The sequence below is a fragment of the Squalius cephalus genome, assembly GCF_949319135.1.
Source record: "Squalius cephalus genome assembly, chromosome: 21".
Classification (NCBI taxonomy): domain Eukaryota; kingdom Metazoa; phylum Chordata; class Actinopteri; order Cypriniformes; family Leuciscidae; genus Squalius; species Squalius cephalus.
In genome coordinates, this window is record NC_137142.1 from 3,861,478 (window position 1) to 3,933,566 (window position 72,089).

The 72,089-nt window shown below is 38.3% G+C and overlaps 2 protein-coding genes across 2 annotated transcripts; both read left to right on the forward strand.

The window, feature by feature from the left end:
• Positions 1 to 4,318: 4,318 nt before the first annotated feature.
• LOC307149073 (uncharacterized protein) lies at positions 4,319 to 21,542 on the forward strand. Its single transcript, XM_079855115.1, has 3 exons — positions 4,319 to 4,401; positions 4,840 to 5,068; positions 19,731 to 21,542. The coding sequence occupies exon 3, from the start codon at positions 19,754 to 19,756 to the stop codon at positions 20,393 to 20,395; it is 642 nt and encodes a 213-aa protein (XP_079711241.1). The 5' UTR covers positions 4,319 to 4,401; positions 4,840 to 5,068; positions 19,731 to 19,753; the 3' UTR covers positions 20,396 to 21,542.
• A 32,042-nt stretch (positions 21,543 to 53,584) lies between these two features.
• Positions 53,585 to 56,862, forward strand: olig3 (oligodendrocyte transcription factor 3; the record flags this gene model as incomplete). The annotated part of the gene is made up of 2 exons (XM_079856340.1): positions 53,585 to 53,642; positions 55,830 to 56,862. The coding sequence occupies exon 2, from the start codon at positions 56,089 to 56,091 to the stop codon at positions 56,860 to 56,862; it is 774 nt and encodes a 257-aa protein (XP_079712466.1). The 5' UTR covers positions 53,585 to 53,642; positions 55,830 to 56,088.
• Between the last annotated feature and the right edge of the window lie 15,227 nt (positions 56,863 to 72,089).

Here is a 72,089-nt window from a genome sequence, read left to right on the forward strand (position 1 = left end):
AATACATTCATTGTTTACGTAAATGATTAGAAAAATATTTGGTAACACTATTTCAATGGTCCACTTTAGACGTTCTGTTGACTTTGCAACTACATGTCAACTAACTCTCATTAGAGTATTATAGAGTATTAGTAGACGGTCTGCTTAATATCTGCTAACTCTTTATTTTGATGCTTCTCAACAGATATTCTACTGACTATAAGTAACTTTGCAAGTGCATGTCAACTTATTCTACTAACCATAAAGGTGATGATACACAGGGCAACTTTTTGAGCAATGTTGCTGGGCAATCTTGCAGAGTGATTGTTGCTTGGGCACTTTCTCATTGAACATGGGCAATACATTTCTATCTGGATCATTTAGATCGGTCGTGGGCCCTGTGTCTCATCTGGTTGCCCGTTAACGGCAACATTGCCCAGCAACATTGCTCAAAAAGTTGCCCTGTGTATCATCACCTTAACTCAAATTAAACAATGAGTTGCCATGGCAACAAATTAGAACATACTAGGAATCATGGAAACAAACTAAGGGGCTGTTCACTCGATACCATTTTCAACTAAAAACGTAATACTTTTTATGCGTTTTGGCCGTTCGTTTACACGACAACGTCGTTTTTGTGCCTGAAAACGCAAACGTTTTTGAAAACGGACTCCATGTAAACAACAAAAACCCGAATCTCTGAAGACAATGATGATCCGTGTGAATGGGGATAATTTTGACAATGGTGTCGTCTGTACGCGGAAAACTCAAAGGAAAAACTTCTCAGTTTTAAGCACATCGTTGTCAAACCGTTTTATATTGTTCACTCAAGTCAGAACAGGGAGGGAGGGAGGGGAGGAATAGGAGGATGGAGGAGGAGGTGAAGGTTGAGGAGGAAGAGGAGGAGATGAAGGAAGAAGAGGAGGAGGAGGTGAAGGATGAAGAGGAGGAGGTGAAGGTTGAGGAGGAAGAGGAGGGAAGAGGAGGAGATGAAGGAAGAAGAGGAGGAGGAGGTGAAGGATGAAGAGGAGGAGGTGAAGGTTGAGGAGGAGGAGGTGAAGGTTGAGGAGGAAGAGGAGGTAGAAGATAAGGAGGAGGAGGAAGAGGATGAGGGGGGAGGAGGAGGAGGAGGAGGAGGGAGGAGGAGATGAAGGTTGAAGAGGAGGAGGAGGAGGTGAAGGTTGAGGAGGAAGAGGAGGAAGAGGGAGGAGGAAATGAAGGAGGAGGATGAGGAGGTGGAGGTGAAGGAGGAGAAGGAGGAGGAAGAGGAGAAGGAGGAGGAGAAGGTGAAGGAGGAAGAGGAGAAGGAGGAGGAGGAGAAGGAGGAGGAGGAGAAGGAGGAAGAGGAGAAGGTGAAGGAGGAGGAAGAGGAGAAGGTGAAGGAGGAGGAAGATGAGGGGGTGAAGGAGGAGGAAGAGGAGGAGGAGGTGAAGAAGGAGGAGGAGGAGGAGGTGAAGGATGAGGAGGAAGAGGAGAAGGAGGAGGAAGAGGAGAAGGGGGAGAAGGGGAAGGTGAAGGCGGAGGAAGAGGATGAGGAGGAGGTGAAGGAGGAGGAGGAGAAGGAGGTGAAGGAGGAAGAGGAGAAGGTGAAGGAGTGGGAAGAGGAGAAGGAGGAGGAAGAGGAGAAGGGGGAGGAGGGGAAGGTGAAGGCGGAGGAAGAGGATGAGGTTAAGGAGGAGGAGGAGAAGGAGGTGAAGGAGGAAGAGGAGAAGGTGATGGAGGGGGAAGAGGAGAAGGTGAAGGAGGAGGAAGAGGAAGAGGAGGTGAAGGAGGAAGAGGAGGAGGAGGATGAGGAGGTGAAGGAGGAGGAAGAGGAGAAGGAGGAGGAAGAGGAGAAGGGGGAGGAGGGGAAGGTGAAGGAGGAGGAAGAGGATGAGGAGGAGGTGAAGGAGGAGGAGGAGAAGGAGGAGAAGGAGGAAGAGGAGAAGGTGAAGGAGGAGGAAGAGAAGGTGAAGGAGGAGGAAGAGGAGGAGGTGAAGGAGGAGGAGGACGAGGAGGAGGAAGTGAAGGAGGAGGAGGTGAAGGAGGAGGAAGAGGAGGAGGAGGTGAAGGATGAGGAGGATGAAGAGGTGAAGGAGGAGGAAGAGGAGAAGGAGGAGGAAGAGGAGAAGGGGGAGGAGGGGAAGGTGAAGGAGGAGAAAGAGGAGGAGGAGGAGGTGAAGGAGAAGGAAGAGGATGAGGAGGTGAAGGAGGAGGAGAAGGAAGAGGATGAGGAGGTGAAGGATGAGGAGGAGGAGGAGGAGGAGAAGGAAGAGGATGAGGACAAAGAGGAGGAGGTGAAGGAGGAGGAGGAAGAGGAGGAGGTGAAGGAGGAGGAGGAAGAGAAGGAGGAGGAGGAGAAGGAAGAGGATGAGGACAAAGAGGAGGAGGTGAAGGAGGAGGAGGAAGAGGAGGGAGGAGGGAAAGGAGACAAGCAGTCTCGGATGAAATTAGTGCTACTCTAGTTGACCATGTTGGTGTCGACGAGTTCAGCCAAACACGAGTCGCTTCCCCGTCGCCTCCATCAGAAACAGGTGTAGGTGTTCTTCAGAACTTTTGTGTAGTATTGTTTTGAATTTATCTCACCAGTGTGTAAGACTATGTTGTAGTGTGTGTGTTTTTGAGGGCTTGTGTGTGATGTCAGAGGGGTGAAGATGATGTCAGATGTGAAGATTGAATGGTTTTGAGTGGACAGCTTCATTTTGACCTGAAAATAGGAAGTTTGGGGAAATGGGTGAGAAGAAGTTAGGAATTTGTGTTTAGAGTTTCAAGAAAATGAGTCATAATTCCAAGAAATGTGTTTGAGCAATCATTAACAGTTTACAATCGAAATACATTTACAATTTACGAAATACATTCATTATTTACAGTAAATGATTCGAAAAAATATTTGGTAACTCTTTATTGTGGTCGACTTTAGACTTTCTGTTGACTATGAGTCATGCAACTTTGCAACATTCCAACTAACTCTCATTAGAGTATTATAGAGTATTAGTAGACTGTCAGCTTAATATCTACTAACTCTTTATTGTGTTGCTTCTCAACAGATATTCTACTGACTATAAGTAACTTTTCAAGTGCATGTCAACTTATTCTACTAACCCTAACTCTAATAACTAACACTGCTAGTCTACTACAGTCTAATAATCTAATGAAAGTAAGTTGACATGTAGGTGCAACGGTATAAAGTGGACTATCGAAATACAGTGTAACCAAATATGTACAGTGAGATGTAATGTTAATATTTACAGTTATACTCGTGCAGGCACTTAGAAAGAATATTATTATAAACTTTCCAGAAATGCAGCGAGATCTATGTTTGAATATTAAATGTATACAATTCAGAAATGTTTTAAATGCTTTTATATTTCTACGTGTTGCATATTTTCTGTAAACTCTATTGGCAGGTTGACTGTGATATTTACAGTGTGACACACACACAGGTCAACATGTGTTCAACGAATCTGCATATTTGGCAACAATGGTGGAAACGGTCCATTTCTTTCACTTTATATAACAAACCTACTAACCAGTGACTTGTTGCTTCTGTTGAATAATTAACACACATGTTTGCATTTGTAACACATTAAAAAAAGAAGAGGATTCATTTCGCCTCCTCTGGTCATTGAATGTATTACGCCTCAAAAAAGGTTAAAAAAAGAAAGAAAGAAAAAAAGGGAAAGTTTGAATGATTCATTGCATGATATGAGTAGTTGGCTTGTTTGTGAGTGTAGTTCTGTCAAAACGCAACATGCTCATGACCAAGATTTTAGTTCAAATTTACATAAAGGTATAAAACTTATATTTTAGGTCCTGTGACGGTTGAATATGCATGAATATGCAAATTAGCCCCGTCTCCACTCACTCACACCAGCTCAGAATAGCTGATACTCACTCAACTTTACTGTATAACTGTGTAGAAACTGATTTAGAAGAGGAAGAGTGAATTATAAAGGCTCGTCTACAAGTCCATGTATCAGAATGCTTTTTTGTATCGCTCTCTACAAAGTCGGACACATGACGGTAATTAATATGACTAGCATTTGGCTTGACTACATTATCAAACAGCTAATAATGTGTTGCTAATGTTACACAAACCATGTTCCCGCATCTCAGAGTCAGACAGCTGCCTTTAAAACTCAGCGTCATTAAAACATCATAGAAAGTCAGCGGAGAAAGTTCATAAATGGTCATGGTCGAGTCATGTGCTTGCCTCATATTTTTTATTGACCGCCTCACATTGTTCCAGTTAACATTTTCCTTCTTGGCTTAGCGGCTCATGCATAGCAAGATGCTGAGGACACCGTCTTGTGGCTTTGGCAACCTCTGTGTATTCGGCAAGCCCAACCCCACAGTCCACGAGTGATCCCTGAGATCCTCAGACGAGTGGACCGTGAGATGGACATGTGCTTCACTGACTCTCAGCATGACAAACACTAACAGGTAATCTCCTTTTCACTCTCTCTTTCTTTAAACGTGACTTACTGTAAACCGTTCAGGACTCTAAGTCGAGTGTAAGTGTTGGAAAAGCCATATGTGGACAGTGTTTATCTAAAGACAATCTAACAACACACACAGGGTATTATCGTTTGACAAGACAGATGTTTTCTTAGATTAACTCGAGGAAACAGTGAATCATCACATGCAAAGCTGCCAGGAATTCTTTCATTCTGCATGAAGGAGAAAGACTCTACTGGAAAGCTTTATTAATGGGTGCATTATGTAGATCCTTTATTCCGAGCTCTGAAAAGGATGTAATGTGAGATGCTGGTTGAGAATGAATAGTTTCATGTTTGCTCTGTGTGAGAAGGTGAGATGGAAAGTAAATCCTGAAGCAGCTCGGACTCGCTGATGAAGTGTGACACACCCTGTGTTATTCAGGAGAGAAAATGGAGGACAGCTGCATGTGTTCTGGACCAGGCAGGAGAAATAGTGTTTGCTAGCGGCACGTCACCTCCGGGCAGTTCTGTTGCATAATGAGAGACTCAAGCACAGTTTAAATCCCTGGATGAAGAAGCCCGCCAATCCAAGCAACACGACTGGTGCTGAGGAGTTTTCGTCAGAATCGAAACCTTCAGGTTTGAACTTGCCAAAGAAAGCCGATAAAAAGGTAAAGCTACACTGTGTTTTGATGATAGGCGTAAGTACTTGAATGTAAAACTGTAAGAGACAGGCCGTGTTTTAAACATGCTGATGATGCAACGGTCTGTGAATTATTTAAAATGTGCAAAACGTGCATTGTCTATTTTTTAAATATTTATTGTAAAAAATGTCATTGGAATTTCTGCTCTATTTCCAGAAACTGGCCTGGAAATGTCAATAGAAGAAAAGGTTCTAAATAGAACTTTAAAGGGTTCTGTCTTCATATGTAGAACCTTTTAGGCGTTCCCATCATGGATCTAGTTTTAATGAATTAATTTTGTTTCAATTCATCTTTTACAGTTTTTTACAATCACTTTGTTACTATTTTCAGAACCTTGATGTAATTTTTCACAACTCTAGACACAAAACTCACAACCAATGATCAAAATGCACATTTTTCAAAACTCTAACCCTTTTCTCAATTGCTTGGATACAATACACATAAAACTTAGATCATTTGTTCATTCAACAAAAATCACCTGTTCAATATGACACAACTTAACATCAAAGTATTACTATTTCAAAAGGCAATTCACACATTACATTTCAAATGAGTGTCTATTCATTTCCTTACAATGATCTAACTATCAATTGATACAACTGCTCAAAATGATAAGTAACTATTGCATTACTCTGAATGCATAGTTGTATGGAAACAGACAAACAATCTTCCATGTTTAAATCATGAAAGTTTCAAGATAACAAGATTCATTGTCACCAATTAGCGTGGAGCATGAACCAAGACTACACTATCCATGGATGTAGCCTAATATTTTATCATAATGCTTCATCAGACACTGTGTCTATGGTCCCAAATACTGTACCACCTCTTCAGACTATGTACAGTATTGACAGTACTGCACTGTATAGATAATCACTCCTGTTCTGTTTCTTACAGTACAAGCAAGCAAGTTGAGGAACACTGCATTTGATGTTTTGATGTCTTTTCTTTTCTATTTCATAGCTAATTATTTTTGCTTTGATTCAAATAAACCTATGTTGTGATTGTACTGCAGTACAACTTAATTTTTTTAAGTTGATCCAACTGTTCACTTTTTACAGTGAACAGTTGGATCAACTTAAAAAAATTACTTAAATTGGTAACACCTAAAGAAATTAAGTTTTCTCAACTTAAATTATCACGTTTTTCATGATAAAACATGATAATTTAAGTTGAGAAAACTTAATTTCTTTAGGTGTTACCAATTGAAGTAATTTTTTTAAGTTGATCCAACTATTCACTTTTTACAGTGTGTAGTGTTTTGCATCAATATATTACAAACTTTGTTCAATGATTCCACTGTGTCTGTAGTATTCTCTCTACTACTGCAGTGCTTTTACAGAGATGTATTTACTGTACATGTAGTGCCATAATGAAACCTGTATCAACTATTTTGTTCTACAATATTTAATGATTGTACGAACAATGACACAGTGAAACTATCAGTTGCTTGTGTGTGGGCGATCTATAGTTATGTTTCAATGGTATTTCACAGTAAATTTGTTTTTTGAACCAATTATTGTGCAAGTGCAAGATTTCTTTAAAGATGTGAATGCACAATGCAATGTTTTGAACATTAGACAGCCTGTGTTACAAGTGATAACCGTTTTGAGTTTTGTGTCTAGAGTTTTGAAAAATGACATCAAGGTTCTGAAAATAGTAGCAAAGTGATTGTAAAAAACTGTAATACAATTTTATGAATTAAACATACTTTATCACTGGAGAATACCATTAAATATGAAAGTATTATGCAATCATTTAAGACATTTCTCCTTATAGAACCTTCTTGGCATAGCCTGGCTCCGCCCCCCTGTGTACTTCCGCTCAATTTTATTTCCCTTCAATACTACGTCTGGGATTGTGGTGTATTCTTTGGTTTTCTCCGGCCAAATTTTTGGCGGCCCAATCAGCGAACAGAGGGAGTGGCTGAGAACGATGACGTTGATGTTGTGCGTTAGTTTGAGTTGTAGGGTTACGTCACGACCAAAGGTTAGCGATTGGTTATGGCAGATCCAGAGTGACTCTGGGCAGATCCAATAGTTTTAAACTTCAACAGAGTACCGCCTACAAGGAAGTTAACGCTTGTCAATGGAGAGAGGCCAGACTCTCTGTACAAATGAAATGTATGAGAGTCTGGTAGAACCAGGCTATTCTTGGCATAAAGAGTTCTTTCAAATTGAGTCAAGAACCCTAGAGTTCTATATAGAACCACATTGAACCTAGAGTGCAGAAATAGTGTAGAATGAAATGCTTTCTTCATTTTCAGAATTTTAACACGGTCATTTACATGGTTAAAGATAGGGTAGGCAATTATTTTTTTTTTGTTATTCTGGTTGAAACTCTCCTCATATCCTGATAGCACTCAATAACAGAAGTGGTGTAAATATTAAAACGTGGACATGTATATTCTGTGGAAGTCTCAGGACCAAAACACATTCATCCAATCATTGCATTCATCGCATCATCTGCAGCAGTCAGGTGGTACGAGTAAGAGATCTGTCAGTTGTGTGCGTTCATTATTATAGTAATGTTGTGTGTTTTAAGTCTGAGTGTGCAGTCATGTGTTTTGGAGGAGGCGTGGCTTTGAAGGGAGGGCGGGATCTAATGCTTTCAAAACTAGCTTGCTATTGCTAGCCACTCTGAAATTGCCTACCCTACCTTTAAATGGACAAACTGGTCATTGTGGACCACTTCATGTTGTCAGTTGCAGATGTGATAGAGGATGTTGTTGTTTTCAGCTGAGACGACGGCTCATGAACACCATGGCACTGCTGACAGACTGTCAGAGGACTGAGCCTATTTTATTGTCCTCTCTACATCTGGCATTGGCTGACTAACCAATCAGAGCGCCACTCTTGTTCATGCATCACTGAAACCCCCTGTGGGTTGCAGATCGTTCACTGGTAAGGGGATTGGCTCATTTCTGAGTTTGTAAGGCACGATCTGAGCGATTCCAAAAGGAAGAACTATTATGTTGCCTGCTAAGAATCCTTCTTGAAGGCAAATTCAAAGCATCCTTTAGGGAAATGAATAGCAACAAGCTCAGTGATAATCATCCAAGATGGCGTAAGGACAGAGAACTATCAATAGAATTGATTAATTACTAAAATCAATTGTTCTGATTCAAAATTGACCAATGCACCCCAGTATTTTGATTTCTTCTATATGTTTGTGTGCTTAAAGGCCTTGGAATGATGCGCTGACGTGATTTCCACTGAAACAGAAGCTAAGGCGGGACATATTGAATTGCTCCTCCACATTTCCAAATAGCCAATAGTGTTTAGTTTACCTCAGACTGCGAGTGGTAGTCAAGTCAAGTCATCTTCATTTATATAGCGCTTTTAACAATGTAGATTGTTCCAAAGCAGCTTTACATTGATAATAGGAAATTAAAGTCAAGTGTTTTGGCTTTACAGCAGCTCTAGAATAAAGTTATTGTCCAGCTAAAGTTAGTTTGATTGACTTCCGTCGCAACGATCATTAGTTATTAACTTAAGCCGAGTTCAGACTGCACGATTTTCAAAGTAGTTGGGTCACTGTTCTTTTCACACTGCGTGACTATCTGGGGTAACATTCAGTTGCTGGTGTGTTCACACTGCACGATGCATTGGCGCCAGGAGGTTTCACACTGCATGACTTTCAGGAGGAAGAATCGCCAACAACTTCTGTCTGGTCCGCAAACTACGTTTCGCAACCAAACACACGCGAGAAGGAAATAGCGCAAAATCCCGCATGCGTAAGACCGCAGTTCTCGCGCGAGACTGAAATTGTTATTAAAAATGATAGCCTGCAAGAAGCTTGCGATCCAAATTGTCTGTGCACTGATTTGCTGCGAAAAGGAGAAAAAGAAAAACATATTATGCATGAGGAAATGGCTGGGAAGACAAGGGGAGCAAGGACTGTGTTTCTGCAAAGAGAGTTGGGGGTAAATAAATAATTTTGCTGCTGTTCAAGCAAATGTTTGTGCTTTGTTTCTGTTTGATATAATTGTAAATATATCTATTAAAATACTGATATTGTGGCCTATAACTCCTCCTCGAACTCCCCGCTGCTCTTTATCTTGCTGACTTGCTCTCTCATTGGCTGTCGGTCATCGTCGACGTAGTTTTCAGTCAGAACACTTTTCACACAGCAGGATTTTGAATCGCCGACAGGTCCAGATATTTAGCATGCCAAATATCTCACGGGCGTCGGCGATTCTCTCAGATCGCGTCTTTGCCTATGATTTGCCTGTGATTTCGGGCATTTGTCGGCGATTTCTCAAAACCTGTCGGCGAGCCAAAATCGGGGCTAAAATTGTACAGTCTGAATTCGGCATTAGGGGCCGCTAGTGCGAGGGGCTCGCGTGTGTTTGGTTGTGAAACGTAGTTTGCGGACCAGACAGAAGTTGTCGGCGATTCTTCCTACTGAAAGTCATGCAGTGTGAAACCTCCTGTCGCCGATGCATCGTGCAGTGTGAACACACCAGCAACTGAATGTTACCCCAGATAGTCACGCAGTGTGAAAAGAACAGTGACCCAACTACTTTGAAAATCGTGCAGTTTGAACTCGGCAGTTTGACACCGTTTTAACAGAAAACTCTTACGTTTTTTCTGCGCAAACTTCAAAAACGCGAACCAGTGAGAACGCTGAATATATGTAGGGTGAATTCAGGTAGAGTGGGACATCAGGTTGAGTGGGACACTTAAGCTTTTGGGTACTGTACTGGGTTAATTTTGTAAGCCAATCACAACAATTGTTACTGTGTTGTAGCTGAATGTCTATTGGATATGAAATAAAGGTTGTGATTGGTGTGACATCACAGATGTGGTCCAGTTGTTATTTTTCAAATTGCTTGACTCCTGGGACCTCATGGTAAGCCACCCGGCAAGTGTAAATCTATTTAGAATAATAAGGTTGATATATCTGTCACTTATTATGTAACAATAAAACTTTTGCTTTTACATACATTTACACTGTCTGTGTATTAGAGATTAATAACAATGAGCATCTAACTGTTTAAAATATTTGTGAAAATTAGATTCACAGCACTGTCCCACTCAACCTGACAGTGTTAGGTTGAGTGGGACAGTGCATTTCAGGTTGAGTGGGACAGTGCTGTGAATCTAATTTTCACAAATATTTTAAACAGTTAGATGCTCATTGTTATTAATCTCTAATACACAGACAGTATAAATGTATGTAAAAGCAAAAGTTGTATTGTTACATCATAAGCAGTGTTGGGTGTAACGCGTTACAAAGTAACGCGTTACTGAAATAATATTACTTTTTTCAGTAACTAGTAGTGTAAGGCATTACTCGTCTGAAAATAGTAATATTATTACAGTTTTCCCGAGCTAGTTACTTGCGTTACATTTGCCAGTAGCACCTTCATCACACACAAGGCACGCAACACAGAGAACAGAAGGGAAGGGGAGGAGGGCGTGAATGGAACAGTGATTGGTCTGGGTTTGGCACGAGGTATCATTTACCATCACCGATTGGTCGACACGCGGCAGTTAAGGCCAATCAGGGATGACTTCCCTAATGAATATTCATGAGTCTTCCCCTACCATCCTGGGAAAAAAAATATAGCGCCCCGGACGCGCGCGCCAGCCCGTTCACTCTCACCGCCTTCAAACAACACGAGCGCTGTATTGCTCTCTCTCCCTCGCGCATATAGTAAAAGGTCGGAAGACCGGTTGTGTTTTATAGACAATTTTGCATATAAATGACTATTTATAGGGCTTGAATTAGTGATGGCCAGATCGAGGCCTCGTGAAGCAATGAAACAGTTGAACCAAATGTGCCATATTGTTTCGAGGCTTCGAATCAATCCGACACCCGTCTCAACGGTGACACCTAGTGGTCACTTGCAGGTGTTGATCTGAAACAACCTTGACGAGCCATTAAAAAAATGTGTTGTTTTTTTATTATTATAATTTTCTAATATGTGAAGCTTGTAACCTATAGGCTCCTCACTGTGCATAATGTTATTTTGGTCATGAAAAATGAATATTAATAAAATAAATCAAGCCACAATGTCTCACTTTTTTAGAGATTTTTATTCAAAAATATTAATTTCTCTGCTGTGGAAGGACTTAGCCTACTTCTTTTTTTACAGATAATTTCTCCAGCCTTTGAAAAAATCCTCTCACAAGGGACACTTGTTGCTGGCATACAAAGATATTTTTTAGCAAGGACATACAAATGAGGAAAGATTACTGCTCTCTCTTTCCAGTAAGTTAGTGGATCATGAGTTCTGGGCAAATACGCATCGTTTTTGTATTTTTTTCACTTCCACTGTGGCATCAGCTGCAGTATATTGGGTACTCATATGTAGACCTATAAAATGTATATTCACACAAGATTATATTATATTATATTATATTATATTATATTATATTCACATTGAAGCTATTTTTAACATGATTGGCAGCTGTGATTGGGACATTAGGTTGTAGGGCATTGGGCTATGGACTTTCTAAACAGTGTCCCAAAAGGTTGTAATTATATTTCAATTATAATTATATTTCAAACAATACATTCCATATAGATGGCCCAACAGTGTCAGTAGCAGGCCTAGGTACAGGGGGAATGCCATCCTCTGCACCCTGCAAAATGGCAGAATGAGTGCTCCTCAAATGGCGCATCATGGATGATGTATTGTTGCAGTAGGCTAGCTGCCGATCACAATACACACATCTCACTTTATTTGGGGTTTCTAAATGGAAATGCTCCCACACCACAGATGTACGGCATCTCTTCTGGGGAGCCTCCATTTTATCTATCTATCCAAATCTATCTATCTATCTATCTATCTATCTATCTATCTATCTATCTATCTATCTATCTATCTATCTATCTATCTATCTATATGAATCTATCTATGTATAGATATGTATCTATAATCTATGTATCTATATATGTATCTATCTATAACATATGTATTTATATATGTATCTATAATCTATCTATATATGTATCTATCTATAATATATGTATTTATATCTGTAATCTATCTATATATGTATCTATCTATTAATCTAGCTGTCTATATATATTTATATCTATGTATCTATTAATGTGTCACTATATGTATAGCCTAAGCCTACTCTGTCTGTCTCTAGCCTATCAGTCAATGTGTTGTGTAAATTTAAATGTAAGCCTAAATTGCCTATAACTAATCAAATCGCACTATGTCACTATATCACCAAAAATACGCTATCTCAAAATCAAACTCCTCTCACATAAACCCACGAGGTCAAAATGCGTTTATTTCACTTTTATACAGATGTGCGATTGTGTGGTCTGTTCCCGACCGTGTCAATCAAAACGCTGATTCGGCGGACCACACCTGATGAAACACTTAGTGAAACACTTCGAGGCTTCGTTTGGTCATAGTCACGTGACATGGGTGTTTCGAATCACGCTTCGGATCAGTGTTTCGACACATCTGCGCTTCGGGATCTCGCAAAGCTTCGGAACGACTGTTTCGCGTCAGCCATCCTTAGCTTGAATTACAACCTGAAACTGCGCATGCGCGGGTAAAACTGCTGGGGTGAAACTGTGGCTCTGCGGCTCTGCAGACAGATATTATTGGGACAGATGGGGAAAAATGGAAGCGTCAACAACGGCAAGTACAAGTACAGTTGTTTGTAGTTATTTGTGCTAGACAGTGCCAGTCTGTTGTTGGCGTAATAAAGACCCTAAAGAACACTCCTCCTTTGTATGTTCTCCCTCCATCTGATGCATCTCAGCAGGGACGTGCACAGACATTTTGAGGGGCAGGGGCTCAAGTGAAATAAAGGGCACTTCTCATAATTACGTAATTTTTTTCTTTTTTTAAACAAAAAAGTATATATAGGCTACTAACGCAACTCTGACTTCCTTTTTTTTTTTAAATAATTTAAAAAGTTAATTAATTTTATCTTCCTCAAACTCACGCAATTGTTTCATTTTCAAAAGATGTTTACAAAATAATCAGTTCACAAAGAAACCATGGTCTCCTTAGTATTCACTAGGTTTATAGAGCAGCAAAGGAAACCATTACACAATGTGCATGTTTTGAAAACATTTTCTATGCTACTAGTTTCAAGTCAAGTATATATTTATTAATTGTTTAAATATTTTTTGTTTCACAAGCAAAATAACTTTTTAGCTTCACACAACCAAGCATCAGAATACTGAATTGCCTTAATGTTTTAATCAAATACATTAATGTTATTATTGCTATGCATGTACACACACACACACACATAAACACACAATAACTGATGGTGACTGACATGGACTTAGTTTCACATTTGAGGGAGGACTGTATCATCATCATCATCATCATCAAATAAAACCTTCAAAATCCACATTTAGATGGAGTTTGTTTTAAACCTACTACACTCTTAAAAATTTTCTGTGGCTTAGTAAATATTACAGAAATATTTAACTTTATTAACTTAATAAAATCTCTGAAAATCTTACTTGATTGTTTGAATTAAACTTACCAAAATAATTGAGTAAAAATTCAATAAAAGCCAATGTCATGTATGTATTTGTGGTTGTATGGAATACTATTTTATAAAGGTTTAGAGGAAATAAAAAAAAGTTAAATTACTCATAAATAAAAAGGTAATTTATAAATATTGTTATTTTTAATGTTTAATGTTAACTTATTTCTACTCAGTTTTATTTATTAATGTACCAGATGCAGTTACTCAGATTTACTACATTTTTTAGAGTGTATCCTCCATCTGTTTGCATCTGTAGATTTCTTCTAAATTCACCATTTTAGATTTCTAAATTTCAGGGGGAAAGACTCTTGATGTAAGTCTTTAACTGGGGACGTTCTGTATGCAAATTAGGCGTCAACTAGTTAAAATGCGCACATTTGCATCTAATTGACAGAGCAATGCAGGTAAAGGATAAACAAAATAACTAAAGCATATCACCTGGTGGTGATATATGCTTATTTTATTACATGGCTTGGTTGAATTCCAAAGTAGAATGCGGTCTGTTATTTCTTGATAACAGACTGCTGTGCGGAGTATAACAGACCGTTGTCATGAAAAACAGAGCGTAAAGACGGAGCGTACTATTTTCTTTAGCGGAAGCAATATAATCGGGTTTAAATCAATAAACTCCCTTTTAAATCAATATTTTGTGTCAAATTAATTATCTATTTGGTAGGTAGCCATGTAATAAGCGGGATAATGTATAGCGATTATCCCTTACACATAGCTAGTCTAGTAGCTCATGAGGCATGCATGCTAGCAAAACACAGGTTAACTATATTTGTCTTTGGCTAATCAGCAGTAAATTCGAGCCTCGAAAAAAAAAAAAAAACCCAGAAAAAAGCACCCCAGAAAAAAGGGCACTTTCTCTCCAGGAATAAAAAGGGCAGGTGCTCAAGCCCCCTTTGATGTCTATGTGTGCACGTGCCTGCATCTCAGGCAATTATAGAGTAATTAAGAAAAAAAAAATGTAACTAGTAATATAACTAGTAATATAACTAGTTACTTTCTCCAGGGAGTAATAAAGTAAAGTAAGGCATTACTATTTTTGAGAGTAATATGTAATATGTAATATATTACTTTTTTGAGTAACTAGCCCCAACACTGATCATAAGTGACAGAATTATCAACCTTATTATCCTGAATTCAGCCCCCCATACCTCCACAATCACAACTGCGCCACCCTCACCTCCAGATGACTTCATCTTTCTCGGATGTGTTCACTGAAGTTGTTAAAAGGTGGTAAAAAGATGTAGGCTTAATGACAGTTCCATTCATTGAATGTAGAGTGAAGTTTACAATGTTACAATTTTTGCATTAGTTCCACAAATGCATTTTTAAAAAAATCCTTCCAAGTATTAATTCATTTGAAGGTCTCCGTTGTTGTATTTTGCGCTTCATAATGCACCACACATTTATGTATTCTGGTTTTATTTACGTTTTACACAACGTCCCAACTTCATTGGAATTGGGGTTGTATTTCTCATGTTCATTTTAACCATAAAATAGTGTCCCACTTTCCCTAACAAAGTGTCCCACTCAACCTGATTGCTTCCAGTTTGCTGAAGAGGGTGTCAGATGGTGTTTAAAGATGAACAGTTTGTTAATAAATACATAAATTGGAAAAAATTTCACCATAGTGGCCTTCATTACAATCTATTTAAACAAAACACATACCATTTGAATACATTCTAACTGATTTAGGTTGTTTAAAATGCAATTTACCAAAAAGTGTCCCACTTTACCTGACTTCACCCTATGTGCGCAGGCGTGTAGTCCTTCCCTACAAATCAACCCTCAACATACTACTTGTCTGGCCTTAAAATTAATAATACAGAATTTTTATCGCTTCCATGTAGCCACGCGAACCAGAATTATCCCGAAAACGCTTTATCTGTAGAGAGGTAAACGAGGGAAACTTGCCCTGCTAAAAAAAACCCCAATAGAAACCATTACAGAATTGCTAATGGTTTCCACTACAAAACCATTACAAACCATCAGCCGTTAACCATTAAAACCATTAGGCCTACCAAGTGGAGTCCATTACGTAGTGTGTTTTGGGCCATATTCCATTAGGATTTATTGGTTTTAAGGGTGTCCATTACAAATTTGTATTGAGAGTGAGGAGTCACGTGCCGACTTGGGTTGATTTGGGCGGGGTCTGAGCCTGTCGGCCATGATGGAAGGAGACGCTATCGGTTGCCAGGGGCAACGCCTTCAGAACTACACAGAAGCGCGACTAAACATTCCAGAGCTCTTTCATTTTTGCGCATTTATTAGGCTATTATTATTATTAGGCTATTTATTATTTCAGCGGGACACAGACTGATCTACGAATACGAAAAAGAAAAGGAAGAAAGTAAAGCAATGCAAAAAGATAAAGCGAAAGAAAAGGGACCTTACAGGAACAAGCTCACACCAAGCGCAAAACAGCGGTATTTAGAGAAGATAACATGAGATATAATTTGTCTTGTGTTGACCTAACGGGCGATCTTTGGTCTTGTGAATCTTGTTCCCTGGCCAAACTGAGGGCTAAGTGACATTTCATAACTTTATATTTAGGCTATTTAACTTTACCGTTGTTGTAATGTTAGACTAGAGCGCTGACTTTGTATGTTTGACTGAATCGTTTGCTTTATTTCTTATTGTATTGCTTCTTGTACTTTTTACTTATAGGCTACTTTTATAATGGCTATTATTGATAAAACTGAAATTCAACAAAAAGAGACAGGGTTTAGTTTTGTATTTTTATTTTATTTTATTACAGTGATGATCAGAGTACAAATGCACATAATATATTGCCTGAAATTTAAACGAAAAGAACAATTTAAATATAACAATTTAAAAAAAAAGTTTTGTTATAAATATGCTAACGTTACATGTAGTGAATATAATAAATATGCGTTGCCTGAACCACATTTGTGTAATGTTTAAGATTTCTTTAAATGAAAACGAAAAGAGGCAGTGTAGTGTTTTATAACATATTTCGTTTTATTGTTGCCTAAAATGTACATACAGAGATAACCGGAGTAGCAGAGCGAGCTGAGTGACGCGCGTCCTCGGGAGTCATTCTCCTGAGCTGGACTTGGCATTTAAGTCCAAACTTTGGGTACTTGCTATTGAGAAATGCCTAATGTCGGCGCTTGGCTTCTTGTGACAAACACTGGAGCAGTTTTTACTTCCAGGCATGGTAAAACAGTGCGGAATTGCGAAAACCTCCTCTACTACCGAGTTAAAGGAGAACTCCGGTCAATTTTAACATTGAGCTCATTTTTTTGTACATTTGGAGTGCTGTCAATACAGAGAACAACGACACAAATCGGTGTTGCCTACACCGAGTTATTCTATTTTTAAAATTTGCACCCTGTTGACTTCAATGGGGCAAGTTTTAAACCTGCTTTTAGCCTCTTAACATCCTTGATGTGTCATTACAAGTGCACAGAAAATGTGAGTGATTCCTTCTGAATGAACACGAGTGAGTCTGACTGCAGTAGATGTGAAAGAAATGTATAAAAATGATGTTATTTAAGCCAGCGCAAATACCTGTGTTTACATCCTGTTTTTCGGTTGAAGTCCAAAGTAGTCGATTGCCGAGTTCACGCGCGTGATCATAGGTATTAAACCTATGCGTGTGAACTCTGCAATCGACTACTTTGGACTTCAACCGAAAAACAGGATGTAAACAAAGGTATTTGCGCTGGCTTAAATAACATCATTTTTATACATTTCTTTCACATCTACTGCAGTCAGACTCACTCGTGTTCATTCAGAAGGAATCACTCACATTTTCTGTGCACTTGTAATTGTTAAGAGGCTAAAAGCAGGTTTAGTACTTGCCCCATTGAAGTCAACAGGGTGCAAATTTTAAAAATAGAATAACTCGGTGTAGGCAACACCGATTTTTGTCGTTGTTCTTTGTATTGACAGCACTCCAAATGTACAAAAAAATGAGCTCAATGTTAAAATTGACCGGAGTTCTCCTTTAACAACACACGTAAACAATGATGTTTTGCCGCTGGAATCCTGCCAACATGGCGGATCGAGGGGAGGGGCTCTATACCGTGACGACAACTCCTCACTCTCAATTGGTCATGTATTTTAATGGTTTCCATTACAGTTTTGTATCCACCCCTGTCAGTGATTGGTTGGAACACTATTTGTTTTGGTTTTGAGTGTTGGTGAAACCATTTGTTTTTGTGTGCAGATCTCAGAGCCTAGGCTGCCTACAGAGACGCGTTTTTTTGATGGCCTGCTTATGGGGCGGGCAGCTAGCGGATCGTTAGGAAAGATTAGATGAATGTGATCATTTATGTTTGGGCCTGAAATCACTGATACCACCTTTAAGAAAAGCATTTTGAATAGCTTGTAGCATTGTGCTACATATTGTGTGCTATTGTTAAACAGTAGCCTAGTGTTCAAAGAAACATTGAAATATTATAAAATACATTATTTGTGATGCAGTGGAACAGTGTCAGAGTCTAAGATAGACCATAGGACAGGCAGCATGAAGCACAACACTCCTGATCCCCTGTCAGTGATTGACCTACAGCCTGACATGGACATTGCTTTGACTGCCACAGGAACTACCACAAAAGCTGAGGCAATGCTCATGATTATGAGCCATGCAGCAAAGCATAAAATAACTGGTTGCCAGTTACATGATTTACTGCAGTTGATAAATATTTTTTTTTGTACCTCGATCCAAGTATCTTTTTAACAGAGTGTTTATAAACAGTTGTGAGAAAGTAAAATTTCAGTTCTACTGGGAAAGTTGTCACTTAAACATAGGATCAGTCCAGGAAATCAGTGACAAACAAATTATATATTAATATCATCAAACCAAAGAAAACACTAAATTTGTTGGAGACTTAATGGTTCATAATGGTGTCCAGTAGATACCAACATGTAACCTATAAGTTGCCAAAGTGTTCTATTGGTCCTTAATGGTATCCAATGAAAAAAACATGCCACCAATAGAAGAAAGCAAATCACCAATAGAGGCCTACTAGGACCATTACAGTTTCCATTAAAACCAATACAGACAAATAGACAAAACATGCCACCAATAGAAGTAAGTAAATTACCAATAGAGACCCACTAGGACCATTACAGTTCCATTAAAACCAATACAGTTCTCTTTATAACCATTAAAACCATTAGCAATTATGTAATGGTTTCTATTGTTTTTTTTCAGAAGGGTGACGTACTTGACAACACCATGGAAGCGAATCCGAGCGCTAATGATACGTTGAATTCAATAGTAGAGGTGTGGATAAATTCTAGTAATTTCGTACTTAATTAACGTACAGTTGGAAAACAGAATAAAACTCACACATCTCCAACCCATATTGCTCCGTGACGTGTCAACGCTCGCTTCGGCCAGGTGGTGTTTATAGCAGAGGGGGCGGAGCTTTAGATTCTAAAGAGCATTTGATTGGACAAGAGATGATGTGATATCATATCACAGTGATGTCATAAAAATCCCTGATCCATTTTAGCGTAAGTGAGAGACGTAAGTTTTGAATGCTTATATCTCCTAAATGTGAGTTTTGTCATTGTTTTGGAACACACCAGCTTATTCATAACCTTAAGGCTAACATATTCACACTAAAAGCTAAAAAACGTACATTTTGATTTCAGGGGGCCTTTAAGTATCACATGGATAGCTAACACTGGATTGAAATCCACAGTAAGTCAAATCTCCCGTGCGTGCTGGTAAGAAGAGCTGCAAATCATAACTTGTCAGTACGACACAAGGCAGTGCACCAGGCTTTGGAACAGAGCCATGATTGTTGCTCTCAGGCTAAACAATATCTCATTCAGAGGCCGATGACGCTCTACTGAAGATCCTTTCTTCCAACAGAAGACAGACTTTTTAATATCAGTATCTCAGTATTGACTCTCTTGGGACCAGTTTTATTTTTTAGGAGAGTATATTTACCCATATACTTATATTTAGGATATTTATTTATGTATTAATCTTTTTTCTTTTATATTTAATGAAATATCTGTTATCTTTTTTGGTCTGTCTACATAATTTATCTGTTTTTTTGATGTTTTATAATGTTTTTGTCTAGTTTATGCTGTTTCTACACGTCTACATGAATAAAGTTTGATCTATTCTTTCCGTCTCGCACACGCAGGTCTCAAAAAATCCCTCTCCGAGATGATCCTGTGCAGTCAGATGAGCTTTGCAGTGTTGTTCTGCACACTGTGGCTCGCCTCTCCCGCCGTCCTGCGCTCCGAATTCAAGGTGGCCTACGTGACCGAGCGCAACGTGTACATGTGCACGTGTGCGCAGGATCCGGGCTTCTGTGAGAAGATGAACTCCAGCGAGTGCAACAACTGTAAGGATCAGTCATCAGTGTTGCAAAGGGCCGAGAATCCCAGTCAGGTTCAGAAGAAGCATCTGACAGTGTTGTACACCTCGCCCCTGAACGTGGCCCTCCTCCTCAACAACTCTGAGGTCCGGCACCTGACGCTGGTCCAGTGCAAACCCGCCGACGACCAGCCCGTCCCGGTTGAGTACTTCACAGTGCAGCGTTTGGAGACTCTAACGGTCCAGTACCCGTTCTGGAGGCCTGGACAGAGTCACGACGTCGTCATAGGGAAGGACAGGGATGCTCCGTATCAAGAGGAGGCGAGAATCGCTGTCATTCATACCTCTGTGTTGACCGGGAAATCAGAGCTGAAGTCGTACACAGTCCAGACCAAAGTGGATCGCAGAGGCACGATGTCCTTCCCGGACATTTTTATGTCTCGCGTCGCGCTTTCGGAGATGAGGATATTCGTCACTTTTCTGTACTGAGAGAGGCATTTTTCTGAGAGTGGAATTTAAAGTCCCCCTGTGGTGAAAATCAAGCTTTTAATGTCGTTTATATGTCTATGTGGTGCTTTAAAGCTACACTGTGTGATTTTTACCCCCATCTAGCGGTGAAATTGTATATGACTACCCAGTGAATATCAGTTTCTGTTCCTCTCAATTCCGAGGGCGTTTGAACTCCTACGGTGGCCGTATTATTCCAAGATTAACATGGCTTCCAGTTATCACTTCGTCCATGACAATAATAAACAATACGTCTAAAATGAATAAAACTACAGGACAGATGTCAGGAGGTAAACGTCACCCTTGGAATCGGCTATCCCAGCATAATCAGATTAGGCTAACGTTACAATGTGTACAAAGTAAAAGTACGTTTAAAATTTACAGTGTCCTTTTTTTACATAGCTTAAAAAATTGTGCCTTTAAAACTATTCATCACCTGTGATCCGTCGCAGCACAGATTTATGTTACAAGGTAAATACAAGTTTTTCACCATTGACGCGAGGATGAAGTTATACTAGAGGACGTTCTGGCGTTATGCACAACCATGCTATGGTTAGACAAGCAACTATAAAACTTCGAATTTACACAAATGAATTACAACAGGCTGAATTACCTGTCGAGAAGAAAGCAGGCAACCTCGGCGTCCGTTTTAAAATCTTTTCTCCTCATGAGCTCTTTCCATCTGGGAAAAGTTACTCCAATATTGACTATGGTCTTGCTGATTTGTCTGTCGCGTTGACGTTTTAATTCTCTCTTTCAAGTGTGAGCACGCACGCACACACACACACACACACACACACACTATCTTTCAAATCTGCCGGCACTCGCGGCTCGCGAGCTCGCGAGTAATCTCCCCCTCGCATTCGTCTCTGCGTCACTGAGTGAAAAACGCAAAAGGCGAAGCTTGAATTTACAGGTATGTCCCTCTTTGGCTAATGTAGTTTCAAGATGGAGGGGCAACATGGCGACCGGCATTCGAACCCCTCACCCGTATGTACTTTCAATGGCAGATTATAAACTTAAGAGAATACTTTATTACTTGAAAGAAGTAAATATACATTAATGAGCACATATATTTTTGAAAGAAAGTGTTTTTTGCTAAGAATCAACTAAAAAAGTTACACAGTGTAGCTTTAATGTGCTTTAAGACAAACTATGTGAAAAGTCATGAGTCGACACCATTGCTGAGTATTTTCCTCCTTAAAAAACACGCTTTGAAATCGCTGGTGTTTCTGACGTCACAAACTACCTTGCAACCAATCAGATCAACGTGTGATCGTCAACGAGTGGATCTCTGAGCTGTGTGAGTGAGTGGAGGCGGGGCTCATTTGCATATTCATAGAACTGTGGATACTAAATGAGGCAAGGGTGTAGAGTTACATTCAAGGAAAAAAACATTTAAATGTGTAATTTTGATTCTCAAAGATGAGTTTTAAGGGATAAAATGATTGACTACAGGGGGACTTTCAATGCTTCATTGTACTGTAGATGTCACTATAACACAAATAGCTGTTGTGCATAATTAGTAATGTATATACAGTTGTGGCCAAAAATGATGTCCGGAGGGGATATTTGTTTTTAATGACCCTACAAGTTCGATTAAACCATCAAAATATGAGGAAGATATTTTCAATATGAGGGAAGAAAAAAACACTTAATTTGGTTAAGGTATTTATAACACAATTATTTGGCAAAAAAAGAGAAACTACAGCTATACAGGTTTTACTTTACTATGGAAATATGCATAGAAAAACAAAAAAGCATACACTGACTACAACATAATCAGTTATTGTGTTGGTTCTCTCTTGTTTCTGACAGCCTGGCCAGAAATTATATCCGTACAATTTGGCATCACAAATAAAACAATCAACTCCAAGGCAAGCACAACTATGCAATATGCTTATAAAATCTTTAACACATTTTTAATAATATTTTAATAAAGGCACTTTAGAAAGGTTTTCCTAGGCCAGAAATCACTTTTGGCCAATACTGTACATAATACAATTACATTGTATGAATAATTATTACATACGTTTCAAACACCAATTTTTTTCTTTCAGAATCAATCATTATACAAACTTTATTAAGATAAAAAACACAAACAAAGTCAGAACAAAATCATTTTATGAGGATTGTAATTTGGGCTTTGCACATTTTGTGTGCTTTGCACCATGCACTGCTGTTTAATTGAGGATTTAATTATCTTTAGATGATTTGTATTTACAATAATTATGAAATAGAATAATATTGAAATTTTTTAAAAATGTATTTATATAATAAAAAATACCAAAGAATTGTGTGCTGCTGTGCAAGACTCACGACCAGAGTCCCAGTCGGTTTGTAATGTCTGTCAGTGTCAACCCAACTCAGGCTCATTGCAGAAATATGTCTCTGGCAACATTTCTGCAAAAAGATTATACTGCTTCTTCCAGGTTTAAAGCACTTTTATAGTGAAATAATCAGTAAGTGGGCTAAAAGTGTGTTTAGTTTTATCAGAAACAGATGCAGCTGGCGACGTTTGTATTACGTTGGTTTGTGGCAGTTCGGAAATGAAACCATATAACCATGTAACCATGAAAGGGTAACCTCTCCTAAACCATATATCCAAAATATACAAACACATGTTGCTTCAGCATTTTAGCTTGATTAGCCTAAGTTTTGAAGCTGTCATATCGGGACTCAAGTGCAAAGCTGTAGGCCTATTAGGTGAGCTACTGAACAAATGTACTGTGTTAGAAAGGCCATACATATGGAGATGATGATGTCAAAAAGTTTTAATTAATCATGTACTATAATGACTCAAGACGTTGTTCTGGTGTTTTATTTCAAGACATTTTCCAGGTTTTTTCCTTAAAATGCTAGTGCGTGTGTCTCATCCCAAGCCTCCAGCGCTAATTCCAAGCTGTCATTTTAGAATTAGTGAATGGAGGAACTGAGGCTTGAGCTATAGATAGTTATATGCTGATGACTAATGCTGTTATATGACAGAGAGAGAGAGAGATTAGATATCCCTTTCGAAGTCGATCTGCGACAAAATCAGATAGAACTCATTATAATCAGTGATGCTGTCAACACTGGATGTGGTGCGACACAACAGCTTACTGGGAGTTGCTTGATGTAATGGCCCACGCCACGGACAGGTTGAGTTTTACTCGGGTGAATGAGAAACGTTCCATTGGACGAGTGATTTTTGGTGGTCGTCTGAGGTGGAGAGGTCTTGGAAGAACCCATACTCTACGCACATTTTCCCTTTCCAGGGAATTGTGGAAACTGTGGTTCCTAATTATTGTGATCCAACATTTTCCTCACATTTCAGGATGAAAAGACAAACATTTCAGGTGAAGGATAATCCACTTCTTACCTCAGAGACTGTGTTAATATTTAGTATATTACCTTATTATTTTTATTGTGAATTAGGCTTATCATTATTGCTGATCATTGATATGCTATATTTCTACTATAAAACTCTTTCAACAAATATGTCTTCTAATATCTTTAGTTGTAGTGTATACCGAGCTGCAGGACACATTTGGAAACGACTTTACTTGGACCCATTGTGCGAGCTGGTTTATAGACATGTTGCTGCTGATTGGACTGACATTTTTGACACACCCACCAAACAAGAGTAAAACGCATCTCAAACCCCGTTGCACATCTTTTCCGGGAAACATGTCGTTCAACCAGCCGTAGCAAAACGTTGTGCACCGGTTTGAGCTTGAACCATAGACAGTAAAAGAAAGTAAAAGTAAAAGGCTTGAACGTGCTCCTGCTTAAACTGTGCTTTTCTTGGAAACGAATTGCACAACTTTAACGTTCATCAGAATCAAGCATTCAACAGCCCTGTCGGATTCACCTTACCTGATTGGTTCGAGGCTTCTGGTCTCATTCGTTATTTAACCCATAAGAACCCGGACCAATTTCTCCTTATAGGAAAATTATGGGGCATATAAAACAGACCAAATGGACCACTTATAACATGTTTCTGCAGTTGTTTTTGAAATACAACCCCTCCTTGTGAAAGATCTGTAATGTTACATATATGTGACATTGGGCGTTTATGATACATTTTTAATGTTACGTATATGTCACATTGGGCATTTATTTCTCAGTTTAAAAAAATATTTTTTTCAGTTTTTTTGCTTAATAACAGTTATTTTTCTGTTTATTTTATTTTCCACAACATATATCAAAATTATTATTTTTCTGGGAAGATAGCCGGGGTGATAGCCAGGCATTGTTTGCGAAAAATATCAAGCCATGGAAGGATCTTCCAACACTTAACCCCTGCTTGCCGATTTGACGAATCATTGTTGTCAGTGAAGTGTAGACTTGCTAGCAGGGTCTGAAAACGGTTGCTTGACATGTTGTCAGCCACCATGGGACACCTTGTGTCATTTTCCCAGTATGCACAATTTCCTGGCATTTGGTGCAGACCCATGCACAGATGGATACCAATCAGTATTTCCATTTCTTTAACAGTGGTGTTAACATTCTTCTGAGTTCCAGATTTTTGCACACTGTACAAATTAGTTAGTTCCTCTAGTCTAGGAGCTCAAGCATTTCTGCTATTATGAACTTTCTGAAATACTCCAGGGGTGTCGGAAGATTGTCTGGAGGTGTGATACTCGGCCCTTTGAATGTGCACTTTTTTATTCGATTTTTAAAACTATTTTTTTTTTTTACCCTGGCTGGTTGTATTTTGCTTCCCAGAGTTTATGTTTGGTTGTGCAGCTTCTAAATCTAAATCACTTGATGCTAATGTCTGAATCAGACCTACTTGATTCACCATCCTCCATGTCTTTCTTGTTAAGGGTGTAATCAGGGCCATCAGTGTCTTCTTCCTATAGTCACTGTCACATCCCTCATACTCACTGTCATCTCCCTGGATAATTTTCAGCACATTCTGAACATCAAGTTGTTTCCTGAATCTATTCATGTTATTCTTAAAAACAAAAAAGTTAAAATAACCAAAAAATAGGACCAACATATGATATCAACATCTTATTTTAGTTACAGGTATGCAAAATAGTTTCAAAATACATTTCATTAACAATGTAATTAATTTTGACATTATTTTTATGTTTACATTTGTAAAAATATGCTTTGAAATGAGCAGCCGAAAATATATAACAATAAAATAATTGAATCAGATAAATTAATTGAGCAGATCATTACCATTTTTCTTAATGTGACATATACGTCACATCAAAATTCCACCTACTGTTTTAAGGTTCACAGCCCGATGTGACATATGTCACCACAATATTTTCACAACTGGTTTTATAACAATTTCTATATGTTATTAAAACATTATAATTGTTGCATGAGTTGAAACATACCTTTAGTAACAAAAACAAGTGTTTTTAAAAATTGCTGACACTGCAACATGTGCTAACCAGACAGGCCATCATTTTGGAAATGTTGCCATGGCAACAAAAATGCACACATTGTCACATGACTGAACCTGGGTGTTCCTTATATGTCACTATAAGGGACTTCCTGAGTTGAAAGTAAGGGATAATGCTTTAAAAAGACCTTTCCAGATAATCACCAGTGTTTGTGACACCCGTGTCACTGCGGGTTCTTATGGGTTAAAATAAATATTTAAAATAAAACTGTTATTTTTTAATCATATTATTTTCATTTATTTTTGTAATCATAAACACATTGCAGCGCAAATTATTTGACCATTTACTGCATTTTGTTATTTATCCAGTTATAAAAGTGCCCACACAGTAACGGAAAAATAACGTTGCAACATATTAGGAATAGCCTAATTGACGATGCATCGTTGAATATGTAAAGCCTATCAATAATGCACTTCAAGATGTCCAAACCAGTTTTCATTTCAATTCATTTTATTGACAACTATCACATAAATAGGCTTAAATGGTAGCAAGTTGATAAGTTAAAAAGGGTTCATACACAAGTAAATAAGTGCAGACGATCAATAGACTTGATTTCAGTAATTCAAAACAGTGACAAAGACTAGCTCCTGGAACAGAGCCAGAAAAACACCATTATTATTTGTGCAATAACATTCACAAACAAAGCATTTAAAAAAACAACATTCCTCACAAAAAAACGCACATTACTTAAAACAACCATACACTTCAACCATACATCACGTACCTGGGTACAGCTTACAACAACTGTTTTCCAAACCAGGAACAAACCATCATCATTACAACCTGCACAATATTTAAATACACATGATTGCCATGCATTTAAAAACAATTACATCAAGCATGATGAGAGTTTAATTTACCTCCAAGAATGAAAATCAATGCCGCCTATCTGGCGTTGTCTCTTGCAACAGTTACAGCTTACAACAACTGTTTTGCAATTTAGGCACATACTCACAGTCTGCACAACATATTTGAATACTCATTATTGTACAAAATATCGCATTAAAAACACAAATATATCAAACATGATCAATGAAAGTTTGATTTACCTCAATGAAATCTCAGCAGCCTATCTGGCGTTGTCTATTCAGCGTGCGCGCCGCCATGACCACTGAACTAACGCTGCTTCATTCATAAAGGGGACATCAGACCGGAAACTACCGTATTCACCCTACCACACAGGACTACCGTAAATACTACAGTGGTTACAGCTATCACCTTATCACATTCACCCCCCCTACCACGGATCATTGTCCCAATGATCTTTCGATTAATTTTATTAACCACCTGTAGGCCTACGAGAAAAAAATAAAAAAATAAAAATAAATCACACAATGTCCTTTTATGAGAAATTATCTACTCTATGAGCCCAGCGTCTTCATTCAACACAACCGATCTAGGTAAATTAAATGGGTTAGAATGGCTCCCCGCTGTTTTCCGACTAGAGCGCCGCAAATTAGCTGGAGGTGATTGAACCATTTCTAATATTTGAGAATCTTCCAAATCCTTTCGTTCCACAAATTCTTCATCGGATTCACTGGATAACACAGATTCAGATCTACTTCCCATCCCTGGCAATGATTCAATTGAGGTTTCCCCCCTAACAACCCATGCTTCCTCTGATTCACTATCAGAGACTAAATCATTATGGCTCTGGGCACCCTGATTGAATGACGCTACCATCCCTGGACCACATGGCCTCAACTCTGTTCGATGCACATTTTTAGGTGGGCACGATCCATCCAAAGGAACAATTGTATACACTGCTTTAGAGTCATCTGGCTGAGCAAGCACCTTAAAAGGTGTGGGCATCCACAAATCCTGAATCTTATGTCTTCCTGCAAAATTATGATTTTTACGATAAACCAGTTGGCCCACCTGTAAAGAACTTTGTAATGAAGGGGGACCAATCTGTCTCTTCCTAACTTCGGCAGCATGCTCCATCTGCCCCCTTGCTTTTTGATAAGCCTCTTTTAAACGCTCCTGATGCCCCACCACCCACTCATCAACTGTCTCTATAGCATCTGTCGGACCTACCCCAAACAAAATGTCAACCGGTAACTTCGGCGACTGCCCAAAAACCAAATAATATGGGCAATAGCCAGTGCTTGCATGTTCGGTTGTATTATAAGCAAAAACAACTTCTGGTAAATATTCTACCCATCTCCTTTTCTTGGATGGTGAGAGAGTCCTTAACAAATTATGCAGGGTTCGATTGAACCTCTCGCACTGGCCATTGCCCTGTGGGTGATAAGGGGTAGTTCGACTCCGCCCAATCCCATACATCTTACATAAATTTCGAACCACCTCTGCCTCAAAACATCTCCCCTGATCCGAATGAATTCGTTGGGGAACTCCATACTTATGAATCCACTCTCTAACAAGTGATTTTGTCACAGTCACTGCTTTTTGGTCCCTGGTAGGTACTGCAACCACAAATTTTGAGAACACGTCAGTGAGAATCAAGACATTCTCCTTACCATCACTGGAAGGCTCTAGAACTGTAAAATCCATGGCTACTATCTCAAATGGTCTTCTAGCCAACAAATTGCCCATTTCTGTTACTAACTTTGGGACTGGAGCTTTTGCTACAATACATCTCTCACATTGCCTACAGTAAGTTTCAATGTCTTGAAACATCCCTGGCCAATAACATCTAGCCCTGACCAGTTTAAACGTGCGCTCAATGCCCTGATGACCGTGTTGGTCATGTAATCCACGAAGGACTTCCTCCTTCATACTCTGAGGTAGTAGCACCTGTTTAATTTGGCCTTGCCTAGTATCAACAAATTGTCGATACAAAACCCCTTCCTCCTCTACCAACTTCTCCCATTGCCGCAGCAGTTCCAAGGTCTGACCATCTTCTTTAGCCTTTGCCAATCTGCCAGGTTTAACTTGCTGCCTCCAATACACCAGAAAACTTGCAATAAAGGGATCGGCCTGCTGTTGAGCTGCCCACACCTCAGGTGAAAACACAGGGAAACTATATGTAGTTGCTTGCTCATTAACAATCAATGTATGATCATTATCTTGAAGCTGATTGAATATGCCGCCTCCCAACACAGGTTCAGCGACCAACTGGGTCTGCCGTGACAATGCATCTGCACCAGCATTTTGGCGCCCTGGTCTATAATGAATTTCAAAGTCGAATCTAGCCAGCTCAGAAACCCATCTCTGCTCTATAGCTCCAAATTTGGCAGTCTGCAGATGACTTAACGGATTATTATCTGTAAATACCACAAATTTGTGACCTACCAAATAGTCACGAAACTTATCGGTGACTGCCCATTTTAGTGCTAACAGCTCTAACTTCATAGCACTATAATTCTCCATGTTCCGCTCAGATGGCCTCAACCCACGACTTGCATACGCAATCGGTCTTCTTCCACCCTCACCCTCTTGGGACAAAATTGCTCCCAAACCTTGATGACTAGCATCAATCTCTAAATAAAAGGGCTTTGTAAAGTTTGCATACCCAAGTACTGGAGCAGAAACTAACTTCTCTTTTAAAACCTGGAAAGCAGACTCACACTCAGAACCCCACAGTTCAAGAAGGGGCACTCTAGTGGTTTTTGCTCTACCTGCCTTTGGTGTAGCCAATGCTGCTAGGGCATGCAGGGGTGCTGCCAGTTGAGAAAAGTTTCTCACAAACCGCCTATAGTATCCTGCAAAACCCAAAAAGGATCTAAGTTCCATTACTGTACTTGGTCGAGGCCAACAGGCCACTGCCCGGGTCTTCTCAGGGTCTGTTGCAACCCCCTCAGCAGATATTACATGTCCAAGATAAGACACTTGCCGTTGAAACAGTGAACATTTACTCCATTTTACCTTTAAGCCACACTCCCGGAAACGTGAGAGCACTAACCTAAGACGACTTAGATGTTGTTCAAAAGATGACGAAAACACAACCACATCATCTAGATACAAAAGCAAGGACTGAAAATGTTGATCACCTAAAATCCTTTCCATTAGTCGCTGAAAAGTTCCGGGGGCGTTGCAAAGCCCGAACGGCATACGATTAAACTGGTACAGACCAAATGGAGTACAAAAAGCAGTCTTCTGTCTGTCTTTCTCAGCAACCTCTACTTGATTATAACCACTAGCGAGGTCCAAGGTTGAAAACCACTGGGCCCCGCTAAGGGCATCAAGCGATTCCTCTATCCTAGGGAGAGGATAAGCATCTTTTCTTGTCTTCAGATTTAACTGCCTATAGTCAACACACATACGCATATTGCCATCTTTTTTCTTGACAATAACCAAAGGTGATGAATAGGGACTACAACTCTCACTTATAATACCCTGCTCCAAAAGCTGTCTAATATGGTCCTTGACTTCTTCATATTGGCTTGGAGGGAGACGGCGATAACGCTGACGAACTGGAACATCATCAGTAACTGGTATCTCATGTTGTATAATTGCAGTACACCCTAAATCACTATCACTGGAAGCAAACACATCAGCATAATCATTCAGCAATGCTTTAACCTGAACTATCTGTTCACTTCCCAAAAAGGGACATTCAAAATTAAAATCAGATGAAAAAGTAGATGCAACCTCATGGCTAAAAACTACAGCCTCTTCTGAACATAATGAAATCTGAACCTCCCCTGGGCATACGCTTTGAAAAGAAATGGACTTTGAACCTCCTGCGACTACCTCAGCTACATGCAGGCGTGCTAGCCGTGTATGGGGGGCCAAACTGATATCTAAAGCACCTGCATTTACAATAGGAACAGCTAGCTGGCCACCCTGAACCCTTACTAAACCTGGAGACACAATAAGGGCCCCAGGTAAAACCCCTTCGTCCACCTCTAACCCCTCTACCAAAGCAATATAATCAGGATCATAAGTGTTCTGAAACCCTGTAGCAGGGACAAAACACATTGAACCTGCTGGTACTAATACAGGTAAGGGGGCCATCACTTTTGCAAAACCCTGATACACTTGAACACACCGTCCTGGTGGCATTACATTGAAAGAACCAGGAAAAATTTCATTGCAATCTTTTATTATGTTCATGCCCACCAACCCTGGAACAGTTTTTCTCTTCAATTTTGTTACAGGATCTGTTGGATCCTTCACCACTAGAACACCACGCTGTAGAAAGACCTTATCCATAATTTTAACATCGAGTTCTAAATAACCCAAGTATGGTATAGAAAGGCCATTCGCAGCCTTTAAAGTCAGCCATCCACATTCTTTTAGAGCACCCTCCCCTTTACACTCAAAATGTTCCCTAAAAAAACTCTCTGTTATAATAGTGACCATAGAACCTGTATCTATCATAGATGGGACACATACTCCTCCCATATACACGTCCATCACAGGAGTTGGCCCTGTAAGTGCATTATACACTTTTTCCCATGAAATGATAGAATCGTCTGAGCCCAACTGTTCCACTCCCGTAGTCTGGCTCTGAACTACAGGGGGAATTCGTTTCCCTGTTGCATATTAACAGAAACAGCTGTCCCCCTAGCCGACTCAGATGATGTTATTTGACGGACATTGTCACTAGCCGTATTCATATCTGAACAAAATCTTGCAATATGTCCTACTCCCTGACATCTAAAACAGATAGGTCTTCCTGTTGAATCATACCTGGGCTCCTGTCTTGGCCTACGTCCCCGTCTGCCCTCGGAAACTTGCATTCTTGCTACCTGCTTTGCAAGGCCCTCTAACTTGTCCTCCTGCTTCCTCATTGCCTCTTTAAGTTCAAGAAGAAGAGAATCAGTATTAACAGGGGTATTTGTTGTAGTAATACCAGAACATTCAACTGCTGCACCTTCTGTAACTAAACTGTAGGGGGCTCTATCAGGCACATGATCCTCTTCCCAAAACAGCATTGCTTCTCTGCGTAACGTTGAGAATTTTATATTTGAATCTTGTCTAATTAATCGTTTTAATTCTCTACGAAGTGAAGGATCTCTTACATTCTCTGCAAACTGACTTCTTATTGTCTCTTCCCCACACAACTCCACTCCTCCATTACAACGATTGATGTCTTCTGCCAGAGATAGCAGTGAATGAGAAAATTCCCGCAACCCCTCACCTGCCTTCTGTTTTCGGTCGAAAAAACGCTTTTGAGCAGCTGTCAGGGAATAAGGATGGCCATACGCCTCTTTCAAAACTTCTAGAATCAATGCAGGGCTCCTGCGTACCTCAGATGTATTATATCTTATCTCTTGTTTAGCTCCCCCCTCCAAATGATCATAAAGAAAAGCTGCTTGTTCTCTTTCTCTGTATTGCCGATAATTCATAGAGTTCCGCACTTCATCAGCCCAATCGTAATATGAAATAGTACCTGGGTCACCAGAAAACATTAACATCTTTTTATCTTTAGGCACATAAATCACTTCAACAGATGTTCTAACTCTACTTGTGGAGGTCGGGGAGGCAGCCGAATCAGCCAGGCCCACATCTGGAGGGGAATGTGGCGTTTCCAAAGTATCTGGTGTAACAGTTCGTTGCAACTGAGCAGTCAGTACTTCATTCTGTTGTTTAAGTTCATCCATTGCAGCTTTCTCCCTGACCAACCTTTCCCGCAATGCAGCAAGTTCTTGCTCCATCGTTTGGATGTCAGTCATACAGCAGCAACACTTTTTCTTAGGTCCCGGGCAGTTCTGCTGATGTTCCTTGTCTTTTGCTCCAATGACCTCAACTCCTTAGCCAATGTCACTGTTTTGAATCCTAAATGCACCTTATATCAACTCACTACCAAAAAAAAATAAAAATCCTGTCCGTGGACGCCAAACTGTAAAGCCTATCAATAATGCACTTCAAGATGTCCAAACCAGTTTTCATTTCAATTCATTTTATTGACAACTATCACATAAATAGGCTTAAATGGTAGCAAGTTGATAAGTTAAAAAGGGTTCATACACAAGTAAATAAGTGCAGACGATCAATAGACTTGATTTCAGTAATTCAAAACAGTGACAAAGACTAGCTCCTGGAACAGAGCCAGAAAAACACCATTATTATTTGTGCAATAACATTCACAAACAAAGCATTTAAAAAAACAACATTCCTCACAAAAAAACGCACATTACTTAAAACAACCATACACTTCAACCATACATCACGTACCTGGGTACAGCTTACAACAACTGTTTTCCAAACCAGGAACAAACCATCATCATTACAACCTGCACAATATTTAAATACACATGATTGCCATGCATTTAAAAACAATTACATCAAGCATGATGAGAGTTTAATTTACCTCCAAGAATGAAAATCAATGCCGCCTATCTGGCGTTGTCTCTTGCAACAGTTACAGCTTACAACAACTGTTTTGCAATTTAGGCACATACTCACAGTCTGCACAACATATTTGAATACTCATTATTGTACAAAATATCGCATTAAAAACACAAATATATCAAACATGATCAATGAAAGTTTGATTTACCTCAATGAAATCTCAGCAGCCTATCTGGCGTTGTCTATTCAGCGTGCGCGCCGCCATGACCACTGAACTAACGCTGCTTCATTCATAAAGGGGACATCAGACCGGAAACTACCGTATTCACCCTACCACACAGGACTACCGTAAATACTACAGTGGTTACAGCTATCACCTTATCACAAATACAAAAAAAATGCACACCCGAGGTGGTAACGTGGCCCCAACGTGAGTCCATGTTAGCATAATTTGTGTGAAAATGAGTAAAAGCTGTTTTTCTACCTAGTGTTCATTTCAGCTGAAAACTGCAGTGAATTGTACATGTTTGCAAAAATGTGGGTGGCACGGTTTTCACATGATAGATTAATGCAATAAATTACATTTGACGGTTTTGTACAATTTCAGGCACCAAATAGGCTACCATTAAATGTTATTTCAGCCTTTAGTAACTCTGAAGGGTCCGAGGAGACAGAATCTCAGGATAATAGGAAATGATACTTGCAGAACCCGAGTAGGTCTCAGTGCTGCTCTTCTGAAGACCTGGATGGAGTGATAGTAGGTTAAAAACACACATCTCAAAGGACATGTCAGGGAATAAGGTATTAATCTTTTGGAGAGTTTTGAAGTATTAATCTTTTCTTTACTGGAAAAGCTTTTCTAGTGGAAAAAGCCAGCGCACCTTCAGCTAATGGAAGTCTCAGTCCTTTCAGCCACAAGGTGTCAGCAATGCTCCATTTGGTGTGCTGGGATTCCTCTTCCGGTCTGAAAGCAGATGGTAGTTTCTTTAGACGAGAGGTCAGTGAAAGTGTTGCACGTTTAGGTTAGAAACAAGCTTAGGATATTAGGATACACTCTCAGAGAAGCTGTCTGGGACTGTGCCCTTTCAAAAAGAGTGCATATTAGTATCTTAAAGGAGCATATGGTACCAAAAGTGTTCATATTAATACATTTTTAAAGGGTAGGCCTACAGACACAGTGACAGCTTTTGTGACCATCATTTCTGAGAGGATATCTGATCATAATAACCTGGAGTGATATAATGTTTATCTAGAGCAAACAAGTGTATTTATCTCAGTATGTTCAGGGTTGCCACACCTGTTCATGACTTTTGCAGTCCTTCAGAATTAAGGACTTCAATTATAAGAGTAGGGAAATATTTTACTTCTCAGCACTATTTAAAAAAATAAAATAAAAATAAATTTCATGGCGATTATGAATGAAGATTGTATTTATTTCCATAATTTTTCCAGAATCACAGTTTTAAAATTCCCTGATATATCCAGGTTTTCCATTATCACCTTGAGGAGCCTGATTTTAGAGGATTTTTTTTTTTTTTTTTTTTTTAAATCATTAGGCCTACATTTTTCAAAAGGTCCCACTAGACTCCCCATGAAAGGTAATGATGTTTAAAACCTTCACTGTAGAAGTCACAGTATTTGAAACAAACTCACAATCAGCGTTTTTTTTTTTTTTTTTTGATTGATTGATTGGTAAATTTGGCGATTTGATTGGTAAAATACAAAGACCATGGGACATTTCCTAAATACGGTCTGATCCCGTCACTGTAAAGTAAACAGCGACTTGTTTAATATGGAAGCTTATGGGTAGCAATTTTTTTAATTTGAAATGTAATAGCCTATGCAAAATGGCAATGTATTTCTATATTTAAATGTAGGCTACATTTTCCATACCAAATGTGCAACTTTTGGAGCAAAATGCAAATTCAAATTCAATAAAATAATTTACGTTTGCTATTTAACATAGGCCTATATTTTAACATTTTATAAGTTGCAAAATGAAAATGAAAACGTATTAAAGAAATTATTAGATATTTCACATGTTCAAGAATTTTTTTTTGCAAAATAATAATTTAAATGTTATTTTTCTTAATAATTGTTTATTTTTCTTTCTCAAACGTTAAAATATGTGTTTAAATGATTGTAAATTATTACATGTTTAAAATTCCACAGTATCACAGATCAGGGTCAAAAGGTCGGAGTGGGCAGGATCGCATCGCTTTCATGACGGCAGATGTTGGCATTTACAATTAATAATCTACCCAGGGAATTGCATTTCCCAACACAAAAACGCACATCTTGCAATTAATAGAGACTAATTAGCGAATTGAGAAGTTGCAGTGAAGAATCAGACAGTTGAAAGCTGAACACGCGTCTCGTTTTGCATCTCAAAAACATCAGCGTATGGATATGAAACACTGCACCTGCTGAAAGACGATGAAAAATGACAAACGAAGGCTGTGTTTAGAGCTGATTGCTGGGTGAACTCTCGCTGATATAGTTGACCTCACTAATGGGTGCCAACCAGTTGAACAGGGGAGAGAGACCACAGATTGCTCCAGTGCTTCCACCCGAGCCCGCGCGCATGGCGTTTGGTTATTCATTCTTTTATTTTGGTTGCACGAAAGCCTGGGAAGTCTATAAAAACGAGCCTTTAGTCTCCTCACCGGCAGTTTACCACTAAAACATTTTTATAATCAGCCTTTATTGTTCATTCGCTCCTTGTGGGAGATGCGCCCATGTTCATTTTTTAAAAGGGCAAATCAACCATAATTCAGTTTATAAACTGCGGCGGGGCTGGCGCATGCACGGATGAATATTCATGAGGTTTCCTGAAGCTGCCATTGCACGGTGATTCATTAGGCATATGTAAATATCACTCACTTTAATTGCCGCTAAACTGACTCAACATAATGTTGTCATTAGCAAATTATTACTTATTTGTCTTGCTAATCGTACAGTATGGCACAAATGCAGCGTCTCTACATATATGATTACAATTATAAAGCTCTTTCTCAGTGGCTGCCGGCATGATGTGTGCTGTCCTCACTCCTGAGATGGATTGTGGGTAAAGTCTGGGTAATGAGTTAGTGAGGTGTTTAGAGATGTGAAACAATTAAACAAACGGGCACTTTTGTGGGTTTGTGCTCACGGTGGGCACCAGACGTCCTGTCACCGCATGCAAGTGAAAAATCACCAGTTATTATTATTATGATGGTCCTGCACTGAATATAACGCTGGCACTTTTTCAAAGCAATCGCTGTCATAATAGGAAGTTGTTTGAGGTTGAGAAAGGAGAAAATACTCTGATGACTAACATAAAGGTCCCATCAGCGATGAAAGATAGACGTATTTTAGCTGTTGTCTGAAAAGTTTAAAAACTGACATGGTGTTTTAGCAAATGCAACTCTTAGATGTTATCAAATGTTTTAGACATACTCTAATTATAACTGGTTATTGATTTCTGTCTTGTGTTAATACAAAAAGTAAGACGCATTACATTATTGCACTTGCATGTAAGAGAAATTGCATTTTTAATAATAATCATCAGACTCATTTAGAACATATTAACAATAACAATTTATACAATTCACAAGTTACTGAAATTGCAATTTCTTAACGATGATCAATATTATTTTGTCCTCTTCTTTTATAGACGGCACTATTTAAAAAGTTCCATTGGAAAATGTGAATAATGTGAAACAGCATCAGGTATATCTATTTGCATTGGGAAAGACTCATTTCTTTATGGTTGTGATTTGTGAAACACACCTCAGTCAGTCGCCGTTCTCGTTGTGTTCGAGAAGAAGGAGAAACACGAGTAAATGACAACAATATATTCAGTTTTGGGTGAAAAGTCATTTTAATGGGGGGGGGGGGAGGTTACTGTACTACAGTAATCTGTTATAAATTATACATAAACTTGGCATTGTCTACTGCAAAAAAAGCAGATAAATTAGATTTTATTGCTATAATGCATTTTATTGGTTATAATTAAATGTTGTTGTATTTGGATCATACTTTTAAACACTTCCATTGACAAATGATCAGAAAGGCTCCTGCTTTACCTTTATTCTCTGTAACTATAACCATATTATCCACTCAGTAAAGCACTTTGAAGGACAGTATATATAATTTCACACATATATACAGGTAAAACGATTAACCAGTAGAGATTTTGGACTATCGTCTGTATCGCGGTTACACTCGCGTGACGTAGATGTGCTGCGGCGTCAGGAAAGCTTATCGTTTAAACCATTGCGGTTTTAAAACAAGTGATTTTAAACTCACATGAATGATGAACTGAGTTGGTTAAATACACATACTAATACGTCAAATGCTCGTATTTGCAAGTATCCTCGTAAACACAGTAATTTCTGTCTTAAGTGAAGGTAAACAGTAGAGAAAGAAACACATGTGTAACAGTATATTGGATCTGTGCATTCAGTCTTAAAGGGACAGCAGCCTAATAAACCTGTGTTATTAATGTCAATCAGACAACAAAAACTCTCAGTGCTCTTCACTGAATCACTTTTGTCTCACTTTAATAAGAATAGATATAGCCTTAATTTACTTAGTGTAGATTATGCAGTGTTTTTTATACATTTGATTACTTTATACAATTTATGTAGTATTTCTAATGTCTGGTGCTTGAAGTTTTTCCAGCCCGATCTCATAAAAGTGTGTATCTACAGCAAGAATTTGAATTTATCGAGCAATTTATATGCAAAAAAGAGTTTTTACATGCATATGATACGCAGTTTTCGTGTGCATATGATACACACTTTATGACGTGTAATACACACGTACTCCACACCACTAATCCTAAGGGGTTTACAGTACGTATATCATACTGTATGCACGTAAAAATTATTTTTTTGCGTATAAATTGCACGATATATACATGCACATTTTCATGAGATCATGTTGAGGTTTTCAGTTAGGTCTATTTCATTGTTGTATTCTAGTTTGTTTTCCTATATGCTTGTAATTAGCTTAGTTGTTCTTATTTTATCACTGTTACTACTTTTTGAGAGTTTTTATTTTATTGTTTATTTTTACTTGGGCTAGTAATAGATTTTTGTAACAAAATTATTACATTTCAATAGTATCAACATTTTGATATCACAAAAATCTTATTTAGAGCAAAAATAACTATATCGTAATGTATATTGTTATCGTGAAATAAAATGACTCATGATATAAGATTTTGTTCATGTCGCCCACCCCTACACACATACTTATTTAAATACTGAGCCAAAAGTGTTCGTCTCTATTGTCACCAAATTGCGATTGTCAGAATAATCCTGACATGTGTAGTGTTTGCGTTTGAATGTTTCGTAGTTCTTTCAGAATAACTGATCCGACAAAACTTGAAGGTAATTAGACGCTCTCATCTGTCACACTACAGGACTGTTTAGTAGTCAAAGCATGATCACAGGTTCATGTAACAAGCCGTCCATTGACCCCACACACACACACACTCACACACACACTCAGAATTGCTGCTGATTTGATTGATTCATGGGGGAATTCATTTGGACTGCTCTTGTTGAGAAGGATTTGGCTTATTCCTACTACACTCCTCCCTCTAACTCACCATGTTCTGTGTGTGCAATTTATTTCCTTTTTACAACCTTACAATCAATCAGTTTTAAACTCTTCACGAGGCCGACAGAGCCTGACAAAGTAGGTTACACTTTACAATAAGGTCCCATTAATTAAAGTTAAAAATCAGCAAACAATGAACAAGACATTTGTTACAGGATTTATTAACATTTGTTGACTTTAGTTGAAAGAAATTGCTTGTGTTTCTGTGAGAGATTTTCCGTTTGGCCATTCATTTACACGACAACGGGCGGAAAACGCAAACTTTTGAAAACAGGTTTCAAAGTGCAAGTTTTTGAAAATTTAGTTCTTGTGTAAACTACAAAAATGTGAATTTGTGAAAACGGTGACCTAACCCAAACTGTAAAACAATGTTCTTCTGCAAAATCCATGTCGTTTTTTTTTTAAACCACTAGAGGGTCAAAAGTTACACAATGTAGCTTTAATAAAAATAATATTGATCAAACATCAGCTGAGAAATCAAGACATACTTTTTGCTTTGACATATTTTATAATGCAACAGCAATGTAATGAAGGTTTCATTTACAATAAGGTTTCATTATGAACTAAGAATGAACAATAATTACTCTTAATGTTAATTTCAACATTTACTAATGTAATTAAAAAGTTGTATTTGTTAACATTAATGCACCTTGAACAAACAATGCACAACTGTATTTTATTTGAACTTAAATTAACACAGGTTTATATACTGTAACAAATGTTAGTAAATTCATGTTAGTAAATACATAAACTAAATGAGACCGTATTGTAAAGTGTTGCCGAAACATTTGTGTTCACACTGAAGAAAATTTGGTGTAGAATTTTTTTTCAGTCAAAAATGGCTAATTTTCACACACGTTTTACAAAGACACGGCAAGCAACACATTGAATTAAATGTAAAAATACTGAAGTAGAAAGACTGAAAAAGTATTTTTTTACAGTGTATATTTTGTCGTACTCAAACATTTTATTTTTTTACAACCTCACAATTAAGCTGTTTAACGTTCTTTATGGGGCCAGTTGTGCTCCGTTACAACAAGCATGACAAAACAGGTCCTAAAAAAGAAAGACAAGAAAAGAAAAGTGAAAGGCTGGCCTGAGTAAGACAGGGTGGAAAGCTAATAAAGTAATGTGATGGATGGCTCTTTCTCCCCGAAGGTTTCCACACCATGTAAATTGGCCCAGACAATGCATTATGGATAAGGCGTTTGAGATTATAGCTTGTTAATGTGTTCCCCCTCTCGGGTCTCTCGCCCTCTGCTTGTGTGCAGGCAGGGACATGGCCACCTCATTGTCGGGGCATGTGGGTCTTTAGGTGCAGATGGGGAGGTTTGGGGGGGGGGTCCTGTGCTGCAATCTGCCAGCAGCAGTGTGTGTGTGTGTGTGTGTGTGTGTGTCAGCAGGGGACGGGACTGCAGCCATGTATCCGCGTGTCCTCAGAGACTGCTGGCCATCTGTTCGGGACTGAGGTTTCCTTACGGCCCGTGACGGGTGTGAAGCAGGACTGAGGATGTTCAGGCCTCCATAAAGAACGGATGGATGGTGTCCTAAAAATTACAGTGGGTCATGTGCATCGTTGTCTTCCTAATGAGCTATATACAGTAAAAGCAGCACTTTACCAATGTCGCCATCAGTGCTGCGATCTTACCAGTGTTGGGGAAAGTTACTTTTAAAAGTGCTTTTCCCCATGTTCATCTCTCTTTAATGTTGCTGTTAGATCATGAAAAAGCTCCAGTTCTTCTCTATATCAGTGTCAGTGTTTCTGAACTCCTGAAACGCCTCCATTGTAGACTTGAGTTTCTTCCGGGAATGAACACGTCCCAATATTCCTCATTATAATAATTAATACGCAGAATAAAGGGGCGGGGCCTGGTTGAGTTAGTTAGTAGTGTGTTAAACTGGAGGTTATGGTAAGGGGCGGGACATTTCCCAAACACACTCGAAGCGCTCGACCAATCACAACACACTGATCCAGCCGACCAATCAGAGCACAGTGTGCTTTTCAGAAGGAGGGGCTTCATAGAGACAGGAAGTAAACAGAGCGTTACTGACAGACTGGGAAGAGAGGAGCCGCAACAATGGAGAATATGAGGAAATAATGTGTTTTTTTTTGTTCTAGAGGCCAAAAACAACATCAAAACTTTGTAAAAGGGCATAATAGGTCCTCTTTAGCATCACAAATTATATTACCTACTGCACAACTCTTTTTATTAAATGCTGTTTTGCTACTTTTTAATTTTTTTTTCTGTTCACATAAATGTCTAATCGACTATGTTTTGGAGAAAAGATAAAAAATGTAATTCAGTAGTTTCAAACATGCATTCCCTTTTTTTTAAAGTAACTCAAATATTATTGTTTAAATGTATAAAGTAATGTGTTCCTTCACTCATCACATCAAGTACTCAAAGCTGATGCTAATACCAGTGTATCCATCAACACTAGCAATAAAAAGTTGTTTTTAAGCTTCTTGAAGTTTCTGATTCATCCATTGTCATAAACCGTTGTTAAAACGGCGACCGTTACACCGTTCCAGGATCGCCTGACTCTTCCAGCTAATATTCAGACGGTGTTGATTTGATGAAATTGGTGCGCCATATGCTAGCAAAGCCAGACACCTTCATTTGCCCAAACAACCTTCCTGCAGGTCTTAACGGCGACATCATTTGGGCTTGTTTATCTAATGCGTCTGTTAATGTAATTTATAGCATTTCCACGCCAGCGCATGCTAAGGAGAGAGGCATAAGATATGCTAATGCCTTTGTCAGCCCAACTTTACTGCAGTAAAACAAAACATTTGCATTTGATAGAGCACGTAATAAAGTGGGCATTAGCATTTTAAATGCGTACAAATAGAAATATGGGGGGGGGGGGGGGGAGCTATTCGGACTGTTGGCAAATTAAATACACAGCTACATGGCATAATCATATTGCTTACAATAAAGAGCTCAGAAAGTTTGGACTTCTTTATATTTATCACTCTGTCCCAAGTGTGTCTGTCTCAGTCGATAGCCAATACTGTAATATAATAGGAGGACAATGGGAACATGTCCTAACCTCTTATTGCCAAGGCCAGTTTTCCCCTCAGAAGATTTATTATTATGAACAAATAAAAAAAAAAATATATATGTTTTGCTGAATGGCTGCTGTACACTAAAACAGTGAAATATTTGAGTGAATATTGAATATTGATATTGAATCTCAACTGCAAGGACATGAAACTGAAGCCAATCAACAGGACATGAATTTGCAAATGGTGAAAATATTTTATAATGACTTATTGAGTCATGAGTCATGAGTGACAATATGCATTGATTTTAACGTGCTTTTATTTGGCCTCAATGTGTCCTAAAGACTTGCAATAGTTTTACAGTCCTTTATGAGAATCACTGTTACAGTTCCTGTCTCGTTTCCCCTGTCTCCTGTTTGAGGACTCTTATTCTGTAGTGTAGTTTGGTTCCTGCTGTTTCCTTTGTTTCCATTGCTGCCTTGTTTGTTATAGTTACCCTTGTTTGTTTCCATAGTTACACTCACCCAATTACCCACACCTGTTCCTGGTTGTCTCGTGTATTTATTCTAAACCCCAGTGTTTCCTGTGTTCTTCGTCTGCTTTTGTTCCTGATGGATGTCTTGTGTGTTTGTTTCGGGTCTGTTTTTGCCCGTGTCTGGAGTATTCTGATTCTGACTGGATTCACTTTCGTTGTGTTTGTTTCTCTCTCGTTTCAGAAACAGCCTTCACTACAATCAGACAGCGTTTCTGACTCACACTGCAGTAGCAAAAGCTCAATTCAGTGAATTCCCATCAATCAATTTAAACTGGCAGTCAATCAATCGATTTTAAAATTAGTTTACACCGTCATTCAAATATGATTTTAGTAAAATATACACTATTGTTTAAAAGTCTGGGGTCTTTTTTTTTTTTTTTTTTAAATACTTTTTTTTTTTTTTTATTGTAGAAGGATGTTTTAAATCGATCAAATGTGACAGTAAAGACATTTATAATGTTTCAAAAGATTCCTGAAAAAACACATCATGGTTTCCACAAAAATATTAAGCAGCATAAAATCGATAATAATCAGAAATATTTTTTCAGTAAATCATCGTATTAGAGTGATTTCTGAAGGATCATGTGACACTGAAGACTGGAGTTATGATGCTGAAAATTCAGCTTTTGATCACTTTTTGTTAAATGTGTCATTTAGATACCTAGCCTAAATGTTTTTTTTTCTTTTCTTGTCTTTATTACTTTTGTTAACTTTAAGGCCCAGCTATAATATTTCAGTGTGAATACAGTTGATATAATGTGTTATTTGCAAGGTATATACCAATAAACATTTTGAGGTCATGCTCTCACGACAAAACTCTCCCTGATTTATTAAAAATATGCTGTTTATTAATTAAAAACACATGATTTATCAAACAAACATATTCAACAACATATTTAACAAACCTAAAAGCAATTCATCAGTTCACTCAATGCATGTGTCAAATTCAAAACAACTGATAGTAAATAAAGACATTAAATTGGATGAAATCTGAAAATCAGAATATGAAGAAAATGAACTCTACAACATATTAAAAATGGGACTATAATGCATGCAACAAATAGGCTAACAAAATTTCAATAAGTGGAACATTTAAAATGGTAACCATATTGTGAAAAAATAATCTGTCTATGTTTTCTTTAAATGAACTTAAATTTCGTCCATATTTTAAAGCTTTATATTCTGCATTTCTCCTCCTTTCTTCACTCCACAGATTGAGTGTAATGCCTCGTCTTATTTTCTGCTCTTTATTTCCTAATGGCACACTCACTTCTGTTTTCTAAAAAGTAGATTATAAAATAATAAATGGATGTCAATTAATTTAACAAATTTGAGTATAATTACTAAACGTTAAAATTCGCCCACTTTACCTGAATCTATTATCTTACATTCAGCCAAAGTGGGCCAGCAACATTTAAACACTGTACAAGTGTGTATTACCAACTTTAAGCTCTAAATTTTGAACTTAAGTATTGCATTTTATTATTTGAAAATAATAAAAAATAAAATAATATTAAAATATCAAGTCATTTTTTAGTGTCAACAAGTGTGGAGAACATACATGATTTTTCTCTCTTTTTTACATTTATTTGAATAATTGACTAATTATTATTCCTCTTCTTGAAAAAAAATCACACTTTTAGGCCACTTTAGAGCAAATATATTATAATTGAGAAAGCACTAGTCTTGTGAAGAGCAGCGGCGTGTCGGTGTGTTAACAGCAGCATGAGCTGAAGACGCCTGAGACGAGCGGACACTCTTTCACACAGATGGCGTATCACACTGCCCTCCTCTTCTCCTGCTGTTGTTGGCCAAACTCGAGCTGAAGTCACTAACATAGTCAGAGTTTGGAGAAAACAAGATCCGACGGAGACGAAATCCTCCATTTTCTGCTTACTTGGCAACATGTGTTCTGTTTATCCTTGTTGATTCTGACGGTTGTATTGTGTGGTTTAATTACAGCTATTTTGGATCTGGCTGACGAGCTCAGCATTTGTAGATGTTGTTTTCATTGCAGTGTGTGTGTGTGTGTGTGTGAGGCATGCTGTCCGTGCTCGTCCTATTACTATGGAAATAAGGCTGGCGTGACAGGTGGCTTTACAACCAACACAATTAGCTTCCTCCATTAGCTGATGGGCTGGGAAACACGGGGACCGCCTCATGCGCTCAGACCCCGGGGCCCGCCAGGCTCCGACACCCTGTGTGCAGCTGCGGATGAGAGGGTGGAGAGGATCACGTCCCCCTCAATACCTCCAAATTACACACACTTGCCTCTTCTCCTGAGAAAGACCTCTGTCTCCAACTCTAAATGGCTTTACTGTCATTTGCAGCACAAGGGTTTTGATGGCCCTTTCAGAACCGCTCTGCTTCTTTAAGAATTCAAATGGTTGCTGCTAATTATACACTTTAATTGCATGTATTTTTGTCCAGTCTTTAACAAATATTTTGAGTGAGGAAAAACTGACTCCAGGCCTTCTTCGTGGGGAGAAACATTTTTATCCTAATGGTTCCTGCATTTATTTACTTTGATAATTGCACATCTTTGAATCTTTGCAGATTGTCTTCTCTCAAATCTCAAACATGCACACACTACAAGGTTTAAATATCGTGGCACGTCACGATTATCATGCACCTCACGTGATCTCATGAAACAAAAAATGTTCTCAGATTAATTGTCGGGAGGGGAAAATAGGGGATGAACCGGCCGAAAACTAGATATGCTTATTGATTTAACATTATGGACTGCAGTTCCTCTATGAAATGCTTTTGATTAATTACATTTTTACTACTTTTTAATATTTGAAATTTCAAATCTGTTCGTTTTTGTGGAATCATTCACCCAAAAATGATATTATTGATATTTTGTCCTTTTCTTGCTACAAAATGGTGTATTTCTTCAATGAAACAGTAAATAACGTTTTGTCATTTTGATGATTTATACGGCAAAAAAAAAAAAAAAAAAAAAAAAAGCAAAAAATCACCATAAAAGAATTATGAAGTCTTTTGAAACCATTCATTTGGTTTCAACACAAACTGTACCTTATTCAATGAATATCTTCTTCTCATTTGCATTTGATAGCTTAATTTGCTCTTGTTCATTAAAACTGTATGACGTCACGTTTGGTTTGATGTTGCTGATGTCAAAAAACGTTTGTTAACAGGTTTTAAATCAGTGTGTGACCAAAATTTCTTTCATGAAGTCATGACTATTTTATGGTGCATTTTAGGAGCTAGGCTCTATAAACGACCACACACTAGCACACTGTCTCAAAAAAAAAAAAAAAAAATACAGTTTTTAATGGCATTATGATGAGGTAAATGGTAACAACAATTTAATCTTTAATCTTTAGTATTAGTATTTCATCTAACTGGATATGTGTGAAGCACAGTGTGTCTTGTGTGGTTTATAAGTACATTGTCAGATTAGAGCAATCAAGCAGAAGGAATCCACTCTGTTTGCCGTTTGTGGGTAATTAGATAAGTGTTAGTTTAACTTCACGCTGGCCTTCACCTCCCTACCGCACTACCTGAAAAGCTAATGGCCCTTGACTACTGAGTGCTAATGAGCTGAGAGAGAGAGAGAGAGAGAGAGAGAGAGAGAGAGAGAGAGAGAGAGAGAGAGAGAGAGAGAGAGAGAGAGAGAGAGAGAGAGAGAGAGAGAGAGAGAGAGAGAGAGAGAGAGAGAGAGAGAGAGAGAGAGAGAGATCTTTGTTCTAGATGGAAATGCAAGAGAAAGCGATGGCATTTCATTTGATCAATCAACACCCACACATAAAATCAGAGCTGTTCGATATACAGCAGCTAAAGAAATTTTATTGCAATATTTTTCAGCCTTTTCTATGCATATATTTATGTGTTTGTCCTTAAAGACAATTTGGACTATTCTGCCTTTGAAAATAGTTAATGCCATGAAACAACAATTTTTTTTGGACATTTTTCACATTGATTTTCCCTTAATGAACACAACACAGATTTTGTTTTAACACACTGCATAAATGTCAATAATTACCTAAATGTTTCACTAAAACATTTTATTATAAGAAAAATGCCATGTGGAGACGTCCACTTTTGACGATATATCAAAATGAATTGAATCAGAGTTTTAAACTGATTCACGGAGATAAATCTTAATAACTCTTTCTTAACGCTGTAATGAAAACAGTGAAAACAGAAAGTGATAATGACATGTTCTTCACAGAACTTAAAGGCCAAATAAATATTCGCAATTTGTTTTTATTTTGCTTGTTTTTATTTAAGCAAAATCATCACAAATATATCATGAGTATTTCACAAAACACAATCCTGAGGCATGATGGCGATTAAAGTGAAATCTAGTTTTGCCTGATGACCACTTCCATCAAACACTCCCACTGGACTGTGAATGCCTCATGCATGAGTGTAATAAAAAGGGCTTTTTAGAGGGTAAAAGGTGAAGCTCGGCCACCAACACTCAGAGTTTACTCAGGGCTGACCTCAAGGCCTTCTGCTTCAACAGGGCTTGAAAGCTTTACATCACTATCACATCAGCATCTCTGTGGAGACTGTGGGAGACTGGGAATACACCATTGGAGAAATGATCTAGCGTTCACAACTGTTTCCTGAAACCATTGAACGACAGTCGCACCTCCATCAGTTCAACATGTAGGACTGTCAGTAATGATGGAGTAATAACTTCTGCTAATTAATCAAAGCAAGACTGCAATCATTATCAGATTGTTCATTTTCACATGAAACGACAGAAAAGCTGTTGCTATATGTTCGGCTATATGTGTGGTTCATTTAGGGAACGTTTACATGGCAACGATATGCTTAAAACGGAGAAGTTTTTCCATTGAGTTTTCCGCGTACAGAAGACACCATTGTCAAAACAATCCCCGTTCACACGGATCCGCGAAAACGACTAAAAACGTCGTATTCTTCTGCCAGGCCAGTAGATGGCGATGAAACACTATAGACTGAACACGTGATACGCATGTGCACGACGTCACCGTCTTCAGAGATTCAGTTTCTGTTGTTTACAAGGAGACCGTTTTCTTTGCGTTTTCAGGCACCCAATATTGTGCTCAAGAGCATGATTAAATCTCACATACGTCCACATGTCAGACAACTTTGCGATGCAGTCAGCGAATGTTCGTTGGGAACTATATGGTTTCGGGAATTTGTATTGATAGAACTTGCAACCATAGTTGTCTAACGATGCTTTTGGCAGACAGTGGACCTCCAGGAGTAGGTGTGGACACCCCTGTTTAATGGATCAGAATCGATTCGATTCAATATTGATTATTTTAAATATCAGGTACAATACATGGCAAATTTCAAATCTCTTAACTAATGCTGTAAACTATGGGAGTCAGTTGGCTTCAGTAGCCTACTATAATATTGAAGGTAAAAATGAACTGATTTGTATAAAAACTTAAATTACACTTTTATTTATTTTTATAATAATAAAGTTATATGAAATGTAAACATTTAAATGGTGGCTGTCATAAAAACTTGCTAGATTTATTCAAACGTGCATTAAAAATTGAAGAACAATAAAAATTATAATGAATATGTAATATGGTGCATATATTTAGCAAAATGCTCCTCTCTAGAGTTAATTTTTCTCGCTGACTGACGAGTTTATGGTCACTGGATATGGTTTTTCTGAGGTAAATGTGACGTTACATGACATTGTTGTTTTACTAACGTCTTTCCACGGTTGAAACACTGATTGAGCGATTCCATGTGACGATACGGATTTCGATAAGTTGTACTCTATCTTTTAACACACTTTCAGATGCTCATTCATGTTTATCTCGCGCTGTAACTGGTATTATTAAGGCGGAGGAGAAGATCATGTGCTTCTCTTGAGCGATCTCACGCCACAGCGCCAAAACGGTAATTATGTTTTTGAATTTTGTAAGAAAATGGACGTAATTTGAAATCTGAGACTTTGTTTCATATCAATAATAACAAAGCACAACGATTATTGAGATTTATTGGATGAGATGCGCGAGCTACAATGTTCCATTCATTCATCAACTGAAAACAGGATGACTAATCGATTCTTGGGATTTAAGAATTGATATCGGTTCGTAAAAATGAGAATCGATTAAAATCGAGAAAGCAATATTTTTTACCCAGCCTTAGTAAAAAGGTACAGATATTCTCCTTGGTGTGACTGCCGATTCTCTTCATGATCCAGTTGGGACAAGACCCTACATCTGTTGCTTAATTGAAATAAGTAAAGTAGCATTCTCGTTCTGGCTCTGGGATCTTGTTGGGCATTGTTGATGGATGGGAGGGACGCTCTAATGGGAGACAATCCAGGCGCACATTTAGGCAAGCTCTCATAAAGCTGTGATCCTCCCACTGGTTTTACTGGGTTACCAGGGGGCCGGAGAGGGCTGTCCCAGCTGAATGCCAGTTATCCAGAGCAGGTCATAAAGCAGCAGAGGTTTGCAGCATTGGCGAGCCGGCGTGGAGAATGAGCACAATGAGACGAAGCCCGACGCAGCCTCTCAGGGACGAGCCTGGGCTCTTCTCAGCCTTATTGTGGAGTGTGTGAGTGTGTGAGAGCCCGGTGCCGGTGGGCAGAAGGAGCAGCAATGCCTCATCAAGCTGCTGTGATTCCTCTTCTGAAGTGCCTGTGACAATGCCTGCTTAGGAGAGACTTAGAGGGAGACAATGCAAGACCACCAAGCATTTTTACTGGGATAAGGTTCGGGACGGCCAAAAAGTGCCTCCTTTTCCAAGCCCGCACGGCCTCATTTTAGATGAAAATCCTTTGGATGAGATCAATGTGTTTTCTCGTTCTCTGCCCTCGCCAGCACATCTGTATTTTCTCCATCGTACCTCCCACCTTGCGGCCCAATGGCTAATGTGTAATTAATGAAACAACCGCCCTCATGTCGACTCGCACAATGGCGAGCGGGCACTCCTCGGGACATGTTTTGGTGAATGAAAAGGCCAGCCCCTCTCTCCTTACATGTAACCCTCCCCGGGCACAAAGCACCCTCCCCTGTGTCCAGCTTAGCCGCAAAGCTTACATATTAATCTCTTCTCGGGTTCCCCGTCTTGACGAAACCCTCATGCAAGCCTTCATTTTCTGGTCATGTGCACCCATTAGAAGGGGGCGAACCAGACACAGAGTGACACACAAAGCAGAATGGAGGCTACCAGGCTGAAACTGAGCTTGAAAAGAGACTAACAATTGTTGGCGCTGAAAGGGACAGTTAAAGTGAGACAGCGAGAGGCCGAGTCCCGCGCCGGACTTTACAACCAGCCGGTCTCTCTCGCGGAGTCTGCCGGTTTCTGTCTCTGGTTGAGCGCTGGATGTAGTCATCTGAAAAGCTGGACTTGTTGGCCATCTGGCACATTTTAGCTTCTCCAATGATGTCCCGATGTACAGTAGTCAACATCTGAAGTGGATCAGAACCTTTCATCAAAGTAGAACAACACCCGTTCTTGTCTTAGGACAGCTTTAATGAACTTATTTGATCCGCTTCAAATGTCGACTACTGTATATACTTCAGGTGAAATCCAAGAACGGACTTAATTTTGAACAAAATCTGGCCCAAACAAAAGTGTTTCAGTGGTTTGAAACTTTCCCGAAAAACTCTTTCTGGCTGTTAAACCCCTTGGAACTGGCCTTGGTCTGTGGCCATTGTGGAAGAGGTGTGTGTGCTTGACGTGGAAATCATTTCCAGAAGTTTAATATGTGACATATATTGCCCACATATCAAGAGTGATATGTGTAAGGCAATATATTATTATCACATACATGCATCTTCTGGATATAGGAAGAAATGAGTTTATAACATAAAGTGGAAAATACCCAGAGTATAGTTCATATATGTACTGTACATATATTAATAAAATCTATATATTACGACATTGTTATTTTATGTTATAAAATATGTTAAAAATATAGATTTATTTTAAGTTTATGAAAACAACATTATGCCAAAATTCTGCATGCATATTAAAAATTAAGAAATATATATTTATATGTCCATCTTTTGTATTCACATACTGTACATAATATTGACATGTATTAACAACTTTTGGATGGATATATATGTGCATAACATTTATGCTTTCATACGTGTGTGCCATATATCTCAAACATACATGTGGTTCTTTCGTATGTACATGGAAAGCATACAATGACTCTGGGAAATAAAATAAAAAAATATATGCATAAATAATAAATGATAAATAATAAATGTGCAGGAACAACTTAATTATTATTAGTTTTTTAATTATAATAAACCCATACATAAAAATAGAAAATATTGGGAATTTCAGTTATGGCATATAACAGACCCATGTTTAAAGTTTTTGCACTTTTCATGGGAATATGTCTTACGTATGGTGTAATACGTCTCTACATATAGTATTTAAGCGATGATGGAAGAAAATATTTTATAATTTTAATATTACACACACCTTTAAGCATAATAATGTTGGACTAATGTTGTATATAAGCAACAGCATTAACTGAATAAACATAATGTTTTGGAGCAAAGCATGTTGTAATGAGTTATGGTATTTAATCCTTTCCCAGTGTGGCGAATCTTTCAAAGAGTTCCTGAGACTGACAGCTTTGAAAAGTAAACTATAGTTACGCCTTCACACTGCTCAATCTAAAGGGAAACATAAAGGTATCATTTTTTACACTGAAATGTTAATTTGTCTCATTTTGCCTAATGAATGCAAATGTCGTCTTTGAGGAAAATAACCCTGAAAATATTAATTAGAAACCTCACATTCATTGTACTGCTTCTTACAAGCTCTTTAATTAGGGAGCTTTTATCGTTTGATCGCAATGATAATTAGATTTCTTCAATTTCAAGGTTTGTTTACTTGTAAGAAAACAGAATATAGAATCAAGGGATTCAAAGTTCCATTGATATCTTTCTCTTAGCAAAAAAAAAAAAAAAAAAAAAAAAAAAACTTTTCCCAATTCTGAAACAAATTTGCAAACACAAAAAGTATACTTGACTTAACTTGACTTGACTATACTGAAAATATTCTCTTTAAAACCCTACATCTGATTTATAATGTCTAATTTGTTTGCTGGAGAAACAGAAAGAACCAGTGCTCATACAGTATAGGACATTATCAGGATAGAAGGATAAAGAAGTGTGTCGGTATGTAATAGCATATCATATTGTGTGTGAAAAATTACATGCATATTATGGTTGCAAAAAAAACAAAAAAAGTCTTGTTAATGAAACTATCCACGTCTGCAGTGATTTGTAGAGGATCTGCTCTGGGTTCACCAGGCTGTCTAGCATGGACGAGCGGTAAACCGATGTAATCCGGGCCTCCATCACGTCACTATTGTCTGAGAGCATCGGGCCTTCGGGGGCTGGACGTCCCTCACTCAACCGTGCCGGTCTGTCAGCGGGACAACTGTGCCATTAATACTGTGAGACTTCTCAGTAAACTGGTGAATAAACTGAGCATGACTGCACGCTGATTTGGGGGAGAAATATTGTGCATTTAAATGTTTTTGGACACTTTCTGGTTGTCAAATGTTAATGTGATTCTCTGCACCTTTGCTTCCTCTGATAGGACACTTTTTTTAGGGGAACTGACTTCAAAACTGCCCTGATGGCTGGTGTTTGCTGAGCGTCTGATGAAGCCGGCACTCTAGCTTCAGTTGTTTGCAGACGCCACTAGGCTTGATATATCTAAGGCAATGGATTTTTAAGTGTGGCTGAAGTGAGCGAACAGTCTTTAGAGCCACTGGAGAACAGCTGCAAATGCTTTAGACGTATTTTTATGTTATTGTTTTTGCAACCCTGGCTAATCAAACTTTTAAAAATGACCCCTGGTTCCACAGACGAGGCTTAAGTTAGTCTCAGATTTGAGCTGTTTTAACTGAAAGCAACTTGCACTGATACTATATCAGTGTCATTGTTTTGTCTCAAGATTTTTTTTCTTCTAATGCACGTTTATAAAAGCTCCTTAAATTGAACTAAGGCCTAATCCTGACTTAATCTAAACCCCGTCTGTGAAACCAGAGGTGTAGAAAGCATTTTCACTCAGAAATCGCTAGTAAATTTCACAATTAATTTACTAGTAACACATTCAAATTTGAATTGTTAAATGTTCATTCTTAAAAATAAAGTTTCCATGCGGAGGGTTTTCGCAGCGATGCCAGAGAAGAACCATTTGTGGTCCCACAAAGAGCCTTTCAGTGAACAGTTATTAAAAGAAACACTTTTTCTTACATTTTAAAAACCTAAAGAACCATTTTAAAGAAGCTTTTATGCAATGATGTTAAAGCTGCGTCACGGAGCCATCAATGGCAATAAATAACCCGGTAACACTTTATAATAATGGTCCGTCATTAATAAGTATGCAGTATGGAAGTAATGAAGGACTAATGAGTAGTACTACATTAACACTTCAGCTACTACTATTAACTAATAAAGAAACAAGCTTAACTAATCAGTAATCTTATTAGGTAATCAATAATTACTTAATGAGATTAGCTTCATTAATAACTATTAACTAACTGACAAATTATAAAGAACATTATCGTGTGTCTGAGACGTAATCAGTCATCATTTTTACTATGAAATTCATCAGTACTTACTCAAGTGCTATGCAGGAACTACTACACTGTAAAAAGTGAACAGTTGGATCAACTTAAAAAATTACTTCAATTGGTAACACCTAAAGAAATTAAGTTTTCTCAACTTAAATTATCACGTTTTTCACGATAAAACGTGATAATTTAAGTTGAGAAAACTTAATTTCTTTAGGTGTTACCATTTGAAGTAATTTTTTTAAGTTGATCCAACTGTTCACTTTTTACAAACATCTTTTTCACTTTAAAATAATGGTCCAGATCACAAGTAGTCCTTGAAGAGTGACTGGGTAACACTTGAGTAAGTAGTGATGAATTTTATGACCACGTTGAAGGTAAAAAAAGATAATTGCTAATATCTCAGACATTAAAATGTTGTGATTAGTAATTAATTAGTAATTCTTTATAAGTTGTCATAATTATTTATTAGTTCTTAATGATGCCAATCTCATTAAGTAATATTGATTACCTAATAAGGAACTATCTTAGGCCTAAATTCGATATTACTTACTGATAAGTTAAGCTTGTTTCTTTATTAGTTAATAGTAGTAGCTGAAGTGTTAATGTAGTACTACTCATTAGTCCTAACTATATGTCGACTAACTCCCATTAGAGTATTAATAGACTGTTAGTAGAATAATAGTTGTAAAGTTACTTATAGTCAGTGGAATATCTGTTGAGGAGCATCACAATAAAGAGTTATCAGATATTAATCAGACCATCTACTAATACTCTAATGAGAGTTAGTTGACATGTAAAGTTACTTATAGTCAGTAAAATGTCGGATCATCAAAATAAAGTGAGCCGGAGTGCTTGTGTAGTGTGGTCCCGGCTCTGGGATGGTGTCCTGCTGTTTGGGTTTCCTTCTCGGGGCAGCAGTGAGTAAATGAGAGACACACCCCCCCCCCCCCCCCGCCTCTCTACATCCCTGTATCGCCCACCTCATCCCTCTCTCTCTCTCTCTCTCCCCCCCTCCGTCTCTTCCCTCTCTCCTCCGCTCACACACTGAGACATTTTTCCACATTGGCCGGATTAGGAACACTTTCACTTAGATCTATGTGGTCGCCCCCACAGACAAAGAAACACTTGGAGACAGGATTAGTAGGATTAAAAAGGATTCACATATGTCCAGTTCAAGCAATTGGTATTCAAAGCTTTACACTTTCAAATGCCACCAAGAGAGAGTAAAGCAGTCCCGAGCTTTTCTTTGCATTGCAGCACCTTTATGAGAAACGATTCCCTTTCAACTTCCTCTATGGCGCCGTGAATTCATGTTTTCACTCTTTTTATGCGGGGATTTTATTGCTGTGGAAAAGCAGCGAGACGACGAGAGGGAACGCTGTTTTTATCCCGCACACACTAAACTGGGAACTTCTGTTTCAAAGGGGGACTTTTCATCTCTCATCATACTTTCTTTCTTTTCTGTGATGTTCTGATGATTACCCGGCAATTCAGACTTTTGTTTTACTTAGTACACAGAAATTATGTTTGTTTTCAGAATTATGAGACCACATATGCAAGAAAAATTACAATCTCACTCTGTTTGTTTCATATAAACCAGATGATAATGAAGAGCATTGTAACAGTATAGCATAATGTCTGTATATCATCTGACAATGAACAATTATTTAATTAGACAAACATTTAATATTTATCTTACCAATATATCAATTATATTTGCTCTGCTTGTAATGCATAACCAGATATGACAAAATGAAATCAAAAGATCTTGCAATTACGCATATTCAGTAAGTGAGCATAAATCAGTATAAGCACTTTTTCATATAATAATTAAATATGTCAGACAGCATTTACTGCTCATCCATGATCAGTGCTGAATCTATATCTGTTAATATTAATCAGAATCAGAAATGTATATAAACTTAAGGACAATATTAATTGTAGTTGCTATAACTGAACACCTTGTCTGCTTTTTAGATTCATAATAAAGTTACAGAATTTTGTCAAAGATAATTGGCTAAAGTAAGTGTTACATTTACTAAATACCGAATTCTGTTTTCATTCAGTTCATGTGATTATAATTAACATTGTAATGTTTTTTTTTATTATTATTATTATTATTTTAGAATAGTAACTAATTTGTTTAACTTTACCTTGTTTTTTTTAATGTAAAGAACTGTAATTGCACAGACACAACAAAGCAATGCAAATGTAGCTTTTTTACACCATGAAACAGGTTAAGAAATGATGAACTAATTATGAAATTAACAAAATATATACTGAATTTTAAAAAATGACAATATGCATTCAGGATTAATCTTTGTAACACGCGCGCACACACACACACACACACACACACATATATATCTTTGTAACAGTTTTCCAGCTAACAGAATTTCAAATAAATTTTCTTGATCAGTAATTTTAGTTGTCAAATTTGTCAAACTGTAAGTTCGGCACCAATCTAATTCTTCTGCAGATTTAAGGCAATTCAATTGAAGGTTTAAATTTGAAATTGTAAAGGTTTAAAATGAAGAGCGGCTGAATTGTTTGACAGTATGTGGGCCTTAAAAACGGCCCAGCAAAAGACAAAGTGCAATGTTTATATATATCAAAATAATTATAACAATATGCACATTATTAACAGATCAGCCGTTCACACACACACACCTAATCCGTAGGATCATTACTTAATATAATCATGCTTGTTAATATTATTTTAGATGCACGCAAGTAATAACAACATATTATTATACTATGACGCATACCAATAAACATACAGTATGCATATTTTGTGATTGCATACATAATCAGTGAGACGAAATGAAGGGTGCAAGGTGTGTTGTGACTGACCCGGCATCGGTTCTTAAGTGTGGAGAAGCATTTGCAAAGTTTCGGAGGCTCCTGGGCTGAAGTGTCCCCCCATGGCGTCCTTACAATGAATATGAATAGATGCTCCTCTGGTCAATGGGACAGTCAAAGCACACCGCTCCAGATAATGGGGACGTCATCCTAACAAGACCGTTATGAATAGAGGGGCTCCTTTTGTTTGGCCCCTGTCGAGCAGCGCTATAAATACTGAGTCCTGTGATGCGACTCCACAGATCGAGAGAGGTTCATCAGCGAGAGAGATCAAAACCGGGCGACACGGCCTCGGTCGACTCAGAGAGAGAGAGAGAGAGAGAGAGAGAGAGAGAGAGAGAGGCGACACGGCCTCGGTCGACTCAGAGAGAGAGAGACACAGACACACACACACAGAGAGAGAGCGGCTCCGGTGGGATAAATCAGGTGATCAAGCAGGAGTGACTTGAAATAAAAACAAGACAAGAGAAAGACAACCTCCTACACAAGCTCAGCCATAAAATGAATTCGGACTCGAGCTCCAGCAGAGCCTCCTCTCCAGACATGGATGAGATGTTCCTCCGCGACCACCACCTCCTCCACCCGCAGGACGCGCGCCTGAACTCCGTGTCCTCCACGCAGAACGAGCTGCTCCAGAAGATGACCAGCGAACACCTGTCCAAATCTCCCTCCGGCAGCAAGTACAAGCTGAAGAAGCAAGTCACCGAGCAGGAGGTCCAGCAACTGCGCCTGAAGATCAACGGGCGCGAGCGCAAGCGCATGCACGACCTGAACCTGGCGATGGACGGGCTCCGGGAGGTCATGCCGTACGCGCACGGGCCGTCCGTGAGGAAGCTCTCCAAGATCGCCACTCTCCTGCTGGCCAGAAACTACATCTTAATGCTGACCAGCTCCCTGGATGAGATGAAGCGGCTGGTGGGCGAGATTTACGGTGGACATCACTCGGCGTTTCACTGCGGGACGGTGAGCCACGGCGGCGCGCATTCCGCGAGCACGGCACACCAGGTGCATCACCCGCTCCTCGGGAGCGCGCTGTCCTCTTCCACCTCCTCGACGCTTTCGACCAGTTTACCGGGACTTACTTCCATCAGGACCCCGCACTCTCTGATGAAGAGCACCCCCGCACCCCCTCTGCACCTCGGGGGCAGTTTCCAGCACTGGTCGGGCCTGCCGTGCCCCTGCACTATCTGCCAGGTGCCTCCACCCCCCCACCTGCCCATCACCTCCACAGGACTCACCAGGCTTTCCACAGAAAACAAGGACGTGATGAAGTGAAGTGTGCATTGTGGACTGGACTTTGCATGATCTGTCTGTCTGTCTGTCTGTCTGTTCGTTTGTTTGATTGTTTTAGCCCTTACAAATTCTCTACTTCGTCCTTGTAACAAGGATCTCATTGGTAATGCTTTGTAAGGTACAGTTATGGAGTATGTGCTGCATAACGCACTGTAAATAATGTCAGGGGCCGCGCGAGGCTCCGTGTACATTCACTGTAAATGAGAGTAAATCGTTCTATTCGAAATGGAATCGTATGTGTTTGAAGTTGCCCTGGAAACGCGAGCACTCCCCTTGCGCGAGCTTACTTTGGTAACCATTTTGTCCGCCAAAAAAAAAAAAAAAATAATAATGCGGGATCTCCTTTCTGACACTCCTTTCATACAAATCTCGGTTACACTTTATTTTAAGGTGTCTTTGTTACAGTTTAATTATGGTAATATATTCATTAAATGGGATTAGGGTATGGTTTGGTTTAGAGTTATGCATTCATGCATAATTTATAGTTATTATAGTAACTATGTAACAAGGACACTGTAAAATAAAGTGTTACCCATATCTAGGCGTTATGTGGCTAACATGGTAAAGTTGCGCAAGGCTACCTGTTGATCATGTGATGTGACGATGATGAGGCGCGCGCATGTGTCTTTCTGCAAAGGGCGTGAAAAGACGAAACCCACATGTTCCTTGTAACAAGGATTGTGAAATGGCATTTCAGATGGAAACTGTACGACTGTGGATTTAGTTCGCATTAGAGTGTTGTTATGATGATATCTCTCTTTCGATTCTTTTATTCGTCCATTGTCTGCCTGAGTAATAGCTGAACCTTCAGTGTGTCGTATCTTTATTTGAAATTCTTCAGCATGAGCATGATCTTTTTTCCTGGGAAATTTTTGTTATTCCAGAGAGATTGCCGTGGTCTTTATTTTTGTACATTCTTGTTGACAAATGAGATATTTATTATTGCCCAGTGTTCCTGGATGAAATTTCAATAAAACGTTGCTGTAAAAAAAAAGAAAGAAGATGTTTTGTTTTGTATATTTTGTAACATGTTGTGCGTATTACATTTATTGTGCCTTATATAGTTATTACAACAAAAGAAAAATGCTCAGTCCGTTCCTACATATCAAAAATAATTACTGAATATAGAGACAATTATCTGTTTGCAATATAAAAAGATCGTTTAATATACAATCAAATATTTTACACACTTAAAACAATTTTCAAAACGTAATTCGTCACAGACAGAAATCATTGCCTTGGCCACTCAACATAAAGATAAATTAATTACGGAGTCATTGTTATATAGTAGTAACTATAAGCATACTTAAGTTACATGCAACTATCCCTAAACCAAACCTAATTCTAACCCTATAGCCTAGTATTTAATATTACTCAAATGTATAATTACAATGTAAAACAGACACCTTAACCATTAATTCATATATAAGAAATAAAGAATGAAACAAAGAAAGAAAATAAATAGATGGGATGTCCTTAATAAAACATGCCGTCTGAATGTAAACGAAAATTAAAAAAATACGGTTTCAGTGATAGCAACAAAATAAAAATCTACACGGTACTTTTACACATATTTCATTCTGAAAGTTGTAACGGCAAAATTAATTTTATGAGAAAATCTTTATCATTGGTATAATGATTATGTAAAGAATGTTACATCAATGTATATTAGCCTATAATAATAATAAGAACAGTTTTAAATAAAGTAACATAATAAACCATTATATTTTATATTTTTATTGTGAGGGACACGATGCTTTATTTGGTTAATCTATTCTGTTACTTTTTTTTTTTTTTTTTTTTTTTTTTTTTTAAATGAAAATCGCTGAAGGAAATATTGGCATCCATAAAAATGATAGAATATTTCCTGTATATCAGCGGCAGAAGTAAATCAGAAAGTTGCACTGGACACATTCGAAACACAAAGGCAGTCCCTCGGGTGCTTTCACAGACAGCAGCTGAATGTATGTTTGTAGAGATTACAAGTTAATTGTTCATATGGGAATGGGAGAAGAAAACATCAGAGAGCGCGTGCGGATTACAGGAGCCTAAATGCAGAAGATTAGATATTCAGGACTCTATTCTTGAGGGATGTAAATGAGGCGAAGGATTAAAAAGCTCTTTGTAACTAACTCGTTGAGGGGCTCAAGCCCCCTTTTTTTAGACAAGTAACAAGAAGAGCCTGGGCGAGCTAGTTTTACACTTTGTTTTTAGGGACTACAAACGGTGTGTGAACACTGGCCAGGGCTCGAGGCAGATGGCGGGAACGCAGCGCGCGCTTGAAAAACGCCGCGTTGGCAATAGGTATTTGCGTAATTGGATTCGTTCTACTGTGCAAAGCATTCATTTATCCACTGATTTTCAGAATCAGCGAATTATTTGTCGTTAAAGTTAAGGAACTGGGTTCTGGCTTGATGATTAGTGTTCGTGTGACAATACGTTTGCAGTTCATTAAGTAAATAGCAGTGCTTGAAGTAATGCAGAAGTCCAAAACAAAAAATAAGTTTTTTTTTTTTTTTTTTAGATTTAAATTTTATTTTTTTGATTTTTTAGATTTTAGATAGATTTGTTTTATATAAATTTTATCTATTTTTTTCAGCGTCCTAATCACTTTATAGATGGTGAAATAGATCTATAAGGGTGAATAAAGACATATCACAATTAAGTAGCCTATAGAAATAAAGAAGGCGATTCATCAAGCGTTTCCATTTTGAACTCCAGGTGAAGTGTAGCCTACAAGTCAAGGTGAATAATGTAACATTAAATGTAAAAAACATTTAGATGTTGACCATCTTCACTTATTCTGGAGTTACCCAAAATTATTACCTTTCTGGAACATGGTTTTGATGGAAATACAAAAGATTTTAGGATATGAAATACCAAGAGATTTCACAACATTATCTTGGAAACATTATACACTCTGATTTTAAGAGATAAAAAAATCAGTAAGAGAATTATTGTTAATATGTTGTTTGCAAGAAGAGTAGGCTATTACAAGCCAGGACATCCTCTAACTTGGTGAATGGACAAATTGTTAAAGAAATATACAATATGGAAGATTTTACTTTTATTTTGAGACTTAAAAAGGACCTGTTTCTAAAATACTGGAAGAAATGGATTGAGTATTGTAATATACAATCAATGACTGTACAGTATGTGAAATACTTGCCCCTTTCTATTGCTTTCCCCCCTCTTTGTTCCCCTTTTTTCCATAATGTTGTAGGCATATATGTGTCATTTTCTTAAAAAAAAAAAAAATCAATAAAAATACAGAAAAAAAAAAAAAAGTTGTAAAAAAACCTATTAAATTTAAATTAGAGTGCAATTTTATCACGAGTGGAGCTTAACGACAATCATTTTTGTGTTGAATTCGTATAAGCTTAGCTACACCATTTGGTGATTCAACCGACGTTGACCAATCAGTGTTAGTTTCAGACAATCGCCATCGGAACTCGGTAGGTCTTGCACAAGGGCTCAATATTCTGAAACTTGTACCATTTACATCACTTAAGACTGAAATTATCAACCAAAATTTAAATGAGGTGGTTCGAAAAGCATTATATATTTTCTAAAAATGTTAGTGATAGGCTACCGGTGTTTTTGGTGGTGAAAATGGCCCATCCCTAATGTCTCTGCGATAGGCCTGATATGGCGATATGATTCCTGGTCATTTCATCATCCGCCACATGAGCTGAGGCATCAATAAAGTCGTCATGAAATGGAATAGAGATTATTCTTTCCTATTGAGACATAGGTTATAACGTAGGCTTGATTTTGTACACGGGCAATTGATTGGATCATGATGGTTTTTGTTTGCTATTGTTCGATGTCATTTGATTGACAGGTTGTCCCGCCCACGCACCATTGCACGTGTCATCAGAGAAGGGAGGGGAAATTATATAATTATTATTCTACGACATATTCATAAAAAAAAAAAAAAAAAAATTAACGATATGCACAGATAAATAATTTATAATAAATACTGCAATATGTATTAATAATATGGTGACTTTAATATCTGGTGCAAACAGTTAGTTGGCAAAGGTTAATACTTAGAAGGCTTTACTACAGTATATTATGGTCTGTCTAATTCTTGCTTCTAGATTGTTTTGTGTTCCAAAAAGTGCCTAAGCTGCAGGCTAGCAAAATGGAAAGCAGCATGCGGTAACTATCCTGCGCTTCTGGAGTCAGAATCTGTCATTTGTCAAAGTCTGTGTTTATGTGTTATGTCTTCCAAAAAAGCATCTGTGAGACCGCTGATGTAGCCAATGAGAGCTCTGCGCAAAGCAATTCTCACACACTCGCTCGAAAGGAAATTAAACGCCTCATGGTATTTTTCGCTCCATGCCTCTCCCTTTGTTTCCTTTAATTACAGTTTGGTGGTTAATAAACTCATTTCCTGCTGGTGCTTCATTAACCATTCTGATTGTTATGATAACATGTTTGTTTGCAGCTCCTTTTTACAAAGGTGAGATAGTTTTCTATGCCGCACGTTTCCAGGTTAGCAATGGTGGGGTTAACGAAACTCAGCTCAGCTGCTCATTTTGAATTAAATCCCTCAAAATCAGAGGTTTGTATGTAATTAGCCTACTATGTTCTTATCCATGTGATACGATACACTTATTATTGTTGCTGCATTTAAAGTATGTGCATTAATTAACATTTGTCGTTACACTGTTAACTCTGCTCCTTAACCATAACTCAAGCCTTACCCCAAAAACCTATAATCCTATAATCCTACCCTTTCTCCTAAACCTAAGCATACCTCAAACACATTAGCAGTAAATGTGGAAATTTTACACTCGGACTTGACCTGTCGAAAAATCCTTGCACCCATTTTCTCAACTGATGCAAAACACAGTTAATGTAGCACAAACGCTTCAGTCCACCGAAGGCAGCAGATTGCCAGCCGTAAACTCGGAGGGGTCAAGCGGGGTTGGAAGAGTCTCCCAAGCTCCCGGGTAATTTCCCTGCGGCCGCTGTCCAAAAGACAGCTACGCTAAGTGGAGGCCTTTCTTTCCACACATGACAAATGGGTAGTCCTCGTCAGTGGACACACCTGTTACTGGAAACACTTGAGATTTTACACTTTCGAGAGTGGCCTTATTACCATCCGACCGCTCAAAGGTCTCGAACAATAGATGCGGACGCTAACAATGCTCCAGGCCCAGGGCTAAAGAGAGTCCCGTCAAAGCCAGGCTTGTGCCGGGCAACACCGGGGGCTGCAATTGAAAATAAATTTCAGTTGAATAAGGGCATGGGGCACATCGGAGGAACCCGCAAGCTTCGGCTAGAACAAAAGCAGTTGAGGGGATAAGTTATTGACTCTGCTGACAGGATGAATGCAGTTCATTATGCCTGCCAGTTACTCTAGTCCATGTCCCGGGCTGAATTAGGTGGCAGGTGCATGAGCCATTTTGCGCTGCCCCCGGGGAATGCCTAAGGCCTGTCATCAGCTGATTTCATAGACAAATGTTTATCCCATACAGCCAAAACAGAAAGCATATTTCCATCATAAGAGCGTTTTGCAACAGCCATTAGTGTCACCGCTCATTTGCATGTTAATTGTGCAGTTAAAGCGGCAATGTCCACGTTTGCTATTGTTCACACTATGGTACACTGGGAAAAAATGGTGCAGAAACAATTTTCACTCAGACATTGCTTGCAAATACCACTAATATGAGGAAACTGCAAGGAACACATTTCATTTAAAACGTTTAGAAAGACAGAATATTTTTTTCTTAGATTTTTTTTTTCTTTTTTCTTTTTACAGTGTATGTTTAAAACGCTATGTGGAAATCAGTCCACCGTTTGCACTGGCCTGGAGCGGCTTTATTAATTCAAAGTACTTTTGCGCATCATATCACCCGTTTACAACACCGTCATTCTTCCGTTACAGGGCAGAAACTTCAAGCATAATGTCCTCATTTAAATTGATAATTCTTCAGTGTTCATCCTGGATGGACTTCATTGCGGATAACCAAATTACAAGCTAAACAGACTTAGCAAGAAAGCACAAACCCTGGAGCTAAATGACAGAGAAGCAGATCCTTTTTGTGTTAGTCAATCTACAACATCCAAGTCAGCATTTGGCATCCCTTTTTACTCTAAATACGACAACATAAAAGAGCGAGGCTCTCAGTTCTGTGCTCCGTAATGTTCTCCTACTGTGTCTGACAGATGGCGTTCACTAGTTGGCCATAAATGGCTGTCACTGAGTGTTTGTCTGTCTGCCAGTAGCCTATGGATAAGGGACTCCCTGGGAGAATGTTACTGCCCTGATATTGCCGAAAACGAAATGTCCTTGATTGTCAACCGCCAACGAGCGAGGTCCTCACGGCACCCGGCCTTCTGGTCACAGAGAGGGAGGTTTTAGGGAGTTGGTGTGATCAACGGATGTCTGTTTATTTAAATTGTAGTCCGACACATGCTTGAAAGCTGCCGTGGCTAATGGAGCATGAGGTGAACATGCTCTGTAAGATGTTGGGTCACCAGGGTTCACTTGAAGAAGAAGTGTGCATTGTGTAAATGTTTTAATGAAGTTGCTTGAATACTTTCTCCTATTCCAGTTGAATGTTTAGATACAACTATATAAGTCGGTTGAACTGTAGGTGCTTTGTAAATGTTGCTCACTTGAGCTGTCCAACTTCACAAATGACGGGACTTTGGGGGCGGGAGTAACTGTACATCCAATCAGGGGCATGATGGGAAGCTGCAGTTCCATTTGGTGCCACTAGTGGTGCAGAAATGACACACGCAACTTTTCCTGCAACCACCTGACTAGAGAATCAATGTACTTATATAAACAGGATTCCTTAGGCAGAACCAGAATTGGAACCGTAACCGTAAAATGTCTTATGATTCCCAACCCTAGTTGGGTTGAGATAAGTATAAAGAACTGTATAAAATGCTGACAGACAAATTTGGCGCTACATATATATATTTTTAAATTCCTTTTCAAAATGTTTGTTGACTAATTTGCATGAAGTTTAGAAATCAGTGCCTTCCTTTTGCCTACGCTGATACAGTATACAGATGTGTGTTCAGATTATAATGACACACTGATACACTGATATAGTATACAGATGTGTGTTCAGATTATAATGACTGACGCTGATACACTGATACAGTATACAGATGTGTGTTCAGATTATAATGACTGACGCTGATACACTGATACAGTAATACAGATGTGTGTTCAGATTATAATGACTGACGCTGTCTACATTGATACATTATACAGATGTGTGTTCAGATTATAATGACTGACGCTGTCTACACTGATACAGTATACAGATGTGTGTTCAGATTATAATGACTGATGCTGATACACTGATACAGTAATACAGATGTATGTTCAGATTATAATGACTGACGCTGTCTACACTGATACAGTATACAGATGTGTGTTCAGATTATAATGACTGACGCTGTCTACACTGATACAGTAATACAGATGTGTGTTCAGATTATAATGACTGACGCTGTCTACACTGATACAGTATACAGATGTGTGTTCAGATTATAATGACTGACTCTCTCTATACTGATACTGTATACAGATGTGTGTTCAGATTATAATGACTGACGCTGTCTACACTGATACAGTAATACAGATGTGTGTTCAGATTATAATGACTGACGCTGTCTACACTGATACAGTATACAGATGTGTGTTCAGATTATAATGACTGACTCTCTCTATACTGATACTGTATACAGATGTGTGTTCAGATTATAATGACTGACGCTGTCTACACTGATACAGTAATACAGATGTGTGTTCAGATTATAATGACTGACGCTGTCTACACTGATACAGTATACAGATGTGTGTTCAGATTATAATGACTGACTCTCTCTATACTGATACAGTATACAGATGTGTGTTCAGATTATGACTGATGCTGTCTACACTGATACAGTATACAGATGTGTGTTCAGATTATAATGACTGACTCTGTCTACACTGATACAGTATACAGATGTGTGTTCAGATTATAATGACTGACGCTGATACACTGATACAGTATACAGATGTGTGTTCAGATTATAATGACTGACGCTGTCTACACTGATACAGTATACAGATGTGTGTTCAGAGTATAATGACTGACGCTGTCTACACTGATACAGTATACAGATGTGTGTTCAGATTATAATGACTGACGCTGATACACTGATACAGTATACAGATGTGTGTTCAGATTATAATGACTGACGCTGTCTACACTGATACAGTATACAGATGTGTGTTCAGATTATAATGACTGACGCTGTCTACACTGATACAGTATACAGATGTGTGTTCAGATTATAATGACTGACGCTGTCTACACTGATACAGGATACAGATGTGTGTTCAGATTATAATGACTGACGCTGATACACTGATACAGTATACAGATGTGTGTTCAGATTATAATGACTGACACTGTCTACAATGATACAGTATACAGATGTGTGTTCAGATTATAATGACTGACGCTGTCTACGCTGATACAGTATACAGATGTGTGTTCAGATTATAATGACTGACGCTGTTTACGCTGATACAGTATACAGATGTGTGTTCAGATTATAATGACTGATGCTGATACACTGATACAGTATACAGATGTGTGTTCAGATTATAATGACTGACGCTGTCTACACTGATACAGTATACAGATGTGTGTTCAGATTATAATGACTGACGCTGTCTACGCTGATACAGTATACAGATGTGTGTTCAGATTATAATGACTGACGCTGTCTACACTGATACAGTATACAGATGTGTGTTCAGATTATAATGACTGACGCTGTCTACACTGATACAGTATACAGATGTGTGTTCAGATTATAATGACTGACGCTGTCTACGCTGATACAGTATACAGATGTGTGTTCAGATTATAATGACTGACGCTGATACACTGATACAGTATACAGATGTGTGTTCAGAGTATAATGACTGACGCTGTCTACACTGATACAGTATACAGATGTGTGTTCAGATTATAATGACTGAAGCTGATACACTGATACAGGATACAGATGTGTGTTCAGATTATAATGACTGACGCTGTCTACGCTGATACAGTATACAGATGTGTGTACAGATTATAATGACTGATGCTGTCTACGCTGATACAGTATACAGATGTGTGTACAGATTATAATGACTGACGCTGTCTACACTGATACAGTATACAGATGTGTGTTCAGATTATAATGACTGATGCTGATACACTGATACAGTATACAGATGTGTGTTCAGATTATAATGACTGACGCTGTCTACGCTGATACAGTATACAGATGTGTGTACAGATTATAATGACTGACGCTGTCTACGCTGATACAGTATACAGATGTGTGTTCAGATTATAATGACTGATGCTGATACACTGATACAGTATACAGATGTGTGTTCAGATTATAATGACTGACGCTGTCTACGCTGATACAGTATACAGATGTGTGTTCAGATTATAATGACTGATGCTGATACACTGATACAGTATACAGATGTGTGTTCAGATTATAATGACTGACGCTGTCTACACTGATACAGTATACAGATGTGTGTTCAGATTATAATGACTGACGCTGTCTACGCTGATACAGTATACAGATGTGTGTACAGATTATAATGACTGACGCTGTCTACGCTGATACAGTATACAGATGTGTGTTCAGATTATAATGACTGATGCTGATACACTGATACAGTATACAGATGTGTGTTCAGATTATAATGACTGACGCTGTCTACGCTGATACAGTATACAGATATGTGTTCAGATTATAATGACTGATGCTGATACACTGATACAGTATACAGATGTGTGTTCAGATTATAATGACTGACACTGTCTAGACTGATACAGTATACAGATGTGTGTTCAGATTATAATGACTGACTGTCTACACTGATACAGTATACAGATGTGTGTTCAGATTATAATGACTGACGCTGTCTACACTGATACAGTATATGTGTGTTCAGATTATAATGACTGACGCTGTCTACGCTGATACAGTATACAGATGTGTGTTCAGATTATAATGACTGACTCTGTCTACACTGATACAGTATATGTGTGTTCAGATTATAATGACTGACGCTGTCTACGCTGATACAGTATACAGATGTGTGTTCAGATTATAATGACTGACGCTGTCTACACTGATACAGTATATGTGTGTTCAGATTATAATGACTGACGCTGTCTACGCTGATACAGTATACAGATGTGTGTTCAGATTATAATGACTGACTCTGTCTACACTGATACAGTATACAGATGTGTGTTCAGATTATAATGACTGACGCTGTCTACATTGATACAGTATACAGATGTGTGTTCAGATTATAATGACTGATGCTGTCTATACTGATACAGTATACAGATGTGTGTTCAGATTATAATGACTGACTGTCTACACTGATACAGTACACAGATGTGTGTTCAGATTACAATGACTGACGCTGTCTAGACTGATACAGTATACAGATGTGTGTTCAGATTATAATGACTGACTGTCTACACTGATACAGTATACAGATGTGTGTTCAGATTATAATGACTGACGCTGTCTATACTGATACAGTATACAGATGTGTGTTCAGATTATAATGACTGACTCTGTCTACACTGATACAGTACACAGATGTGTGTTCAGATTACAATGACTGACGCTGTCTAGACTGATACAGTATACAGATGTGTGTTCAGATTATAATGACTGACTGTCTACACTGATACAGTATACAGATGTGTGTTCAGATTATAATGACTGACACTGTCTACACTGAAACAGTGTACAGATGTGTGTTTAGATTATAATGACTGACGCTGTCTACACTGATACAGTATACAGATGTGTGTTCAGATTATAATTACTGACGCTGTCTACACTGATACAGTATAGAGATTTGTGTTCAGATTATAATGACTGACGCTGTCTACACTGATACAGTATACAGATGTGTGTTCAGATTATAATGACTGACGCTGTCTACACTGATACAGTATACAGATGTGTGTTCAGATTATAATGATTGACGCTGTCTATGCTGATACAGTATACAGATGTGTGTTCAGATTATGACTGACACTGTCTAAACTGATACAGTATACAGATGTGTGTTTAGATTATAATGACTGACGCTGTCTGCACTGATACAGTATACAGATGTGTGTTCAGATTATAATGACTGACGCTGATACACTGATACAGTATATGTGTGTTTAGATTATAATGACTGACGCTGTCTAGGCTGATACAGTATACAGATGTGTGTTCAGATTACAATGACTGACACTGTCTACACTGATACAGTATACAGATGTGTGTTCAGATAATAATGACTGACGCTGTCTACACTGATACAGTATACAGATGTGTGTTCAGATTATAATGACTGACTGTCTACGCTGATACAGTATACAGATGTGTGTTCAGATTATGACTGACACTGTCTAAACTGATACAGTATACAGATGTGTGTTTAGATTATAATGACTGACGCTGTCTACACTGATACAGTATACAGATGTGTGTTCAGATTATAATGACTGACGCTGTCTACACTGATACAGTATACAGATGTGTGTTCAGAGTATAATGACTGACGCTGTCTACACTGATACAGTATACAGATGTGTGTTCAGATTATAATGACTGACGCTGATACACTGATACAGTATACAGATGTCTGTTCAGATTATAATAACTGACGCTGTCTACACTGATACAGTATACAGATGTGTGTTCAGATTATAATGACTGACGCTGTCTACACTGATACAGTATACAGATGTGTGTTCAGATTATAATGACTGATGCTGATACACTGATACAGTATACAAATGTGTGTTCAGATTATAATGACTGACGCTGATACACTGATACAGTATACAGATGTGTGTTCAGATTATAATGACTGATGCTGATACACTGATACAGTATACAGATGTGTGTTCAGATTATAATGACTGACGCTGTCTACACTGATACAGTATACAAATGTGTGTTCAGATTATAATGACTGACGCTGATACACTGATACAGTATACAGATGTGTGTTCAGAGTATAATGACTGACGCTGTCTACACTGATACAGTATACAAATGTGTGTTCAGATTATAATGACTGACGCTGATACACTGATACAGTATACAGATGTGTGTTCAGATTATAATGACTGACGCTGTCTACACTGATACAGTATACAAATGTGTGTTCAGATTATAATGACTGACGCTGATACACTGATACAGTATACAGATGTGTGTTCAGATTATAATGACTGATGCTGATACACTGATACAGTATACAGATGTGTGTTCAGATTATAATGACTGACGCTGTCTACACTGATACAGTATACAGATGTGTGTTCAGAGTATAATGACTGACGCTGTCTACACTGATACAGTATACAAATGTGTGTTCAGATTATAATGACTGACGCTGATACACTGATACAGTATACAGATGTGTGTTCAGATTATAATGACTGACGCTGTATACACTGATACAGTATACAAATGTGTGTTCAGATTATAATGACTGACGCTGATACACTGATACAGTATATAGATGTGTGTTCAGATTATAATGACTGACGCTGATACACTGATACAGTATACAGATGTGTGTTCAGATTATAATGACTGACGCTGTCTACACTGATACAGTATACAGATGTGTGTTCAGATTATAATGACTGACGCTGTCTACACTGATACAGTATACAGATGTGTGTTCAGAGTATAATGACTGACGCTGTCTACACTGATACAGTATACAGATGTGTGTTCAGATTATAATGACTGACGCTGATACACTGATACAGTATACAGATGTGTGTTCAGATTATAATGACTGACGCTGTCTACACTGTGATACAGTATACAAATGTGTGTTCAGATTATAATGACTGACGCTGATACACTGATACAGTATACAGATGTGTGTTCAGATTATAATCACTGACGCTGTCTACACTGATACAGTATACAGATGTGTGTTCAGATTATAATGACTGATGCTGATACACTGATACAGTATACAGATGTGTGTTCAGATTATAATGACTGACGCTGATACACTGATACAGTATACAGATGTGTGTTCAGATTATAATGACTGACGCTGTCTACACTGATTCAGTATACAGATGTGTGTTCAGATTATAATCACTGACGCTGTCTACACTGATACAGTATACAGATGTGTGTTCAGATTATAATGACTGATGCTGATACACTGATACAGTATACAAATGTGTGTTCAGATTATAATGACTGACGCTGATACACTGATACAGTATACAGATGTGTGTTCAGATTATAATGACTGACGCTGTCTACACTGATTCAGTATACAGATGTGTGTTCAGATTATAATGACTGACGCTGTCTACACTGATACAGTATACAGATGTGTGTTCAGATTATAATCACTGACGCTGTCTACACTGATACAGTATACAGATGTGTGTTCAGATTATAATGACTGACGCTGATACACTGATACAGTACACAGATGTGTGTTCAGATTATGATGACTGACGCTGTCTACGCTGATACAGTATACAGATGTGTGTTCAGATTATAATGACTGACGCTGTCTACACTGATACAGTATACAGATGTGTGTTCAGATTATGATGACTGACGCTGTCTACACTGATACAGTATACAAATGTGTGTTCAGATTATAATGACTGACACTGATACACTGATACAGTATACAGATGTGTGTTCAGATTATGATGACTGACGCTGTCTACACTGATACAGTATACAGATGTGTGTTCAGATTATAATGACTGACACTGATACACTGATATAGTATACAGATGTGTGTTCAGATTATAATGACTGACGCTGATACACTGATATAGTATACAGATGTGTGTTCAGATTATAATGACTGACGCTGATACACTGATACAGTATACAGATGTGTGTTCAGATTATAATGACTGACGCTGACTACACTGATACAGTATACAGATGTGTGTTCAGATTATAATGACTGACGCTGTCTACACTGATACAGTATACAGATGTGTGTTCAGATTATAATGACTGACGCTGTCTACACTGATACAGTATACAGATGTGTGTTCAGATTATAATCACTGACGCTGTCTACACTGATACAGTATACAGATGTGTGTTCAGATTATAATGACTGACGCTGACTACACTGATACAGTATACAGATGTGTGTTCAGATTATAATGACTGACGCTGTCTACACTGATACAGTATACAGATGTGTGTTCAGATTATAATCACTGACGCTGTCTACACTGATACAGTATACAGATCTGTGTTCAGATTATAATGACTGACACTGACTACACTGATACAGTATACAGATGTGTGTTCAGATTATAATCACTGACGCTGTCTACACTGATACAGTATACAGATGTGTGTTCAGATTATAATGACTGACGCTGTCTACACTGATACAGTATACAAATGTGTGTTCAGATTATAATGACTGACGCTGATACACTGATACAGTATACAGATGTGTGTTCAGATTATAATCACTGACGCTGTCTACACTGATATAGTATACAAATGTGTGTTCAGATTATAATGACTGACGCTGATACACTGATACAGTATACAGATGTGTGTTCAGATTATAATCACTGACGCTGATACACTGATACAGTATACAGATGTATGTTCAGATTATAATCACTGACGCTGATACACTGATACAGTATACAGATGTGTGTTCAGTGTATAATGACTGACGCTGTCTACACTGATACAGTATACAGATGTGTGTTCAGATTATAATGACTGACGCTGATACACTGATACAGTATACAGATGTGTGTTCAGATTATAATCACTGAAGCTGATATACTGATATACAGATGTGTGTTCAGTTTCTGACGGACTTGAGTCTGTCAACAACAGGACAAATGGAAGAGTGAAAGAACATTCGCTTTGTTTAAACAGCTGGTTTGTGTCTCTGCACAGACTGTACAGAATTACATTTTATAAAAAGTCTTTAAAAGTTTGCTGGTTCCCGCCTCCTTCTTCCCATATCAACAAACTTTACTACATGATCCCTTTAATATGTCTATATCTTTGTATATACTTTTCTTTGCACTGCCATCTGCTATCTAAACCAAACCCCAACCCTGTGAAACATTGACCATTGTATGACCATTTAA

What these genes read in the sequence shown, in the direction of transcription:
- LOC307149073 (XM_079855115.1), top strand. Translation starts at nt 19,754, where the DNA reads ATGATCCTGTGCAGTCAGATGAGCTTTGCAGTGTTGTTCTGCACACTG.